At 35.0% G+C, this 61,583-nt stretch overlaps 2 protein-coding genes and 1 long non-coding RNA gene across 3 annotated transcripts in view; 2 read left to right on the top strand and 1 right to left on the bottom strand.

The window, feature by feature from the left end:
* The window catches only part of LOC136038661 (uncharacterized), a 40,944-nt gene extending 15,161 nt beyond the window's left edge, over positions 1–25,783 (top strand). Inside the window, exons 2-6 of the mRNA XM_065721929.1 lie at positions 6,808–7,015; positions 9,677–9,844; positions 20,448–20,623; positions 22,543–22,725; positions 25,276–25,783. Of these exons, the coding sequence (XP_065578001.1) occupies positions 6,808–7,015; positions 9,677–9,844; positions 20,448–20,623; positions 22,543–22,725; positions 25,276–25,751 (1,211 nt within the window). The 3' untranslated portion in view covers positions 25,752–25,783. The remainder of the gene's footprint in view (positions 1–6,807; positions 7,016–9,676; positions 9,845–20,447; positions 20,624–22,542; positions 22,726–25,275) is intronic.
* Positions 25,784–32,769: 6,986 nt separating this feature from the next.
* Positions 32,770–52,601, top strand: LOC136038663 (uncharacterized). Its single transcript, XM_065721930.1, has 3 exons — positions 32,770–32,901; positions 49,575–49,678; positions 52,076–52,601. The coding sequence occupies exons 1-3, from the start codon at positions 32,899–32,901 to the stop codon at positions 52,521–52,523; spliced, it is 555 nt and encodes a 184-aa protein (XP_065578002.1). The 5' UTR covers positions 32,770–32,898; the 3' UTR covers positions 52,524–52,601.
* On the bottom strand, positions 41,813–43,970 carry LOC136038662 (uncharacterized). Its single transcript, XR_010620263.1, has 2 exons — positions 42,787–43,970; positions 41,813–42,405 (listed from the first exon to the last, which is right to left on the bottom strand). It is a non-coding gene; the product is annotated as an uncharacterized LOC136038662 (long non-coding RNA).
* Positions 52,602–61,583: the final 8,982 nt, after the last annotated feature.

Raw genomic sequence — 61,583 nt, forward strand, 5'->3', positions numbered from 1 at the left:
TTTACTAGTCAAGTTGATTCAGGTAGTCGTTTCATTGTCTCTGCTGATGGTACTTTTAATGATCAAGAAAAATCATGTTTCATTTAAGTCTCTGTGCCTGTGTGTCTGACAGTGTGTTATGCATGCCTCTGTGTTTGTCTTTGTGTGTTTGTGTCTGACTCTTTGTGTTTGTATCTGTGTTTTTTCTCTCTCTTTCTCTGCGCCTGCGTATCTGAGCACCTTTTTGTCTATCTCTGCGTCTGTCTATGTTTGGTTGTGTATTTGACTCTCTATGTCTTTATGTTTTCTCTCTCTCTATCTCTCTCTTTCTCTCTCTCTCTCTTTCTTTCTCTTTATGTGCCTGTTTGTCTGATCGTCTGTTTTGTCTGTCTCTGTGTCTGTCTTTGTACGTTTGTACAAAGATATCTCTTAATTCGGCTTAAATTTACCTACGAGTTTATGCGAAATATGAAGAAAATTATTATTCAAATATATGCTTGTGAATCTGAAACGCACAGTTTTTGCTCAAAGAAACGAGGCATTTTCATGAAAAACCTTTCAGAAATATTTCATAATATTGTTTAAATTTACCTCTAGTAACAACCCTCCCCCCTGGAATTGGTTTCTACGGTTTCCCGTCTTTCTTTAGTTCATGCCTTTTTCTGCTTATATTTTATCCTTTATCATCTTTTTCACGTTTGGTTTTCTGTCTGTTGTGTTTTAAATGCTTTTTTCCCTGATTTCATGATTTTATAATGTTTGTGATGCTTTGCAATCAGGAATCCATAATCTTGGCTCAAATAAACGAGGCATTTTCATCAAAACCTATCATAAACACCTCTTAATATTTTTTAAATTTACCTTCAAAAGCAGCCATCCCACTCCCTCCCGGAATTGGTTGCTAGGGTTCCTGCTTTTTGGATTCAAAACTTTTTGCTTATATTTTATTCTTTATCAGCTTTTCACCTTTTTTTACTTTTGTTGAGTTTTAACTTCATTTTTCTGTGATTTAATGATTTTAAACCTGTTTTTATTCATAAACTTTTTTTGTAGAATAAAAAGTGTGGCTTAAGAAGTATTGTCTAGGTCACGTTAGAAAATCAATACAATGTAGCAAGCAGGTGCGCATAACATAGTAATAATCAATAGCATTGGGGTTCTTGCTTGTTCCCGAGTGTAAATGATTGGAAAGATGTAATGAATAGCTTAATCGATCTGGAAAGTGTGCAGCAAATTCCCTCTGTGGAGAATAGGTTATTTCGTAGAATTAACTTCCTGAATCATAATATTACAAATAGTTTGCTGGTATAGGTGTCTAATCCACTGAACCATTATGAGAAATCTCTCTCGATTCGTAATGCGGACAATCATCTTTGGATTGTAGAAGTCTCTGAGAGAAAAAGAAAAATCTTGAATAAAATATTGCTTAAAATATTACATAATATCCCAAGTGTGCACCGTCATTACGCAACAGTCTTGTGCGTACTGCCATTACATAACACCCACGTTAGTACTGCCGTTGCATAACCCCTACGTGTGTAGCTTCCTCAGTTACAAGTGGGGTTCCCCACGGACCCTGAAGAAACACGTCACACGAGAATTTTTCATTTTCAGTAACTACTGGGGGTTCCCCACTTGACTAGTGGGCCCTTCGTTTTGAATTGGCTACTAGGCACCAGTTGAAATTGGATTGGGCTCTGTTGGGATTGGTTGCTAGGGCTCTTTTAGAATTGACTGCTAGGGCCCCCGTTGATACTACTCGCTAGGATTCCAGTTGGATTGAATTCTAGGGTCAGTTTAAAATTGGTTGCATGGAGCCTGGTAGAATTGGATGTTAGGGCTCCAGTGAAATTTGATGCTAGGGCCTCGTTGGAATTGTTTTTCTATCCCTCGTAAGTTTTTTAAATAATCAAAGAAAACACCCCCTATTACGTAACAAACACATGTTTCTTGAAGAAAACGCTCCCTATTATGTAACAAACACATGTATCTTGAAGAAAAATAACAACAATTGCGTCTCGAGGGAACTGTTTATAAACTTCGTTGTCATCTGAAACCATTAAGGAAGAAAAGAGCAGTGGCTTTGGCTGTCGTAAAATCTACGGAGCCGTCATTACTTTTAATTTTTCCAAATATTTTTTTTTTTATAACTTGCCTATTTCTCTTGCATTTCTCCCAGGGATGGATCTAGAGCAAAATCTGGAGGCCAGTGTGACAAGGGCACCAATGAATAAAATCCTGGGGGGGGGTGCAAAGTGACAAATATGCCAATAATTGACCAAATTGACAATTTTATTGTAAAACAAGAGTGAAAAAAAGAAACAGGGAAAGAGGGCGCCAGAAGAATTTTGGGGAAGGGGGAGGGGCAGGCCCCACCTGGCCCCCTGGATCCACGAGTAATTTCTCCTTCTTTCACATGTGGCCTCCCCCCTCAAATAAGTGCGTCCACACTTGCTAAAAGTAGCCATATAAATTTTCTAGGTATTTACTTAAGGAAGAAAAAATCTTGTCACATAGATTTTTAGACGCATTACTTATAAAGTATTCTGAAAGGTTTTCACCGTTAATCTTGACTTGACCACATGCAGTGCTTGTACAAAAGTTCTGCTGCATAATGACTTGAAATATGTAGCCTTCAGATCCAACTTGTGGCAAAAAAAAGAAAAGCATAGGATTCGTCTGAACAGTAAAAAAGGCTGATTGCATAGATTATATTGGAAGAAATTCATTTGATGAAAGCTAAATTATGTTGCATATAATTATCTATAAATAGGAAATATAAGAAATTATTGGAAAAATCTAACTATATTGAGGAGATTTGTGCCTGTCTGTGTTCAAGATTTGTGCCTGATATGTGCTTGTCTGTCTGTCTGTGCTACACCCACTGTGCCCCCTCCACGCCTGTCTCTCTTAAAGGTATTTTGTGCTCAGGGCAGGGGAGGGGTTAGGGAGTCTAAACCCCACCCCAAAGTGTTTGTCCGACTTGTAAAAGCATAATAAAAATGCAAAAAATACATTTTTTATGGAGTTCTTAAAGTTTCATTTTTAAAAAGCCCCCCTCCCCTAAAAAAACCCTCGCCCTCACACCCGAAAAATAATCCTGGACACGGTCCTGATCTTGCTCTCTCCTTGATTGGTAAAGCTCTTTAATTAGGCAACTCTGAATTTATAGCAGTACAGATAGGATAACAATTAGTTGCATAGTCTAATTTATCACACAACATAACGGTACCTGAGATTCAACCTAAAATAACATTCCTGATCTTTGACATACAAATTTTTAATACGTGAACAGTTTTCTCATTACTGTAGCTTATACTACTACTAATAATAAACCAAATAATTATGGTAGTCTGCCAAATTTTTTTTTCTTTGACTTTTACAATTATAGTTGATGAAGTTCCTCGTGCAGTATTCTCCAGTCTGCGACAGAGATGTCTTAAGATAAACATATTCTGAATAAGCAACAAATTTCCCCAAAGGGTTTCCCACTTTCCACCACCTGGTGTATATCTGAGGACGTTACTTGTGCCGCCCAGTTCTACCACGCTCGTCATAGTTTCACTACGCTTGACACGCATCACCTGGTGAACATAATTTCTGAAAGTAGTTACCCCTTGAAAATTTCTCGTGAGTCGAACGCTTAGCTCTAAACAGGCATACTCCGGTGAATTCTACTGTTCCGGTGAAGCCACGTCTGTCAAAATTTGCGAAATACACCCGAGCTTGATGCTTTTTAAGGAATCTATCGGATTATTACTCAGGGAATATGCTGGAATTTTTTCAAACACAGTACTCGAGTTTGAATAAGGAAACCTAAAAGAATTCGGGAATTCACTATAAAAATGCTTATGGGACTTTACCAGAATTCGGCTGAGACACTACACCAGATATTAAGTTGCTGAATGTATCAGAATTGGGATAAAGGAATCTAGCGAAATGTAGACAGAGAACTGTCCAGAATTTGCCTATGAAATGTACCAAAACTTAATTCTGGGATGGGACGTTACTCAGGGAATATATTGGAGCGCTGTTTAGGGAACTTGATAAAAGTTGAATCAGATGTCTTATGGAACCTGACCCAGAGAGTCTACTCTGTTATAGCTCAGAGAATTCACCCATGTTTTATAGCTTATTGAAAAAGTACAAAATCACATTATAATGATATTTTGTAGCAAGTCACCAGATCGATCTGTATAAACACATAACACAGCATGTACGTTTTCTTGTTGATGCCAGTGATCTCCTAAATTTCTATGACCGTTGAGTTATTCTCAAGTTTAAGTTCAGTTTTGATTCGGATTTGTACGTCTCGACTTTTTGACAAAATTAACGCAATTAGCCTACTATTGGGCACAGTGTTCCCATTTCTACTGATTTTTCGGGAGATCTATCGAATTCTTAGTCCAGGTATGTCAAGTTGGGAGAGAGGAGGAATTGAGAAATTGTCCCCCCTTCTAATTTGAAAAATACTTTTTTGAGGTTTTCATGGGGAATGTCTTTTTTTCTTGTGTTTTCATAGAGGAAAATTAAAAGAAAGGACATCCCCCCCCCCTTGTAGATTTAAAACAGTAAATTTTGCTACCCCAACATGTTCGTTATTTGACACCACTCTCAAATGTGTCTCCCGAAAAAAAAAGATACCAAAACTGTTTTCAGAAGAAATTCGAAAGGTGGCTCTTAGGCTAAGAGCCATCTAACAAAAATCGCCAAGATTTTGCGGATTGTTTGAAAAGAAAAGTGAAAGGTGGTGGCAAAGACTAAGGGGAAAAACTAGCTGTGGTCTCGGTGGCCAGAATGATGGACATGATAAAAGATGAAGCCAGAAAATCTTGCAAGGAGAGAAGAGATATTTTCAGCGAAATCATGTGATGGTAATAGACTAAGCTCTTGAAATTAAGGTTTTTAAGCTGGCTGCTGTCTTAGCTACCTTAGCACTATAATTTTATAATTATATAATTATAAACTATAATTTTATGAAGATAGTGTTATCTAAGACCATATTACATTCAAGCGGCTGGCCAGTGTTTTGACAATTTTGCACTTTTAGCGTGTGAAACCTATGTAATTGGTATACTTGAAACAGAATGTGCTAACTAAAAACCAAGACGCACTAATGTTTCATGCGAGTTTTAAGCGACCCATTTTATTACTTATCCCGTAGCTGCTTGAATAGTGAAACCCTCTGGAAAGAGTTCTCATCCACGCGCCCGACTTGGGTTTATTTTGTGGGCTTATTAGTTTTACTACTTGGTTACCATATTTAAAAAGAGGATATTGGTCTTATTAACTCAGTTACGATAACTCAAGACGTGCTTAGGTAAGGGGTATTAAATGATAGGTAAGGGGTATATAACATTAAACGATTTGTCTAAGAAATATTAGGGAATATTAGATGTTATGAGATTTGATAGTAGGTGATTTGCAAAAGAAAAGAGAGTCAGAGACCGAGGAAAGTGATGCCATACAAGGATGTAACTAGATACGCAAATTTTGAAAGGATGTTAACCTAATTAATTTTGCATAACTCTGGTGACTGACTCTCTGCCTTCTGAGTCCTACAAGAAACAGTTACATCCTACAAGGATGTAACTAGATACGCAAATTTTGAAAGGATGTTAACCTAATTAATTTTGCATAACTCTGGTGACTGACTCTCTGCCTTCTGAGTCCTACAAGGAACAGAGGAAACCCCATCCCCTACAATTCAATTTTAAAAGATTATTTGTATTTATTTGCCTCCCTTTAAATGCATAGAGAACCAGTGTAACGAATCTAAAGTTGAGAAATGTATTCCGAAAGCGTTAACTTCAGCTTTAGCCCTCCCTGGTAAACTCTCAGCTCCCCTCCCTAAGAAAAATTATATGAAATATTTTGCAGACGTCTCTAAGTATCTCCAGAGGATTATAAGATACGGGATAGTGGATTGAAGTAATCAATTCAATCTGCTTAATTTAGGGACCCAGGAGAAAATCTTAGTTGGAAAATAAAATATAACTATAAAATTGTTTGAATTACCAGAACATAATTCTACAATGAAGCGAAAAATTGGGCAATATTTATTTTTTCACGTTATTTGTATGACACAGAACAGATATATATACGGTAATTATATTCGGTGGGAGGGGTAATTTTAGAGGGGAAGGGTTAAATGCTCCAAAACTGTTGATTACATGCAAATTACAACAGTAGGAAGGAACATTAAAAAGGGCCATCGTAAGAGTTATGAGATTCAGCTCTGGCATGTCTGGGCCCCAAACGCTCTCCCAAGATCTGCTTTTAATATAGAGCAGTGATTTGTTGATTTTTAGCTTCTGTACTGCAGGTTTAACTTGGATTGAAGTTGACGGATTTTGACAACCTTCTACTTCAATGAATGTTCCAAAACATTTACAGGAAACATTGTGAAGTATTTTTTTTTTTTTTTTTATTTTCACGTAAGTTGGTTCACAAAAATCTGAGAGTCATGCAGCGAGCAGAGGATATATTTAAAACACTTTTCGAAAAATTTACGAGAAGATTTTTAATTACATTATTTATTAGCTGCAATAGTTACACTATCCTCAAAACAGTAAGTTTCTTCTTTAGTAAGAAAAACAAAAAACTCTGCCCGGAAGCAAATTCAAACAAAAAGCTCAAATAGTTCAACCGAGTTCAGTTTAAGTCAACGAAACCTCACATTTAAGATGACAATCAGTATTTCCCTCTCTTTTTTTCTGAACTTCAATTTTTTGGTAAGACAGATATCTATTTCTTGTCATATTTCTTATGAATTCTATGATTGAAAAGCACCGTCCCTTAACATTTATACGTTTATATATAATTTAGCCCCAACTGAACCAAATGTAAGCGAAATTGTCGAAGATTCAACAAACTTTGTGATCGATACTGTCGACGTGTCTCTCGACAGAGATACAACAGGAGTTCCATTTGATCCATTTCAAGAAAACTTAGATGGGATTAGTGAACCAAGATCCATTGGAGATACAAATCATGGAAAAGACTTTCCAGACAAAAATGTGTTTCTTCCTCAAAGGTTTGTGCTGCTTTCTTCTTTTGGTAAGCATTAGAAATCATTCTCATACCTAAGACAGGAAGGTTTGTGTCTTTCTAAAAATCTAGAAGTGCAAAAATAACGTGGTCCTACTTAGATACTTTTTGGCAAAACTCAAGAGAAAAAATTGCGCTTACCCAGAGTGAAACCCCAGATCCACCGAAAGTGAATGATCAAATGAAGTAACAACAAAGAAATATGAAGAGTAGATATACGAAAAAGAATACTTTTATCTTCCTGTATTATGTGGAGATCGTTCCTGCTCTTCAAACTAAAACTTTACCCTTAGTCAAGATACAAAATGAGAGCGATTTTCATGTGAAGGTCATGGTATTAATTTTTCTTCTTATTTGTGTTTTCGATAATATGATTTAATTAATTAATTGGGCCACTGGGCAAGGCCATTTGAGCTTCTATTAGTGGTAATTTTATTTAATTGATTTGTTTTTTAATAAATCGATTAGAATAAAAGGAATCTATCTATCAAATTAATAGGAATAAGTGAACCAAGCCCTGACAAGACGAACCCGCCTGCACCAATAAGAGAAAGAAAAACAACTCTATTTCCTCTTAGCCTTAAAAAATTCCCACATGACCCGTTTAATTTTACTGTTTTTAGGAAATTAAAACAGCAAAAATGCACAATTTAAATAACTCGAAGTCTCAGCAATCAGAATAGACCTTTAAAAAATAAGAAATAAAATAAACAGACGTATTTGGGTAGAATTCTGTTATGCTTGCCTTCAAGTGCACACTTTGACAGAGTTGGTAACTCTAGACTTAACCCTTAAACGCCACGATTTTTTAGATAATTTTATACTTGCTGCTATTTAAAAATAATTTCTTGTTGTTCTGCTTTGATTAATTCATTCTAACCCCCTTTCCAAAATTCGTCACCCACAAACAAGTAATTCTGCCTACGTAATTACCTGGGTACTTACATGTCTAAAGCATCAATTTTTTTCTTGTACTTTTCTCCAAATTAAGTCAGTAACCTTCATTATTTTCTACGTTAGAAATTAATATTATTATATGCACTAATAAATTAAGTTCTAGTTCAACCATTGTTCGAAATATTTTAACAATTATTAAGATGTTCTTTAAACCAGATGTCCTGTCACAGTAACAATGAGCCACATCTACAACGGTCTTTGGTTCAGTTTATCGGAAGATGCAACATATGCCAGATTCAGTTGCCATATTATTTAATGAAAATTGAGGTCGCCCTTCTTTGGCCTATTTTCTTTTTAGCTCTGTCCACTTCTATTCTATGAAAGTAGCATGGGGAAAAGATATGAGCAGAAATTTTAAATCTTCTTAAAACTACTAGCGCCGCTGACAATGCAGCGTTACCCAGCAGAACTGGGAACGCTCAAAACAAGCTTAATTTAATTTATTAAAATTTCGGATTTCTAGGAGGAGGTCTAAGCTTGTTTGATCCATCCTAAAAGACTTAGAAAATTGGGTGGGAATGTAGTCTTAATCTATTTTCAAACTATTAAATTATTAGGCCTATCTTAACAGCAAAGTATAAACCACTTAACATTTATTTGACACAGGCATGGTTTGTGTGCCTTCCTGGGGATAGTGGGTGTTTTATCTTCGGGATAAGGTAAAGAAAAGCAAAACATGAGTGAAAAATAAAAAATATTGTTTGTATTTAACCTTTTATGTTTAACTTATTGTTCCTGGCAGGTAACGCTAAATAGTTTTGACTTTCTTTTCTCAGGGACGAACTTGAATTTATTCCCTTAATAGTTTCCTTTGCTTTGTCTTCTGAACCCTCCATATTCGCAGATTATTCTCTTTGTTTTTTTCATTTCCCAATGAGTTCTTGGAAAAGAATTGAAAAGGTAAGGAATAAGACATCTGACTTTACAGTCCATGCTTGCGGAGGTGATCTCCGTTTCATGGCCCTTCAGCAAGGAGTACAGTAGGGTTGGGGTCAGCCATGTGCATTCGCACATCCTTCATGTTTACCTTCATCATATTTCTCTGGGTGCCCATTTAGAGCTGGATCGACTCTGGCTATTTTTACAGAGTCACACGGCTGAGTCACCCGTTTCAAACCAAATAACTATCGACACCAGGACTCAAACCTCTGTCCTCAAGGGCATTTGATTTCAAGTCTAGCGTACTAAGAACTCGGCTAGGGCGGGGTCCAAGGGGTTCTTGGGTGCATCCTAAGGAAGAATTAGCCATGTCTCTTTTTTAGCTTGTTTAAGCCGGTATCCACGTTTTGAAAGCCAGGCGTCCTGTATTTTATGTATGTGCATTATGTATTATGTTTTTGTTTATATGTTATTTTTATGCAGCTCAAAGGGTAGTTAAAAACAACTGGTTCTCACCCTCCACAAATATTAAAGTAAGATAAATGCTTACATTGAGCGTAAAATTTAAATTTTATGGGTCACATGAGAGAATAAGGACTTGCAAAAGCCACAAGAAGCATGCTTCCAAGCTATAGTTCTCGATTGCATATTTTCTCCTCACGGCATTATTATGAAGAAGCCGAAGAGCCATAGTTCTACGGCATTATTATGAAGAAGCCGAAGAGCCATAGTTCTATTTTTGAATTGCCTGTTATAAGATAGAAAATATTTGTTCTGCTGACTGAATTTAAAATTGTTTTTTATTTGTTAGTTCAGATGGATTCACTCCTATGAAGATTTCGATTTCAAAAGACAGCTTGTTGACATCATCTGAAGCAGTAAATTCTGAAGAACAGTCTGTAGAAGAAGATGAAGAATCTGCTTATGATTACTACGATTATAAAAGCGGAGGATTACCTCCATCACTGCCAAACTTAGAGTAAGGGTTTTTATAGTAGAACCACTCCATTTTTAAAAACACTTTCTATGTTGGTTTTTAAACAAGATCTTTTCTTAACAAGTTTTTTTTAATACTATTTTTTAGGATATTGAATTAAAATTTGATCATTTTATGACAAAATATTGAATCCTTTTAAATCATCTTATATTCCGTCTTTTGATGCGCTTATTTATGGTAAAATCTTTGAGAGTGGCTTTTCAGTGACTCAGAATCCTTTAGTTCTAGGTTAACGAATCTTTCAGGAATTGGTCTATGGCCCAATTTAGTTCCACAAATGTATTTTGAGCTGTTAGCTCTACCTCTTCCCCAGCTGTTAGACTTGTAAGATTACTAAAAAATATATCCTTATAAATGTTTTATCTTCGAAGAAAAAAAAATCACATCCTTGAAAAGCTTAAGGTGAGCTTATTTCCATGATGCGAACTGGGTAAATCCCATGAAATTCAACGATTTTTCCTTAAGAATATTATTTTCTTGATTTCTGATCTCAGCAATTTTTAGCAATAAAAAATCTACAGCCAGAATTTCTAAGTTTAACCGAACCCTTGTCAATTTCTGGAATGGTATTCACAACTATATTGTCTGATTAAACAGGTGCTGCGTTATAAGATATATATTTTACAGGTGAGCCGAAATGCCTACCAAAAAAGTACTGCTAATTTATTATAGCTGCTATTAAACCAAATGCGTGTCTGGCCAACCATCTATGTTTGGAGTTCTAGCATTCGAGATTAGCTAGAACTGCATTTTTGAGTCCCAAGTCATGAACATTACCTAGTTTGGATAATAAAAATAAAGTTGAATACTAAGCTATAATGGTAGAGGCCTGGATGTAAATTAATTCAATAGTTCTATGTGTGAACTGATCCTGCCCTGACGCTGATGTCTTGCTAAATACATGTCTTGCTAGATTGCTATGCCTAGGCATAGCAATCTAGCTAGATACGCATGCGAATGCTATTTGAGAAAACTAACCTATGAGCTTTCTTAAAGGGTTTCCTAGTCACCTCTATACCAACGCAAATTCTAACGTTTGCTTGAGCTGGAGGCTAACAGACTGAAAAATAATCTCTGTTTTTCTAACGGAAGGCTTGCATTTTCTACCTAATGCCGCTTTTAGGTGCCAGTATATTGGTGGCACACTATTACATCACAATTATGAGTTTTTGTTAGAAGTGGTTTAATTAATTATACTAATTACAATTGGTATAATGAAAGGGATTATCGCAGTAGAGTTATGATTGTGATAGAAATGTAGTAAGTTAGGAAATGTCAATGAATATATAATTATCAGTAGTGATACCCCTCTGCTTTTAAGCACAGTCATAGGGATTATACTAATGGAGCTAATAGTACGTCAAGATATTATTACGCTCAATTGAGTGTTACGCAATACTATAGAGCACCTGTAACGGTATAGTACACCTGTAAGTCACATAGTAGGGCTTATTTACTTCAGGATTTCTTTGGTTGCTACTTAATAGGGCTTGCTTACTCCAGGATTTCTTACGTTATTATATAGCAGGGCTTGTTTACTTCAGGATTTCCTTAATTGTTATGTAATAGGTTTTGTTTATGTCACAGTTTCTTTGGTTGGTACATAATAGGGTTTGTTTACTTCGGGATTTCCTTGGATGTTACGTAATAGGAAGTCTACCTGTGTTAAGGATGGACGCATTCTCGCGTGACTTGTTCCTTCAGCGTCCATTGGGAGTCCCTGCATGTAATTGAGGATGGCACGCACGCGGGTGTTACGTAATTACGGCGCACACATGAGTGTTACGCAATGGCAGCGCATACGTTGGTTTTACAAAATAGCAGCGTACATATGTGATGTTACGTAATGATGGCAAACAAGTGGGATGTTAAATAATAATTTAAAAGATTTTTTCTTCAAGTTCTCATTTTTATGTCAAGGCGTTTTTTCTTCAGGGCGCTTGTTTCATCAAGATTTAATTTTCTTGAAGATTTTTTCCACATGGAACCTTTATAATCCAAAGATTTTTGTCCCCCTTAGAAATCAAAGAAATTTACCCCAAAGGAATGGAGTACTAAACAGCTGGACTAAGAAAGCCTCCATAATATTTTGATTTGGGGAATATTTTCCAGTGGAAAGGTTTTAAAATTTTTATAGATCGCATGTTTCATGTGTCTGGAGTAATTGATATAAGGGGTAGAAAATCGATTACTGGAAATTAGTTATGTTGCATGTGCATCTGCTTACTACAGTGTTATTAATTTTCTAATGTGACCTAGAAAGGTTAAGTTAGCTATTGAATCCATGAGGCTCTACATAGCACGGGCTTTAGATATTTCATTGCGCAAATGACTACGTTTTGAAGATACTTCTTGGAACCAGAAATCTCAAAGACACAAAATTGTTATTGTACATACAAGTTTTATTAATAAGAAAAATTGTAAAATCACTAAATTACAGAAAAAACAATTAAAACTCAACAAACGGAAAAATAAAACGTAAAAAAACTGATATAGGATAAAATATAAGCGAAAAAACTGAATTAAAGAAAGATGGCGACCCTCACAACCCATTCCAGGGGGAGGGGAAGTTTTTTTATTAGAGATAAATTTAAGTCACATTAAAAGATATATTTTAAAGCATTTAATGAAAATGCCTTGTTTCTATTGCTCTATTAGACACATCCAATTTCTAAATATTATTAATTGAATTCTTGATATTAGCAAATCTTATTTAGAATGAGCATTAAGCGTTATGCTTGATGCAGCAGAAGCCACATAATTTACAATAGTAATAACAAGAAAAATGTCAACTTCATAATTCGTTTTCCTACTAGTAAATGAAACACGGAAACGAATGAAAAAAAATACTTTTTTGCATTCGGTTATTGCTGAGAGCTTTTCACAAAAATACCCCTTTGAGGCAAGAGTGCATATTCGCGCTGCCATGACAATATGTGGCTGGCAGGGGGGTTGCTATTAGAGATAAATTTCAGTCATATCAATAGATATTTCTGGTAGGTCTTAACGAGAATACCTCATTACTATTGCTTTATTGGACTCACCAACCTGTTAAATTGTATAAATTTAAATTTTGGTTTTAGCCGAATCACATGTCTTATGAGCCGTAAGTATTATGCTTTATGCAGCAAAAGTCTCATTACTTACAATAGTAATAACAAGAAAAAAAAATCAGCTTCAAAATACGCTTTCTCGCTTGTAAATCAAACTCACAAACAAAGAAAAAAGAGAGAATGTTTTGCATTCGGTTATTTCTGAGAGGTTTCAATAAAAATACCTCCTTTCTTTAAGCCAAGACTATGCATTCCTGGTTGACAAGTGCATCTTCGAATAACATCCTTCTTTGCATTTTACATAATTTTGTTAGAGGTAAATTTAACCCACATAAAGAAATATTTTTGAGAACGATTAAAGAAAATGCCTCGTTTCTTTGACTGAATGCTATGTTTCAATCCTTTCCATCGAAACATGCTTTTAAAACCTCCCAGTTTAATTTTAAGCTGTAGAACATGTTAGTCCGAGGCAATTCACGCATTCGTGGCAAACTATGGATAAAACACAGCGCCCTCTAGTATCCCCATCATTTTAATGGCATTTTCCGATATTTTCACGATAAAAATATGCTTACCCCCAAACATGATGCTCTCCCATGGCAATAAGGACTAGCGTGGCACAATCTATTCGGCCGTTGGTACCTTCTGGCGCAAACTATCACACCTAAGGCATTTTCAACCTTTTTTCCCAAAAAATAAGTTTATAAGCTAAACATGACAATTGCTTTTTTTGAACAGTAAAAACTTGCCATTTCACCGTTAGTCTAAGATGATCCTTGACAATTCACATCCTCCTCCTCCTTATTTGCAGTGATTTTGTAGAAAAAATCACCTTTATTGTTAAAATAGACTTAGAATTTAAAACATTTTCTTGAATAAGCCTTTTCCTTCTTCACAAAACATGTAGAAACCTAGACAAAACCAAGGACATCAAGACGAAGCCCTACTAATCCAGGCAAAGTCATAGATATTATAAACAAACTGTAGAAATCAAGGGAAACCTCTAAATTCAATGGCAATGAATAGAAATCATAACCAAATACATAGAAATCCACATGAATTCAAAAAGATCAGGGTCAGCAGTAGAAATGTATGCTAAACCAATGATGTCAAGACCAATCCGGAGTTACCAAGAGATCAATATGTAGAAATCCATGAAAGTGTTTATAATTCATAACTGGCAAAAAGAAATCCACTCCAAACGATAAAAATCCAGACTAAGCTGTAGAAATCAAGGGCAATCTCTACAAACCGGGACCATTGAAAAGAAATCAAGAAACCAATGCATAGAAATCCAGACCAAACCAAAGAAATAAAGACCAAACTGTAGAATTCTAGAGCAACCCCATGGAAATCAAGCTATATATTTCTCGAAAAAATCAAGAGATTAATATGTAGAAATCCAGAACAATTCTTAGAAATGAGCACAATGCATAAAAGTCAAGACCAGTTCATTGAAATCATAGCAAATACATAGAAGTCAAGGGCAAGCCATATAAATCAAGACCAAACCGAACAATCAACACGTCAATGTGCAAGAATCTAGAGCGACCCCATAGAAATCATAACTAATGCTTAAATATTTATAGTATTGACCCAAAGAAAGATGGGAATTTGTTAAAACCTCTCAGAAATAACCGCATGCAAAATAGTGTCCATTTTTTATTCATTTACGTGTTTCATTTACTAGCGAGAAAATGCGTTGTGAAGGTGACACTTTTTCTTGTTATTGCTATCGTAAATATTGAGGTTTCTGCTGCATAAATAATAACACTTACGGCTCATAAGAAATATGATTTTTGCCATAACCAAGAATTAAATTAATAGATTTTAGCATGAGGGTGTGTCAAATAGAGCAATAGACACGAGGCATTTTGATTAAAAACTCTCAAAAATGTCTCTTTGTGTAACAACCTTTAATAACATCCCTCCCCTCTAATAACAACTCTCAGTCCCTGTCTTTCTTTAATTCACGCTTGTTTTTGCTTGTTTTATCCTATATGAGCTTTTTTCACGTTTTATTTTTCCGTTTATTGAATTTTGATTTTCTTTGATTTTATGATTTTATAATGTTTTTTTTTATTAATAAAGCTTGTAAGTACAATATGACTTCTATTTCCAAGGTAACAACATAACTTAACTTGTCTAATACACGTTACAAGATTAATAACACTGTCACAAGCAGGTGCACATGAAATGTAACTAATTTCCTTTGATCCATTTCTTCCCCGCATATCAATTATTGCAGACACACATTATCAATATCATCACATAATTTGCATATAATTATCGTTATCATTATCGTAACTTTATCGCATATCAATTATTGCAGGAAACACGATTCATAAATTTTCGAAACGTTTCCATTAGGAAGTATTCCCCAAAGGACAATATCAGGGAGGCTTTCATGGTCCAGCTGCTTAGCGCTCCGTTCCATTGAGGAGAATCCATTTTCGATTTCTAAAGGGAGTACAAATCTCTGGGCTATATAGTTTTCTCGAGAAGAAAATCTTAAAGGAAAGGAAATCTCGAAGAAAAAAAAACACCTCGAAGAAAATAAAATTGCCTTGAAAGAAAAAGGAAATCCTGAAGAAAAAGAATTATGTAACATCCCACATGTGCACCGTCATTGCGTAACATCCACGCGTGGACCGCCATTACGAAGCACCCGCGTGTGCGTTGCCATTGCGTAACACCCACGTGTGTCGTCAGTACGTAACACCCACGTGATTCTCTCCTCACTTACAAGTGCGGATTCTCCAAGGGCCTGAAGAAACACGTCACACGAGAATGTGTCATCCTTAACACAGGTAAAAATTCTCTATTATGTACCATCTAAGAAACTGCTTAACTAAACAAACCCCATTACGTAACAGCCAAAGAAATTCTGATGTAAACAAGCCCTTTTATGTAACATCCAAAGAAATCCCGCACCCAGGTGTGCATAAATACCCTATGAGGGACTAGTAGCTCCATTAACATACCCCCTTTGGCTGCACTTAAAAGGAGAGGATCACTGCTATTACGCATTACCATATTTATAGGGGTTTAGGTTATTACTATCAAGTCTATTCATTTGAATTTGTCGTGCTAGCTTAGAAACAATATCAGATTGAGGAAAGGTGAAAAAAGAAGAAAAACCTCTTTGGCTCGGTAATATAATGTATTCCATACCATGATAAAGGTCATCAGTTTTCAAGGTGACAACATGTAAACTAATCGGATTATTTTTTTACATTGTTCATGATCTGAGCTAGTTACTGCTTTGAATTAAATGTGTTGTTGCGAAGTAACTTTTTTTTTCCAAATACTGTTACAAATTGGAACTGAGGTTTTGATATTTGGAGGATTATTTATTGTGAATTTGGCAAATTGAAGGCCCTGTTTCTTAACGTGCAGTGTTCAGTGATACGCAGGAAAGTCTTTTGGGACGACTTTACACAGGTTGGATTGGAGGCATCAGTGAGGCTCAGCCCTCACTCAAAGATTAGTCTTTGCTCTGTTTATCGACTACTAATAATGAGATACTGTTAATTATGCAGCGTTTCAAGCAGTTTGATGTTGTGCTGACCAAATTCAAGAACTATCTTCTATGGCACGTAAGAGTTATGCAAATAGGAAAGGATTTGCTTGGAAAGCCCACATATCTGGTCTTCTGTTACGGTTTTCACGATGCATTTAGGTTAATACATGCGAATCTTCGAGAATACAACCCTAAAACGACAAATTCATCCGCCCTTGCTGTTAAAACAGCATTTGTACAGCTTGCTAAAACCCCTAAAACTTCCGAAACTCTTTCTAAGACTTTTTAGCCCTGAAGGCAAGTGGTAAATTGGTTGCAACTTGAGCCCAGCTGGAGAAGACTAAAAAGTGATCTGCTGGAAAATATAACAAAGAAAGTGATTAAAAAGTTCAGTGACCCAAGGTCACTGAAAGAGGCTACTGAACTGATAATCAGTCAGGTTTATGATTCACTCGACAGCCTGATGCTGTTGGTTTATGCGAGACGTTTTTTTTGATTCTGGCAAAGAAATGCTATTGGACATCCATGACTACTAAATAGAACATATAAACCACTGCAAGATGACTAAAGGAGGTCTTGCCATGTGTATATCTAATAATTTGCATTACTGCTTGCAGGACGACTTCTAAGGAATTCGAAAGTATCTTTGAGTCACAATTTATAGAAATTAGAGTTAATGTATTGATATATTCATAGGCAATATGTATCGTTCTCCTACTGGTGTGGTTTGGCTGTTTTTTCGGAATCTCGAGGAAATACTTGACAAAATACTGAAACGTCCTTGTCATTTAATCATAATGGGTGACTTTAATATAAATTTGATGGATTCAAATTCTTCGGCTTCAGTTGATTTTGTTTCAACCATGCTTGCCGCAAACGAGTAACTAATGTTAGAGCTTGTTTGTTTGACAATATCTTCTCAATGCTTAGCTTGAAGGACAACTCAATTTTAGCAGTGATATCTCCGATCATTTTCCAGTATATTCTTGGTTAAGCTTTAAACAGTGATAGAATAACTGGGATCAAGTGTTTGATTCCTATTCTATTATGTTTGGTGAGAAAGAGTTATATCTTCTTGGGTCTAAATTGGCAGACAATTCGTAGAGCTTGTTTGATAATGATAAGGATTTTTATTGTTTATTTGAGTCCTTTTATGGAACCATAAATGAGGCTATTCTTAGTACTTGTAAAGTACCACCTTCTAATCGCAGGTCTAAAAGGATTGTTCCTCTAAACCCACGGATGATATCCGGACTTCTCAAATGCTGGGGAAGGAAAAATAATCTCTGGAGGTCTTATAAATGCGCTACACTTTCAACGAGTGCTATTTGTCTTTGTCAATTCAAGATTTACCGGAATATATATAATTCCTTGTGTAGGAAAGCCATATCTCTCTATTATCTAACTAATTTTGCTGCGTGTGGCAATGGTATTCGTAAAACTTGGAAGATAATAAATTCTGTGCCTAAACCCGGTTCTCAATCTAGCTCTTTACCTATGAATCTGGTCATTGGTGATGAAACTGTAGAGGGCGAGCTTAATTTCCAAGAAAAATCCACTTCATTCTTCGCTAGTAATGGTAAGAATATTGCTTCCACAACTACTTTATCTCGGCCTAAGCCGAACTTCAGATTTCACCTCGGGCAGTCTTGTGTTAAGTCTATGTTTCTAGAACCAGTAGCAGTAGGTGAAATTACTAAAATTGTTAATGGCTTGTAAAACTCGTCCTCATCTGGGCCAGATTTTATTCCTACTAAGGTAGTTAAATCTATTCTTCCTTCAATAGTTGTACATCTAACAAAATGTGTTAATCTTTCATTTAGATGTGGTGTTTTTCCGGATCCTCTCAAGCGTGCTCGGATTATTGTTCTGTATAAAGGTGGACCAAGAAATGATCCGGCAAATTATAGACCAATTTAAATTTTATCAGTATTTAGTAAAATATTCGAGAAGACTATGCTTTCTCGTCTCCTTCCTTTTCTAAAATCTTAAAAAATTTCTTCATGATTTTCAATTTGGTTTCCGAATGAAGCATATCACTGAACATGCCTGTATGACCCTTTTGCATTTTATACATTCTGCATTGGATTCGGGGTTAATTCCGGCTGCTATATTGCTAGATATTCGTAAAGCATTCGATCCCTTAACCCATGTAATTCTTCTATTGAAGACGTCACATTTTGGCATTAGTGTGTTTTCTCGGTTTCAATCTTATTTGAATGACAGGTTTATTTCTGTCGATCCACTTTTCCGTTCACCCTCACAAGTGAATTTTGGCGTCCCTCAGGATCAGTTTTAGGGCCTCTGCTATTTTTGATTTATGTAAATGATCTTCTTATGCAGTAAAAATTCAGAAACTTATTAATTGCTGTAGACTTTGTCATCCTAATCCTTCCCTTGTCCATAATGCCAACTATAGTTCGCCATTTTCTGATGTCCTTGTTCGTTTTGCTGAAGACAGCACACATGGCTCTTCGGAAAATTGCGAATCTGAGTTTCGATTAAGTTTGAAAAATTTGTTTGAGAGTAATTTTATGGCTTGATGCAAATTATCTTACCCTAAGTTTTTCCTAGTCCAGTTTTTTGATATTTTCGCATGTTTCTCAGATTTATCTCCAGTTATAAGAAATTCATCAACCAAATGGGATAATTTTATAGATCTAAAGATCAATATGTTCGTTTTATGGGCATTCTTGTTGATGAAAACTTGTCTTTCAAACGTCACATTGACTTGATCAAAATGAAGATATGCATGAGTGTCGGTATTTTAAAGAAACTTAAACATATTTTCCCTGGATCAATTTTGGAAATCATTTTTCACTGTTTGATCCGATCTTACGTTTCTAAGGTTTACAATAAAGCTTGAAACCTCATTAAGGAAACTAATCGTTCAAGAGTCATCCCATTACTTGATCTCGAATCACTTTATATTCTTTCGTTTTGCATGTTTTACTTTTTCTCTGCTTCATGGTGACCTCCCCCATCCCCTAAGTGTTCCGCTATCTTTCACCTCTGATGAGAATAGGTGTAATCTTCGCAATACCAAAAATCATATTCAAGTTCCTTTTACTCATTGTGTAAGGTCAGATCTTAATCCTTTAATGCGAGTCATAGTGTGTGGAATAAGTTGCCCGAATCAGTTCGAAGGTGCCACTCATTCAGTTTGTTCAAAAAGATTGTTAACAGTTCTCTTACTTATTTGATGTTATTTTATCTATTTTTTCATATATATATATATATATATATATATATATATATATATATATATATATATATATATATATATATATATATATATATATATATATATATATATATATATATATATATATATATATATATATATACATATATATATATATACATATATATATATATATATATATATATATATATTTATTATTATTCCATTGGAGCCTATTCAATCTTCTGATCTACATGATTAATTTAGTCTATTCAATCTATTAGTCTATTTAGTTTAGTTTCTATAGTTTTTATTTATTTATATTTTCTTTTCTTCTCCTTTTTGCTCTTCTCTCTGTGAGTAAGTGATTATTTTTTCTTCTTCCCTGAGTAAGTGACTCGTTTATCTTCCCCCTTCTTTACAGGTCAAAGAGCCTTTGGGGGAATAATTAAATGTAATATTGTTTGTGTATTTCATGAAGAATAAATCTTATCTTACTTCAGAATCCGGCAACAGAGGAAAAGGGATAATGAAACAAATTCCTCAGTTTACCATTAGAAAGTAACATGTCACATTTTCAATATGTCTTTCCCTCTCTGGAGTAAACTTAGTAAAATAAATACATTTGCCGTCTCAACAAGGAATGATCCAAAATTAATAAGACTAGAAGCAGTGGATCATTGTTATATTTACGTTATAATTTACGTGGATCCCTGTAAGATATAAATTATATTCTAGGCTATCAAAAAGTGATATTTGGCATAGGTTAGACAAATCGATGGGCCAGCATTCATCAAATACGCTTAATGTTATGCTAAATTTCAGAATAATACCATTTGTTGCCGCTGACGCAGTTCAACCTGGTTCTTCTCTTGATGATAATGACGGAAGAGAAACTTCAGATGAGCCCTCTCCGATCTTTTCTACCGCAAAAAGCTTGACTAAAGAGGAACTTCCTAACACAGTCGCTGTAAAACGGATTGATACATCTTTTCAAGACGGTAAGCTGGCTTCAATTCAGGAATTGACCTATATTGGGTGGTTGTTTAAAACAAACTCGTCCAATTCCCTGAGATAAATTTGTTATGTTGTAGGAAATGATATTATTGCCTAACGAGTAGTGTTTGAAAGCAAAACCAGTATCCAATGCTCCAAATGACTAACGGCAGTAATAAGATAGAGTTACTGAATTAATTGTCGCGCCTAAGATTGCAGAGTTTTTTTTGGTCCATGGAATTATTTAGAATCGGAGACACTAATTGTGATATCAAACGCTTATTCAGGATTTTATTCTAAGGGGGTAGGGACAAGTTAAATAGAAACACTCATATTAAATGGAAAATGCAGGAAATCATAAGAATCCTGGTAAAAACCTCTTAGACGGGACATGAGCCTCGTGATAACTAAATGTTCTTATAAACTCCTCATGAGAAGTATTTTCTAATAAACCAGTCCTCTTTTCTAATTTTTTTATCACCATATTAGCAAGACTAACATTTTCTGGAATGTCCAGAATTTTTTTGGATATTCCAGAGAATTTTCTGAATGTTTTCTATGTCTTGAGAGTAAGAATTCAAACTCGGAAAGATGGGCTTCGGCCCCTCTATGAGTCTCAAAGCCCTAATAATCCTAATCGCAATATATATATTGCAATTTACTATATGATTTTTCATTTTTATTTCTGTTCTGTCGAATATAGGCTCTTCTTCCTCTTCCAAAATAAACTCTAGAGCTTTGATTTGAAGATCTTAGAATTTCAATATTCTACTTTTTAGCCTCAAATATAGCAATTGACCTGGGGTGACCTCCCTCCCCCCTCCCCCCAGCTTCAGTCCTTCAAGAGTGCTCAAAGTTTTAAAATTTGTCTCATAGTTAAATTTTATAATTTATAAAGTGATCTTTCTTTTTTCTATTCCTATCTATGTAGGCCCCTTCTACCCTTACTGGCATACCCCCACTTAAAAAATGAGCGTTCCTGCATTGCCCTCAGTAAACCTAAATTTTCCATTTGATTGTTTTCTGTGCGCTTTCTTTTGAACTGAGAATAGATTTATGGTAAACAAATAACATTCTTTTTTACCAGTAACTATCAGCAACCTTATTATATCTACGAAACATTTTTGGCAACCGTGTGCGTGGTGTTCGTTGTCAACAGTTTTGACAGAATAGAATTTGAATTACCTTTGGACAGGTTTTTGGCCGCTTCAACACTTGGGAAATTACATAAGGCGCTAAATGATATACTTTACGTAATGGTAAGGTGAGCTTTCCAGTCACTTTGCCTTAAAAGTATTTTTATTATTTACTTCGTTGTCAATAATTGTTAGTCCCGCCCCACAGTATAATTGCAAAACAGTGTCTGTTTTTTTTTTTTTTTTTACTGTTGGTACTTTCTAAAGTGTTGTTGTTTTTCCCTAAAGATACCGAAAGCATCATTGTTGTTAAAATCCTCAAATGAACCATCATTGCTGTTAAAATCATCTGTAAAAATCCTAACCGTTTTTTCGACAGAAAGAAGGGATAGTACCATTTTCAGTTGCAAATGAAAGCATTTGTCCCGTGAGAGGGAAAAGCACTGAAAATTTGCTTGATGAACGACATTAGGGTATTGGACGTCGGGATATTTGTGACGCCCTTCATGAGAGATATGTTTTTTTCAAAATTAATTAAAGTCTTAAACAAAGGCCTAAAGTTGTGATCTGCGTACATCATCACTCAGTCCCTTCAATTGGGAGTGGCAATCCCCTCTCCAGGATCTTCCTATACCTCGAAATATTCCCCCGCACCTGAATTGGTGCCATTGTCATTACTGGCATTATAATACCATTGGTTAGTGTTTACATTTAGCTGTGAATTTTTAATTTTTTCGCTTTCTTTTTCTGTTTCAGCAGAAATGCAATAATCATTGTACATATTCTAGGAACTTGTGTATGGAATGGAACACGTCATATTGATGGCCAGTCTTTGGATCATAGAAACCCGTGTATCAGCTGTATGTGTCAGCTTGGTGATGTGGTTTGTCAGGAAACTCAGTGCCCACCTACGCCAAAAGCCTGTGTGATAAAGGCCAAGGTCGGTAGTTGCTGTGGTGCTGTTGTTTGTGGTGAGTGATCACATTTCCTACAAGTGAAATAAAAAATGCTAAACCGCTAACTTAGCCTGTTGTAGGCTCTAATAGTTTAGCATTACCTACATTAAGAAGGAAAAAGAAGCTGGAATACCGCCCAAAATATAGTTCGAGGCAAAACGCAAGTTTGCAGTTTGACGGTGAGGAGGGTTCCAAGTCCTTGCGAAATTTTTAAGTTTTCTATTTTTCCTGTAATTTTTCATAAATTTCCCTAATATCAGCCTGGTTATGTGTTTTTTTTGTCATTTTTACACCCCTCTCCTCCCTTTTGTTTTTAGGCCACGACTTTGGGTCTTCGTTTAGGAACCTAGTTAATTTTGTAAAAATATATCTCTTATGAACGGCGTCATAAATAACCAAACGTTCAATACCCTAACGGTTTTACTTAGAGAGAGAAGAGAAAAAGACTGGAAAACATTACAGTGAATTGATTATCACAATTAGCTCCAATCTCGCAGTAAAAAGTACTCCAAGGGAGCCCAAATATATCATAATAATCAAGAAAAACCCATAAGAATAATGAATGAAAAAACCACTGAGAAACTAAGAAGAAAATTATAACTCACTAAAAGGTGCCAAACGATTGGTGTTGTCGAGCAAAATTATGAATCATGAATGGTAACATGACCATGTTATTATGAATCATGAATATGTGAATCATGAATGGTAACATAACAGGCAACTAAATGGCTATTTCAAATCTTATTGTTGGAATAAAGGGAGTTTGAGTATTTTGATAGCGACAGAGCTGACAATCTGACTGATTAGATGCAGATGATAAAATAAATCTAAGACACGGAAGAGGGGGGGGGGCAGTAGTTTTGTAAAATATGGGGGGGTAGCTCCCCCACAGATCGAGCCATGGTGCTTCCGGTGGTACGATTTTCAGTTTAGAAAGGGAGAGTAAGGGAGAAAATAAATTGTTATCTATGAAATCGTCTGACAAAATTTGACTTAAAGAATTTGAATAAAGGAGAAACACGAAAAATACCCTGTCTCTTCACAGTTACAGCTTTTTATATTTTGTCGAACTATTGGAAAGCAAACAATTATAAACTGACAGTGGGTAGCTGATAAATATCGATACTAATCTGTTGCTGCACGGCTTCAACAAAGCCTATAAATTTGTAAGGAAAAAGAACTGTTCCCTAAAAAATCGTTGAACGAAATTTGACTCGAGAAAGGAATAAAAAATTGAAGAATTTGAAATAGGAAAAAAAACACTAAAAAGACGCCGTCCCTTTATACAGACAATTCTTGTATTTTTGTCCTTATGTTTAAGAACTCAGTAAAATCATAGGCTAACAGCAAATAGTTAAAAATATCTGCACCAACCTGTTGCTTCATCAAAGACTAGAAATATGTAAAGGGAGAAAAAACTGTTCCTTGAGAAATCATTGAATGAAAGAAATACGACTTACAGAATTTGGAAAAGGAAAAATTACGAAAAAATCCTTCATGCAGACAAAAAAAAAATCAAAATTGAAAATTCGGGAAGATTTAACGACATCTCTAACGACATTAACTATTCTTATTAAAAAGATTAGGAATATTTTTACCATGCCTCAGTTTAAAGATGTGGAATTATAATTCTTTTTCTTATCTCCGCTACTTTGCTTATGTTCTGTTTAAAAGTAATATCTCTATATATGAATTCGCAAAAATGTACTATCAAAAACGAAATTTTCGCTTACCAAAGTTAAGTTTTTTGGGGGTTTGCTCATTCTTTCGTTTTTATCTTCAAGTTGCTTCTACTATTTTATTTTTTTATTTTTTCTATTATTTTTGTATTGTTTTGGTTTATAATTGCTTTGGTAATAATTGCTGGATACTATTTTTATTAATTGTTAGGTATTTTTACAAGCTTCTCTGGGGATCAAAAATTGTAGCATTGGTGTGTCACACGCTAGTTTTTTTGCTGCTAGGCATTTCCGTCTTCGCTTGTTTCACTATAGTTATCCGTTTTTAACATTCCTCCCCTTTTTATAAAATTATCTCTCTTCTTAAATTAACCCAAAAAATTAGCCGTATATAAGCTGTAATTCGAGTTTCTAGGGTTTCAAGTAAATTATTACATTAAGTAGGAATACATCAGTGATTGACAGTAAAAATGTTAAAGCATAAAGATTGAATAAAGCATTATATGTCAAAATAATATATATATTTGACTTAGTTCCAATGATGCACAATGGATACGTACACTGATAAAAAAAAATTTCTGAGACACTTAAAATGCAAGTTTATCTAGAGAAAACTCAAGGATCGGATCCAGGATTTTTTTTCAGAGGGGGGGGGGGGGGTAAAAAGGATTTTTCTTCGGGGGAGGGTCACAAAAAACTTTAAAAAACATCAAAAATGCTACTCCGAAAAACATTTTCGAGGGGAGGGGGGGGGTAAAACCTCATAGTCCTCCTCTTGGATATTGCCTTGGAAAACTCGTTTAAGAATTCAAGTGTTTACTCTCGTTTTGTTGTGAAATTTCTTACACTGCGTATACATTACCTAAACAGATTCATTTCATTTCAGAGAGTGGTGTTACATACCCAACAGAAGTGCTCAACCGTCCTCCAACTCTACTTCGACCCTTGGGTATTCCTTTGCCACCATTTGAATCAACAATTCCATCCGATAAAATTGATGTAATCAATCCTTTTCGTGATGTCATTAAATCTCAGCCTGCACCTAATCTAGAAGATGATGAGGAAAGCAAGAAAAATGCATTTTTTGTGTTTTCGAGCACAGTTGCCCCAGATGGACCTCTTCTGCCTGTGAGGAAAAACTTATCCTCCCCCAAAATCCAGACTAGCAGAAAAAATTTAATGCCCAAACAAAGATTATCTTCAGTGCGAAATGACTTGATCCCAAATGAGTTTAAACTTGGAGGCTGTAATATATATGGGCGAACTTATAAAGTAAACAGAATTATTGATGAGCTTTCTGGTCCATGTACTGTTTGCAGATGTACTGACAACGGTGTACAATGCAATCCAACATCCTGTTGAATGTATCTGATTAATTAAAGTTGTAAAATATATACTTTCTATTTAAATATTAACAGATGAGTAAGGTAGAGTTGTCGGTAAAGACGAAATATTCCAAACGCATAAGCCAGTGAGTGCAAACAATAATTCTTTAAAACATGGAGTATTTACTCAGAAAATATGAGAAGATATTTGACACTGCTACTACTGCTAACAACTCACTGCAGTACCAAGCCCCCTCAGGCCAACAAACGTAACCGCACTCCTTCACCTCAATCTGTTCAAATCTTTATCTTTTACTCAATGGCTTTAATTCACTTTTTTTGGGGGGTTGGGGGGGGGGGTCTAGATACATTTCAAAAATCTAAGAAAGAGGGAATTTCTTGTTTTTGCAGTGAAAATACCTTTAAAAAGGTATTTTTCAATAAAAATACCATAAAAAAGCTTTTCAATATTTACGGGGAAATATGTAGATGGGCTGAAGATTCCTCTACGAACTCCGTCCCAATTAACACCACTGTCTTTATCCTCTCCATGAAGTTCAGTTTTTTAAGTCCTTTCTTACGACCTCTCCAATTTATACAGGACGGTTTGCTTTTCCTTTGGTCCCAGATGGATTGTCAAAAAGCAATGTCTTTGGCACTGGGACGTTCTTTATCCCTCAAAAATGGCCTTACTATCTTTCTTTATAGTCTTTGAAAGTGGGTTCGAACCATCTCTTATCGAACCAAATCTCTTACAGCGTAATTTGTGCTATACAGTCATACAAATCAGAACCTAATGCTCTCCTTACATAATCCTCCTTGAAAAATTTAACAAGACTTTTTTGGCCTTTTTAAGTGCCTGTAGTTTCGAACTGTTTTTGACTCCTGCGCCATTACTGTGTCTCCATTATTAAACTTTATAAATAGACTTATCTTTCTATTTTTTAAACTTTTTCCAACTGTGAAAAAAGAACCCAATACTTTTGATATTCTACCGAAAATTCATCCATTTTGCTAAAATGTTTATTTTGGACACTCAAAGCCTCTGGATAATCTAAGCCTTGCAACAATAAGAAACTTTTTTAAAAGTACTGAAAAATTAGCGTAAAGAGCAAGGTGGTGAGGAGGGGCAACCCCCTCTTATATGTAATAATTTCTGTTTTTTTAAGTTTTAATGTTGCCCCAAGTTAATGTTGTTAAGTTTTCAGTTGAAAAAAAACTCGTTTTATTTTATTTGAGTACAAGACTGAAGCTGTTATTCACCTTTTTCTTATCCGAATAAAATAAATAAATTTTAACACACAATACTCTCTGTATTCAGCCAACAGGGATTGACACACGCTAATTGAATTTATATCTGCAGTAAGTAAAGTAAAACTATAGAAAATAAAAATCTATTTGGAAAACAGGACTGTCAATTTTAGGGTGATGAGCAATTTTCCCTTCTAGATATTTCGCCACCCTCCCGAAGATTAAATTTTATATTTTCTTTGAACAAACCTGTTCTCGGGACTTTATTGCAAAAGAGCATCAAAACTACTCCACTACCTCCACCTATGGACGTCCCTACGAGAAAATCCAAGATAAATAGCACATTCAAAAAAATATACTTCTCATGTATTTTTATATACCCGCTTTCCTAAAGCAAAGATCCAAAGAAAAACCTCAACCCGCCGTAAGTAAATCGAAAACTATAGAAAATTCAAATCTATATGGGAAACATGGTTTTTAATCGGGAGAAGGCGATCTCCCCTCTCTGAAAATTTTGTAACTTGATTTTAAAATGTTTTTTTTTGGCATTTTAATCAAGAAAAACTTTTTTTGGTGTTTCTGTTGGACAAAAAAATCAAACGAAATTACCCCCTTAGATTTAACAAAAATATATTTTGCGTTATGTACACCTAAATTATATATACGCCCCTATAACTAATGAATTATTACTCGTTGAAGAAACAAGGGATATTAAGCATAGGTAAAATAAGAAGTTTTTTACATATTTTTACATGTTCGCCCTCTCAAAACAAAGTTTGGAAGCAAAATTAATGACCCGTGACAACCTTTTCAATATGCATTTTCTCTTACCCCCCCCCCAAAAAAAAAAAAAAAACCTGCAAAATGCACGGTTTTGATGTCCGAACACTCTAGCAACATTTGAACTTGGTAGTAGTAGTTGTGAGTTGTTTTTTTTTAAGTCTTATTTCCCATTTAATTTTCTATTCTAGACAGATATGTTTTCGAATTTCCATCCATTTTGTCATAGTTAGTCCATTCGCAGTGAAAAGACATTTTACCTCCTAGATTGCCTACTCAACAGATGGAGAAGTTCTAAGGGACAGAGGAGGGGAGGGTGGAGGTTTAATTCTCAGGTTCGTATCCAGAACTTTTATTTGGGGGTTATTGTTTTTTTTTGGGGGGGGCAAAAACTTTAAAAACGCATCAAAAATGTAAAATTGATATTTATTGCCTCTTGATTTCCGAGAATATTTCTGGTTTGTGCTGCTATTATCAAAGTAAAGCGTAATACTTAACCCCAAAATGAGCAGAATTTATTCCGTATAGGAGTGGGACAGGACCTTCCTCATCCTCATTCCCGGCTCATGGTCGTTATTCCTCTTTCAAACCTTGCGTATTCCTTTTTTTGATGGCCTATTATTTTACTTTGTCATTTGATCGCGTGCTATAAACAAACTGTGATTTGTGATTGCTCTTTGCAAATCTTTGAATATCGTCGAACTTGCTCCTTAGCACCGAAACCATGTTTACCCGGTGCCAAGTGGAAAACCCCTTTCCTCACTTTATTTGTCAAGATTTGTATTAATTTGACAGATAGGAGACTCTTTGTTGGTTGTTTTCTAAATATCCGAGCAGGTATACGAAATATTCGAAGGGAATGTGTTCATTAATCACTTATCGCGTAGTAAAATTTCTATTTACTTTAAAGAATATTTTTTTGCTCAATTTCTTGGTACTATTTATAGTTATATCAAACGCAGCAGTTTATAAAGCAAACCTAAAATAGGTTTTGGGCTTTATCTCAAATTTCAGTGAAAATATGTGTCGGCTTTAGCTTTTTCTCCGTTTAAAATATTCCTCCCTTTTCCTTCTAAAAACAATAGAAAGAACGACAAAATCCCACGAGTCTTTAGCAATAGCAAACTAAAAAATACTTAGCATGGGAGATATGGCACGTTGATTTGGACAGGCGTGACCCCTTGAAAAATAAGATTTAGATGTTTATTCTTCCAATGCACGAATAATACTGAAGCAAATTGTAAGGTCTAATAAGTAACGCAAGATTACGTCATCCTCAACGTAGGCAAACAATCCCATATTACGTACCAAACACCTGCATCTTGAAGAAAATACTCCCTATTACGTTGAAGATTAATAACAGCTGCGTCTTGAGGGAATCGCTGCTAAACCTCTTTGTGATCTCAGAACATTAAGGAAGTGTAGCGTCTATAGGTCCCTTTAAAGTGCCTATGGCGTCACGACTGATTTGTTTATGTTTTCCAGTGGAATAATATAAGGCTATTGGTGGGTACTCGTTTGATTAACTTTACATTAAATAATAAGCTGTACAAAAAATGCGGTTGGATTCCACTTTTTAGAAATAACGAAAAAAAAGGTTTTTGACTAACTTTATATTAAATAATAAACTATACGAAAAATATGGTTGGATTTCTCTTTTTAGAACTATAACAAAAAAAGACATAGACATTAAAGAAGACATAGCTGCAATGAGCTAGGGATTTTTAAAAAAAAAACCTGATCTTGTAAAAATGTGGACGATGTTAAAACTTTTAATTTGCTGAAATTGCCCTAATTATTAAGAATTTCGCACCCCAAAATCCCTGTGCTTTAATATAGTCACAAATCAATATTTTTTTTAAACTATAAGAGAATTAAATCATTTTATATAATTGTTTCTACAAGCATTCCATAATGTTATAATCTTCCTATGCAATAACCTTCCTATGCAAGATGATGTTAATATCATTTGCTACTATAATGTCGAACAAAAATGCAGTTTGTCGTAAAAAATTGATTACATTTTAAAATTACTTTTGTTAATTACGAAACATTTTTAAATACATCAACTTCCTTTAAAATGAGCCATTAAACAGGTCTCTATGATGTACCAGTGCTGCCCTAGCTGCGTAAGAAACAAAAAGATGGCGTCAATGTAAAATATCGTAGTTTCAGGCACTTGTTTTTCCAGCCAACATGTTTTCCTCGTTATTCAAGCCAAGAGGCTGTAAGTTTCCTAACTAAGTGGTTTCAGACAAGGTGATTCTACTAGTATACTTGGTGTTACGACCTGACTCTACTTTTAGGAGTTATGGGCTATTGCATTTCTTGGAATGGGACGTGATCATCTCTTGCTAGGTTGCTAGCTACCGCTGTAACCGGATATTTAAATTAACTTGCGGATAAAATAGTAAATTTCAACTACAAAGGAGTCACTAGCAGCTCATCCTCCCTAAATCCAATGGAGCTCAAGTAATTGTTTAGCTCGTTTTTGTTTGAAATATTTCCTATGAGGTGGAAGTAAGTTCTCTTTAATAGCAACTTACTCTCCATACTCCTCTATGCTAGTGAGTGCTGGAAATGAACCAAAAGCTCAATAGAGGATATTTCAATTTGAAAATGTGCTCCTGAGAAGAACTCCAAATTTAAGCTGCTAACAAAAACCTAGCAACTGTGAAAATCGAATTAGAAAGAGCCGGCCCGTTATTGCTGCTGTCAAAAAAGAGGTGGGAATATCTGAGACATGTCTTTCGCAATCAACAAAGCCACCTTCGTTGGATAGCCTACGATTGGGTGCCAGATTATCGAAAAAAACGAGGGTGTCCCAAAAGTCCCTTACAGAGGAACGATGACAGAGGTCGAAGGACGGATGAGACCTCGTGAGTCCTAGAAGGGCAAAGCTTTAGGACGAGTGGAGAGGCCACGTTAACGCTCTGTTTGCCATCAATAGCTCTGGGGGAATTTAGATCTAATGTAAGGTTTTTGTATAGCTTATAATCTTTCTTAACTTTTGGTCATTTTCCTCATCCCGCTTCGTTTCCCTCAACCCACACCTGATTAAGATTTTGAGACTACCATTTTTTTAGAATCGTCTAAAGGTCCAAATAACCTGCCTTTAAGGGGACATGAGCATAAATCGTGCAACCTCAGGGGCAAGGGCCCTGAATTATAAAATTGGCATATTCTTCATTGATCTATTTTAGTAGAAATGTAGACATGTTTGATTTCGTTAAAACTGGAATTATGCAAGGAATTTTAATATGTATGATTGAAGGTAAAAATCCCATCCATGATCCCCGCCACCCCTCATTTCCTATTTTTCTAACAGAAAGGTAGACATGTCTTGGTGTAAAAATCCCAACACAGTGGAAAAATGAGCTAAGTCTAGTTCTGGATTTGTCCAAACATGAAGCAGAAGCTTTTGCTGGCTCCCAAGGCTCGCTTCGGTCACTCCTGTCGGAAGCTCAGCCCTTCAGCTCTCACTAGATGTAATTTTTTCACTGTATTTATTTTTTTAAGCAATACGATATAAGATTTTACACAAATTATAATGGTTACAAAATTTCATGATTTTAACATTAATATTTTTTTATTTATTAAAAAGTCCTAGGATATACGATGAGTGGGGATTATTAGTAAGTTTTGTTACACAATTGAACTAGTGGCCCTGAACATTCTAGGGACATCTTTCATATTGGCTAACCTAGGGCTTGCGCTTTAAATCCCTGTCATTTTTATGGCACTTGGTATTAACCAAGTGACATATAGCAATCGCAAATTCTGTCGGTCTGTCGGTCCCGGTTTTGCTACTTTATGGCACTTCCAGGTAAGCATGGACGATGACATTTGGCAGGCGTATCAGGGACCGGACCAGGTTAAATTAGAAATAGTCTTTTTCCCGATTTGACCATCTGGGGGGGAGTGGGGGGGCCGTTAATTCGGAAAAAATTGAAGTATTTTTAAGTTACGAACGGTTGACCAGATCTTAATGAAATTTGATATTTAGAAGAATCTTGTGCTATGATCCTCTAATTTTAAATTCTGACCAGATCCTGTGACATTGGGGGGAGTTGGAGGGGGAAACCGGAATTCTTCGAAAACGGGAAAATTGGGGTATTTTTATCTTACGAATAGGTGATCGGATCTTAATGAAATTTGATATTTAGAAGGAATTCATGTCTCAGAGCTCTTATTTCAAATCCCGACCAGATCTTTAAGATTGGGGGGAGTTGGAGGGGGAAATCTTGGAAAACAGTTGGAGTGAAGGAATTGGGATGAAGCTTGGTGGATAGAATAAGCAAATGTCCCTGATACGTGATTGACGGAACCGTACTGGATTCGCTCTCTTTGAGGGAGTCGGGGCAGGGGTTCAGTGGTTTGGCGAGTCAGGTGCTTCTGGACGTGCTAGGACGATGAAAATCGGTAGGCGTGTCAGGGACCTGCTCAAATTCAAGTCGTTTTCCCAAATTTGACCATCTGGGGGGCTAAAGGGAGAGGAAGAATTAGAAAAAATCAGGTATTTAAAACTTACGAGTGGGTGATCGGATCTTAATGAATTTTGATATTTAGAAACACATCGTAACTCAGAGCTCTTATTTTAAATCCTGACCGGCATTAAGCCTCTTATTTTCCTTTTAAATAAGCCTCTTTTAAATTCATAGAATTTTGTAAGAGCTCATACCATATGATCTCTTGGCTCTTAGCTCTTCTTGACTCGTCACAAGTGTCATAAGAGCTCTTAGCTCTTGTTTATGCAGAAATTTATCAAATTATATTCTGCCGTTTAGTTGGGTAAATACTTTGGTCTATTCAATGGGTAAATACTCTTGATTTCACTATTATTTTCAGGTGAACGAACGATGGAATATAATTACCATTGAACCTAACCACAGAGCTGATCTTAGAGGAGCTAACAGGAAACATGCAACAATGATTACACGAGTTGTAAATACAGGTTTTCGGAAGTTTTTTGAGCTTCCGGAGGCTAATGAACGAAAGTAATAACAACATGAAAATAAACCTGGAAAAATGATGATCTAGAAGTTCACTAGTTTGGTATATAAGACAAATGAAAGTAAATTTTATGACTGAGTTCCAAAGAAAGATTGGATGCCAAAGGATTATCGAAGCTAAATAGGATATAAAAATTGAATATGGTAAGCACTAACAAGCACGTAGCCAGGCTAAGGGTCTGTGAGTCTATGACTCCATCTCTAAAAATACCCAAAATTTGTAATTTTCCTTATTTTGAAAATCGAAAGTACAGTACAAAATACAAAGAAATAAATCTCTGTGCATAAGAATTAGTTATAAGGTCTGATAGAGCTTACTTTTCTCTTCTTTCGTCTGATTAAAGAAAACAAAGAAATTAAGACTCAAATGAAGATAAATCTTACCAACGTTACAGTTTTGCATTGTAAAAAAAGAAACAATCATGAAGAATCACCGATTTTGAAAATAACATGCACTTAACCAAAATTCATATGCAGAAAGCTGTCCCCGATAGAATTCCCAGAACTGAATTTTGGAGGGAAGGACAATCCTAGCTTCGTCTTTGGGGAGGGACTTAACTAATGAATCCTTGAAGGTGTTTGACTTCCGGAAGCAAATAAATGAAAGTAGTAGCAACATCAAAGATAACACCAGAGAATTAATGTAGTTTATAAGAAAAATTAAAGTAATAGTGAGTTCTAGGATTTAGCATTCAAGGAAACAGATACTAGATGGTTTAAAAAAAAAACAACAAGTTGTTTCAAATGAAACGAAAGAGCAACATTAAAGCTTGAATCGAACAGATATTATTCCATATAAGGGGGTGCTACCCCTTCCTCAGCCCTTTGCTTGTTACACTAAAATGCACTCTTTGAGGCATCTTCCCCCCTCACCCACTTAATGACCCACCATTCATCCTTCATAATAGATGATGCGAAATTTGCATCATTAAGTATGATTCAATGAAAAATAAAGTTAATTAACCTAGTTAAATTAAACATTAAGATCAATGTCCATATTAACCATATATCTTGTATAGACTACATGACTTTTCAGAAATGTATATTGCACCGCACGATATTACTTGCTCTGCAAATGGAAAGCTCAATGTACAGGTTTCTGATGCTTTCAAATCAAATCGACAGCACCTTGGTCCTCTTTGGGGTCAAGGCATAGTTTGGTACCACAAAAGCAGAAACTGCCAATTTTCCATTGCACAATTTTTTTGGTCACCTGAAAAGGGTGATGGGATTTCTAATTTCACTTCGAATGAATCTTTGGTAGAAAAATCTTCTAGGGCCATTATTTTGGTATAATCAACCCCAGGAAAAACAACATAAGTAAATTAAAACAAATCAAATAAACACATGATCTTTCTTTTGGGAAAAAAAAATACAATTTTCACATTTTTTTTCGATAAGAGCTTTAAACCTCTTAACATATTGAATCCAATGGCGTGATTTAACTAGGATAGCTTTGTTTTCTTTGGGGGGGGGGGGAGTGCATTCCTTTTTTTTCGAAAATCAAACAAATTTTCTAAGGTTCATAGTTATTGATGGATAGTATTAGACTTAAAGGAATTTGATACATTTCGAATTAGAATAAAACAATTTTTGATGCGTTAATTGTTCTCAAAATTCTGTTTTTGAGTTTTAGTTACTATTGGCCTGAGTAGCTCCTTACGTACAGTTCGTAACCGCGAACTGTTTGGATCTATCCTTATAAATGAGACGCAGAGTGACAAGAATTCAATTCCTCACATCAAACTAATAAAAATAAGAGAAATGATTACTCAAAAAGCGGTATTGTAGAATTCTCGTCAGAAATGTATAAAAACGACCTTTCGTCTAAATAAAGAGATATAAAGTGACAAAATTCAATTTATCACATCAGATTGATCAATATAAGAGAAATGATTACTTAAATAGTGGTATAGTAGTATTCTCGTTAGAATTGTTTAATTCAGACCTCTCGTCTAAAAAAAGAGATATAAAGTGACAAGAATTCATTTTATCACATTAGATTGATGAATATAAGAGAAATGATCACTTAAATGGCGGTGTAGTTGAATTCTCGTCATAAATGCATACAACAGACCTCTCGTTTAAATAAAGAGATATAAAGTGACAAAAATGAGATCTATCACATCAGATTAATCAATACAAGAAAAATGAACATTTAAATAGCGGTATTGTTGAACTATTGTCAGAAATGCATACAACAGACCGCTCGTCTAAATTAAGTGACAAGAATTCAATTTCTTACATCAAATTAATCAATATAAGACAAATGATTACTTAAATACCGGTATAGTGGAATTCTCGTCAGAAATGTATAAAAAACACTTTTCTTCTAAAGAGATATAAAGTGATAAAAATTCAATTTGTCACATCAGGTTCATAAATATAAAAAAAAAATGATTATTTAAGTAGTGGTATTGCAGAACGTTCGTCAGATGTGCATAAAACAGACCTCTCGTTTCAATTAAGAGATACAAATTGACAAAAACTCAATTTATCACATCAGATTAATCATTATAAGAGAAATGGCTATTTAAATAGCGGTATAGTAGTATTCTCGTCAGAAATGTTTAAAACAGACCTCTTGTCTAAATAAAGAGATATGAAGTGACAAGAATTCAATTTCTCACACCAAATTAATCAGCATAAGAGAAATGATTACTTAAGTAGCGGTATAGTAGAATTCTCGTTAGAAATACATAAAACAGACCCTCATCTAAATGAAGAGATATAAAGTAACAAGAATTCAATTTCTCAGATCAAATTAATTAATATAATAGAAATGATAACTTAAATAACGAGATAATAGAAAGCTCGTCACAAATACATAAAACAGACCTCTCTTTTACATAAATTGATATAAAGTGACAAGAATTAAATTTATCACATCAAGTTAATCAATAAAAGAGAAATGATGACTAAAATACATAAAACAGACCTCTCGTCTATACATAGGAAAAATTATTGGAAAACAACAAAAGACTTTACCCATTGATGCAATAACGATTCTATTTTTTATCTTCTTTCCGGAGTTTTCTTATGATTATCTCCGCATAGAAGAACGGATAGTGAAGGGCTATTGAACTTTACCTGGGTGGGCACAAGCACAGAATATGTTAAATGCTCTCCCTGACCTTGTTTAGTGTCTTTTTTAAGTGGCTAAATTAAGTACAGGAAAAAATCTTAGTCAATTTTTGACTATAGAACATCTGATTAAAAGGGATAGGCTAAAATAGCGAACAGTAAGAGTATAGGCGTTTTTCCACCTCTGAGTTTAAAACTTTTATTACTATGAAAGGGGTGGGATGGGACAATTATGGAAGTTCAGGGGGTTACCAAAAAAATAACTGAGCACAGAAAGTACAAATTCAAACTTATGAGAGACCACTTCTATGGAATATTTTTGAGACATTTTTATTTAACCTCTTTAGAATATCCATAACCAGCTTTAGTTTGTTTGGTTAACTACGTAAACTTTTAACTAACCTTGCTAGGACTAGGCGTGTTTCAAGACTATCAAGGAGAAATATTCCCAGGGGGACAGGAATTACAGCAAAGAGTTTTTTCTATATGTCTTCTTCTTTCCCAAGAGGGCTATCTGTCCCAACCGGCCCCTACCTAGATAGGTCTTGAGAATGCTGCTAAATTCTTAACAATTTAAAACTCTCCGAATTATATTTCAGAGACAATGGTTTTTCCTGACACCATTGATGAAAACAATTTTCTTCTTTTCCGGAGAAAAAGGGTTGTTTTTTCTTGAATTTTAAGATTTTACAAATTCCGAGAAACAATTATCGACATTTTTAACTCACTTGGCTCACGCTCCCAGGGATGTGAATTCGCCAAAACTGCTCAAAGCAGTGTGCTATGACCCCCGATTTCATGATAGTCTATCCGTCCTATGAACTACTATACTTTTGTAGCTCAAAATTACCTTATAGCCAGGATTGTATTTTTGGGGGGTCGGGGGGTGGGGTTGATAGAACGTAATTTTTGGAATCTTGAAGCAATTTTTTTTCATTTTTTTTAGAAAATACCAAAAAAGGGTATTTTCCAGTGAAACGCCCAAAAAAGGTATATGCCGAAATCCTGTAGGGCAATATACAACCCTCCAGTTGATACCACTGAGCACTAGTGGTATATAGAAAAGGAGTTACTCCTGCTCTCAATATATAAATATATATATATATATATATATATATATATATATATATATATATATATATATATATATATATATATATATATATATATGTATATATATATATATATATACTAGCTGTTGGGGTGGCGCTTCGCGCCACCCCAACACCTAGTTGGTGGGGCGCTTCGCGCCCCCCCCCAAGCCCCCCCGCGCGCGTAAGTCGTTACGCGCCATATTAGTTACGCGCCATTGTAGCTGTGTCCCTGTGTCCCACCTGTGAATAGAGATAGATATAAATATATATTTTTAACTACGTAAAACATGCGAATGTACAACATTCTGTGCATATAAATAGCATTTATATTCCCTGTGTCCCGGTCGTCATTTGTGTCCTGGTGTCCCAGTTTGTATTTTCTCTTTGAGTGTCCCGGTCGTCATTTATATTCCCTCTGTCCCAGTGTCCCGGTCGTCATTTGTGTCCCGGTGTCCCGGTCTGTAATTTCTATTCAAACAATCCCTGTGTCTCGGTCGTCAATTATATATCCCGCCTGTGCCCCTGGCGTCCCCGTTGTAGTTGTGTCCCTGCCTCCCGGTCGTCATTTATATTCCCGGTCGTGATTTGTGTCCGGGTGTCCCAGTCTGTAATTTTTCTTTGAGGTTCCTGGTCGTCATTTATATTCCCTCTGTGTCGGTCGTCATTTGTGTCCCGGTCTGTAATTTACCTTTGAATGTTTTTTCTTTTTAGTTTTTTTTAGTTTTTTACATTTTTTCAGTTTTTTTTTCTTCTTTATTTTTCAGCGTCACTATGAAGTACATATCGCCGAACCTTTGTTTTTTAACTTAAATCTGGTAGGCATTGATGACCTTATCCAAGTCAAAATCCCAAACCCAATCATCATCGCTATCATTTCAGTTTTGATATGTTTTGACTCTCGCTTTCCAGGTGGATTTTCATCTAACTGCGCGGTTTTGCGTTCTTTAGCCGCAAGCCTGTTTTCTTGCTGTTCTTGTGATTCCTCGGCACGCTTTCTTTTCTTACTTTCTCTATCAGCTGCAAGCCTGTTTTCTTGCTGTTCTTGTGATTCCTCGGCACGATTTCTTTTCTTACTTTCTCTATCAGCAGCAAGTTTTTTGGCATAGACTCTTTGAACAGCTTCCTCGGCTGTTGCCATTGTAGGTTCTTCAGTCATTTTACAATTAAACATTTTTCCGTGAACGCCAGTCTTAAATACCATTAATGACGTCACCGTCATAGCAAAAATGACGACAACTAACTTCATGACGTCAGTCGACACAGAAACATGACGTCACCTGACAGACAGACACACAGACAGACAACTTATTTTTATATATATAGAAGATATATATATATATATATATATATATATATATATATATATATATATATATATATATATATACTAGCTGTTGGGGTGGCGCTTCGTGCCACCCCAACACCTAGTTGGTGGGGGCGCTTCGCGCCCCCCCCCCAAGCCCCCTCGCGCGCGTAAGTCGTTACGCGCCATATTAGTTACGCGCCATTGTAGTTGTGTCCCTATGTTCCACCTGTGAATATATATATATATATATATATATATATATATATATATATATATATATATATATATATATATATATATATATATATATATATGTTTTTAACTACGTAAAACTTGCGAATATACAACATTCTATGCTGTCCCATTGTCTGTGCATATAAATAGATTGTCAGGTTTACCGACTCTTGAACATGCAACATATAATGGTCCATGGGAAAACAATCCGTATTCAGATCTATACCTCATGATTCTAATGATTGCCCTTGAGCTTTGTTGATGGTGATTGCTAATCGACCATTCCCTGAGTCGCCATCGTCATTTATATATCCATCGTATTTTATATATTTTTTTCTTTTTAGTTTTTTTGTAGTTTTTACCTTTTTTTTATTTTTTTTATTTTTTTTTACTTATGTCCTGGTCGTCATTTATACTCCCTGTGTCCCGGTGCTTTGTTGATTGCTAATCGAACATTCCTTTTGTCCCGGTCGCTTTCTCTTTGAGTGTCGTCATTTATTTAGATTGTAAGGTTTACCGACTCTTGAACATGCAACATATAATTGTCCATGGGAAAAACAATCCATATTCAGATCTATACCTCATGATTCTAATGATTGCCCTTGAGCTTTGTTGATGGTGATTGCTAATTGAACATTCCCTGTGTCCCGGTCGTCATTTATATTCCCAGTATCCCGGTCGTCATTTGTGTCCCAGTGTTCCAGTCTGTAATTTCTCTTTGAGCGTCCCGTTCGTCTTTGTTTGATGGTGAGCTTTGTTGCCCCTTGAGCTTTGTTGATGGTGATTGCTAATCGAACATTGCCTGTGTCCCCGTCGTCATTTATGTCCCCCCTGTGCCCCCGGCGTCACCGTTGTAGTTGTGTCCCTGCGTCCCGGTCGTCATTTATATTCCCTGTGTCCCGGTCGTCATCCCGGTATACATTCGTTTTTGAATTGGTATATGATGAAATAAATTTTTAATTTTTTCCCTTTTTTTCCTTTTAGTTTTTTTTATTGGTTTTGACCTTTTTTTAGGTTTTTTAGCTTTTTTATTTTTTCTTTTTAGTTTTTTTTGAAGTTTTTATCTTTTTAGTTTTTTTTATTTTTATTTATATTTTTTTAGTTTTCTTTTTCTCCTTTATTTTTCAGTTTTTTTCCTTTTTTTAGTTTTTTTTCTTTTTTAGTTCTTTTAGTTTTTACCTTTTTTAGTTTTTTTTAGTTTTTTAGATGAAAATTTTTTTTAGTTTTTTTCCTTTTTTTCTTTTTAGTTTTTTATTGGTTTTTACCTTTTTTTTAGCTTTTTCAGTTTTTTTTTCGATTTTTCTTTTTACTTTTTTAGTTTTTATATTTTTTATTTTTTTTATTTTTATTAATTTTATTAGTTTTCTTTTTCTCTTCTATTTTTCAGTTTTTTCCTTTTTTTTAAGTTTTTTTTTTAGTTTTTAGTTTAGGTTTTTTTTTAGTTTTTAGTTTTTTAGTTTTTTTAGTTTTTTTAGTTTTTTAGCTTTTTTATTTTTTTTTTATTAGTTTTTATTTTTTTTTTGTAGTTTTTGCCTTTTTTTAGTTTTTTAATTTTTTTTTTTAGTTTTTAGTTTTTTACCTTTTTTAGCCTAACCAGGATTTGAACCTGGGACCTTCATTCTCCGTTCTGACACCCTCTCTCATCGAGTGACTACTCCAGAATGTTCATTTTGGTGTTTTAAATGGTATATTATTAACCAAATTAATGTGTTTTACAATATACTAAGCATCGTCAAAGCAAAAATGATGGCAACTAATTTCATGACGTCAGCCGAAACATGACGTCACCTGATCCATCCACAGATCCACACACAGACAACTTATTTTTATATATATAGATAAGATATAATCTGGCGTAACAGACATAGTGTAACAGACATAAAAGACAGACAACTTATTTTTATATATATAGATTTTTATATATATAGATACAGTTTCTTGTTTAGTTTTTTTTCTTTTTTAGTTTTTTCTTTTTTTAGTTTCTTCTTTTTATTGATTTGTTTTCTTTAATTTCTCAATGTTCATTCTAACATTGACACTTGGAAAAATCTTTACGTGCCAAGCATGCTATAGCTCCAACAATTTAAATTAAACATCAAAATTTGGGGTATCTGTTTTAAGGTTTTCGAATTACTTTAATCTATTTTCAAAATATATTGAAATATTTGTGCAATTCCCAGTTTTTTTTTAGTTTTTTCTTTTTTTAGTTTTTTAGCTTTTTTAGTTTTTTTTTTAGTTTTTTATCTTTTTTTATTTTTTTACGTTTTTTCTTTTTAGGTTTTTTCTTTTTTTAATTTTTTTAATTTTTAATTTTTTTTTTAGTTTTTTCTTTTTAGTTTTTTTTTTAGTTTTTTACCATTTTTCTTTTTCGAATTACTTTAATCTATTGTCAAAATATTTCGAAATATTTATGCAATTTCCAGTTTTTGCATTCTAGTTTGTTTTCTTTTATTTATATAGAAGATATAATCTGGCGTAACGGACAGACAACTTATTTTTATATATATCGATATATATATATATATATATATATATATATATATATATATATATATATATATATATATATATATATATATATATATATATATATATATATATATATATGTTTTTAACTACGTAAAACTTGCGAATATACAACATTCTTTGCTGTCCCATTGTCTGTGCATATAAATAGATTGTCAGGTTTACCGACTCTTGAACATGCAACATATAATGGTCCATGGGAAAACAATCCGTATTCAGATCTATACCTCATGATTCTAATGATTGCCCTTGAGCTTTGTTGATGGTGATTGCTAATCGACCATTCCCTGAGTCGCCATCGTCGTTTATATATCCCCCTGTGCACCCCGGCGTCCCCTTTGTAGTTATGTCCCTGTGTCCCGGTCGTCATTTATATTCCCTGTGTCCCGGTCGTCATTTGTGTCCCGGTGTTCCAGTCTGTGATTTCTCTTTGAGTGTCCCGGGCGTCATTTATATTCCTTGTGTCCCGGTGTCCCGGTCGTCATTTATATCCCCCTGTGCCCCCCGGCGTCCCCATTGTAGTTGTGTCCCTGTGTCCCGGTCGTCATTTATATTCCCTCTGTCCCGGTCGTCATTTGTATCCCGGTGTCCCGGTCTGTATATACATTCGTTTTTTAGTTTTGTTTTTCTCCTTTATTTTTTTCCTTTTTTCTTTTTTTCTTTTTTAATTTATTTAGATTTTTAGATTTTTTAGTTTTTTTATTAGTTTTAGTTTTTTTGTAGTTTTTACCATTTTTTTAGTTTTTTTAGTTTTTTTTTTTTTTTACTTATGTCCTGGTCGTCATTTATACTCCCTGTGTCCCGGTCGTCCTTTGTGTCTCGGTGCTTTGTTGATTGCTAATTTATATTATATTTATATTTATATTTTTTATATTTATTAATATTTTTTTAGTTTTCTTTTTCTCTTATTTTTCAGTTTTTTCCTTTTTTTTAGTTTTTTCTTTTTTAGTTTTTAGTTTTTTTTTGTTTTTTACCTTTTTTTAGTTTTTTTAGTTTTTTTAGTTTTTTAGCTTTTTTAGTTTTTTTATTAGTTTTTAGTTTTTTTTAGTTTTTGCCTTTTTTTAGTTTTTTCAGTTTTTTTAGTTTTTAGTTTTTTACCTTTTTTTATTTTTTTTTAGTTTTTTAGCTTTTTTAGTTTTTTTTCTTTTTAGTTTTTTTTTTGTAGTTTTTACCTTTTTTAGTTTTTTTTCTTCTTTTGTATTAGTGTGAAATAATTCAGACGTCATATGCGGACAAACACGACGTCACTCGACAGACAGACAGACAGACATAACCCACAAACAACTTATTTTTATATATATTTATTCATATTTTTTTAGTTTTCTTTTTCTCTTTTATTTTTCAGTTTTTTCCTTTTTTTTAGTTTTTTTCTTTTTTAGTTTTTAGTTTTTTTTAGTTTTTTACCTTTTTTTAGTTTTTTTTAGTTTTTTACCTTTTTTTAGTTTTTTTTTAGTTTTTTTAGTTTTTTAGCTTTTTACCTTTTTTTAGTTTTTTTTAGTTTTTTAGCTTTTTTAGTTTTTTTTCTTTTTAGTTTTTTTTTTGTAGTTTTTACCTTTTTTGTTTTTTTTCTTCTTTTGTATTGGTGTGAAATAATTCAGACGTCATATGCGGACAAACACGACGTCACTCGACAGACAGACAGACAGACATAACCCACAAACAACTTATTTTTATATATATTTATTCATATTTTTTTAGTATTCTTTTTCTCTTTTATTTTTCAGTTTTTTCCTTTTTTTTAGTTTTTTTCTTTTTTAGTTTTTAGTTTTTTTTTTAGTTTTTTACCTTTTTTTAGTTTTTTTTAGTTTTTTTAGTTTTTTAGCTTTTTTAGTTTTTTTATTAGTTTTTATTTTTTTTTGTAGTTTTTGCCTTTTTTTATTGTTTTCAGTTTTTTTTAGTTATTAGATTTTTACCTTTTTTTAGTTTTTTTTAGTTTTTTAACTTTTTTAGTTTTTTTTTCTTTTTAGTTTTTTTTGTAGTTTTTACCTTTTTTAGTTTTTTTCTTCTTTTGTATTAGTGTGAAATAATTCAGACGTCATATGCGGACAAACATGACGTCACCTGATCCATCCACAGATCCACACACAGACAAATTATTTTTATATATATAGATATATATATATATATATATATATATATATATATATATATATATATATATATATATATATATATATATATACTAGCTGTTGGGGTGGCGCTTCGCGCCACCCCAACACCTAGTTGGTGGGGGCGCTTCGCGCCCCCCCCAAGCCCCCCCGCGCGCGTAAGTCGTTACGCGCCATAATAGTTACGCGCCATTGTAGTTGTGTCCCTATGTCCCACCTGTGAATATAGATATATATATATATATATGGTTTTAACTACGTAAAACTTGCGAATATACAACATTCTTTGCTGTCCCATTGTCTTTGCATATAAATAGATTGTCAGGTTATCCCCCTGTTTCCCCCGGTGTCCCCGTTGTAGTTGTGTCCCTGTGTCCCGGTCGTCATTTATATTCCCTGTGTCCCGGGTCCCGGTCATCATTTGTATCCCGGTGTCCCGGTCTGTATATACATTCGTTTTTTAGTTTTGTTTTTCTCCTTTATTTTTTTCCTTTTTTTTTCTTTTTTAGCTTATTTAGATTTTTAGATTTTTTAGTTTTTTTTATTAGTTTTTAGTTTTTATTTCTTTTTAGTTTTTTTGTCCCGGTCGTCATTTATATCCCCCTGTTTCCCCCGGTGTCCCCGTTGTAGTTGTGTCCCTGTGTCCCGGTCGTTATTTATATTCCCTGTGTCCCGGTCGTCATTTGTATCCTGGTGTACCGGTCTGTATATACATTCGTTTTTTAGTTTTGTTTTTCTCCTTTATTTTTTTCCTTTTTTTTTCTTTTTTAGTTTATTTAGATTTTTAGATTTTTTAGTTTTTTTATTAGTTTTTAGTTTTTTTTTCTTTTTAGTTTTTTTGTAGTTTTTACCTTCTTTTTAGTTTTGTATATATGTCATTTTAGCCGGGAAAAAAAAAAAATCAAATTTTCAGCCTGCTATGAGGTAGCTCACTTGATTGCGAAATGTTTACTTTAACCCTGCTTCAACCGTTAATTTTTGCTGAGGAATGCGGCAGGAAGAGAAAATTGTGATACTTGAGTAACTCTGAAAACAACAGTGGCGAAAATATCAATGCTGCATGTCACATTCCTTTCCGTGTTGTGCTTGATCTTTACATGCAATAACAACCATCGTTTCATATAACGGTCGCCTTGTTTGGTCTCATCCAATTCAGATATTTTATGTAATTTGCAAACGATAAAAGCATGAAAATTATGTCTAGCTAGCACTTGTCCTCAAATTCGAACTGGCAACTACCGCAAAACAAAAGAGAGAAAAAGAACCAATAAAGAACGTTATTAATTTTAGCCTACTTATAGACTATTTTACTAATCCTGAGGATCCTCGAGGATCGTAAAAAGATGAAAATAACACCCCATGTGAAGAGGATTACCTACTCAATAAACTTACTAGGAAACTGCAAAATAGGAGCTCACGAAGCACTTCCTTCCGGTTCGACCAACAATGACTTAAAAGATCACTTGATTTTGGACCATTTTCTTTTACAGAAGTGTTGAGTTTTCCCATCAAGAGTCATTAATAAGGATAATTATGCGTTTATATCTAGAATAATGGCTGCAGCAGTAGCTGCAACATAGTAAAAAGAAAACAACAAAATTCTTCCCCCTAGATTTTGAAAAATACGTTTTTGCACGTCCCCAATTTTTGTAAATTGACGCCACTACCCACCAGGTTTCGCAAGTAAAGTAAATTTTGTGCATGGGTAGCACTGATGTCTTCTTTTTTCTCTTTTTTTTTATCCCAGGGATACTCGTATCGAGCCAGGGGTCGTAGAATGCTGGGAGAGGGCTTATTTGAATTAAAATAACAATATTTAGTGCTCTCTTTGAGAAACAAAAGAAATTTTGATACACCAAAATGTTGTTTCTGACATATGAAACTTACTAAGAGGGCTGGGAGGGGGAGTGTACGGGAGGGGCTCTAGTAAACCTCCAGTTAAGGGTTCTGGAACATAACTATTACAATAGTACCTGTTTTGTACTTCAGAGCCTTTCCATTCAAGAAGTGGCACCAAAAGGGTTGTTTTCAGTGCTATATCGCACTTACGAATGGTAGAAATGATAAAAAAATGCACTTAGATATGAGCAAGATCTTTCAAATGAACCATTAAACATAACTCGTATAAGCTGTGCTTGCCCAATAGCCTCAGCTTTTACACTTGAGATATGGCACCAAAAGTGCTGTTTTAAGTGCCATTTGGAATTTGCAGATGGCGGAATTTATAGGAAGAACGTAGATTAGAGCAATATCGCTTATATGAACTACAAAAAATCTGTCTATGATGTTCTGATAGCCTGCTAGTGCCACCTCTTGAGAAATGGCACAAAAAATGTCATTTTAGTGCAATATGGCACTACATGGGGCGGAATTTATAAAAAGCACCTAGATATAAGAAATAGCTTTTGAATACCTTATGACGGTGTATTGGATAGGGACGTGCTCTACAATTGTAAGGTCTTACGTTCGATCCCACCTGTCGTAAGGAATGCGTTCAATAGTACATGATTATTTGTCTTCTGGTTTTTTTTTGTCGTTTGATTTAATCCTTTTTTCTTTTTTGTAAGCACAAGCGCCATTTAGTTTTATGACTACGAGACATTGTGCAAATAAAACCTATTTTATTCTATTCTATTCTTTTCGTTTTAATCTGACGCCATTTTGAAGGGTTTCAGGCTTTTCTTGAAATCGCTATAAATTTCTTTCGCAATAAACTTCTACTTTTAAGATGAACTGAAATAATAGTTACCATCCCTGAATCAGTGTCACATGAAAATTTTTTTCACTAGGCAGTTTTTTTCAAAACGTGTTTTAACTTGGTTGCTATGGGCTGCCGTTGGCTCTTTACCAGGTTGCGTGACCTTTTTTAACAGTTGTTGCACCTGTGCAATACCAAATCATCCAAACCATCTTATGATGCTAGAAGTGTTTCCCCCAGAAAATTATTCCCGTAAAATCCCCCCTGCGTCAAATCCCCCTCCCGTGAAAAATTCCCCGTTTGAATCCCCCGGAAAACTCCCACCGATAAACTCCCCTTGGAAAATTCCTCTCCCTCATATACATAACTGAGCAGTCACATACAAAGTATTACAAATAAATAAAAATTTCACTAAGTAGTTTTTTTCCAAAGCGTGTTTTTGAACTTTTGATTACTATGGGGTGTTATTCGCTCTTTACTAGGTTGCAGCTACCGCTGCAACCCTGCTAATGACATAAAGTTTGAGATGGCTAGGGGAGGCTCTGCAAGTGAGCGATGACAGATTGCCAAACGTTGTCCTTGTCAGCCAACCGTCTAGGGCCAAACAAAAAGCTGGTCGTCCGCGGCTGGTATGGGAGGATGCCGTAAGGAAATATTTAAGGAAAATGGAACTTTCTGGGATAGTTATAAAAAGAAAGACTTTGAATAGATTGGGATGGAGAAGGAGCGTGCGTAGCTGTGTTGGCCTCAGGTGGCTTGGTGCTACAGTAGGATGTTAGTAGTAGAAGTAGATGTAGTAGTAGTGGTTGTAGCAGTAGTAAGACCTTTAAAAGGTGTTTTTAGCCTCTCATCTTTAAAAACGAGGAGAATCACTTTTTTTGCATGAGAAGCATGTATCTCTTTATTTATTTCTAATGATTGTTTCTGCAAGGGCTGGCAGGTTACTGAAAAATCATATTGATTGATCTGTTTGATGGGCTCATTTAAAAGCAATGTCTCTCTCTCTGTGGCTTTTACAAGTTCATCTTAGTAAACTGTATCTTAAGTGCTATTTGGGACAAAACGACATTTGTGGTGACATTTCTTAAGTAGAAAGGGTGGAAGCCTAAGAAGGGCAGCATAAGGTCAACAAATTTTCAAAGGAGGTTTACAATCCCCTCTCTTGTACAATTTTCCTCCGTGCCCCTTTAATAAGTGAAAAAAAAAGTATTTTGAAAGAAAACCTGCAAAATGAAAACTTTTTGTTTACTTTCATTTTTATGAACATAGTTTAATTTCTTATCATGAAGACCGGCAGGAAGGCAGGAGCAGGGAGGCAAATTTCTAGGAGGTCCTTGGAAATGTGGGACTATAAAGCAATTATAAGGAAACCAAAGGAAAATGAGCAGAATGGGGAAAACCATGGAAAAAATGTGTGCTGCCCCATTGTTGGCTGCCTGCCAATAGATTTTGACCCTTAATAAGGAAAATATGAGTTATTTCTACGAAAAAAATTCTTGAAATATATTCCCTGTCACCCAACCACCATCAATATTTTGGCATTTGCCCCCCCCCCTCTCTGGAAAATTTTCTGCCGGTGCCCTTGAGAGGTGACCATTTCAATACCATAATTGTTTCTTAAGTGCAAAACTACAAATTTATTAAAAATATGGACTTCCTTGGTGTCATCTCTTAAATTAATTTTTTTTTGTAAGGTTTATCGTGCATGTTCTAAAAAAAAGCATAAAATGAACAAAACTTAATTTTAAAAACGGGCTTTTTGAAGGTGAAAACTTAAAACGGAAAAAATTATTACCCCGCAGACTGTGCAAGATATCATCAGATCAAATAAAATGACTTGTGAGTAGTTCCCAGTATCTCTAAAATTCAAAAATTAGCACTTTAATGAATACTGAGCTTGCTTGATTTTTTTTGGGAGAATTACAATTACATCCTAAAAATTATCGAGATCATTGTTGGTGAGAGACTATTGTAAGAGTAAATCAATCTTTTGCTTTCTGTAGGCTACTTATCGGATTTTCCCCCCTCCGGATTTTTCAAGAAATTTACAACCTAGTTTAGTTCAGCGGCAAGAAAAATGTCAGGGGAATTAATAGCAGGTGGAAAACAATATTTACATACAGTCCATATATAAAGAACATTCAAATAAAGGGGAGGAGAAAAAAGGGGAGGACATAAAGGGGAGGAGAGAAACTACGGAAAAAACTGGGCAAGAAGAAAAAATGGCCTACTCTTTTTTTTTCTGACAGAAATAGGAAAATTGCAAATGAACAAGACAGCATATTGTTAAGTATTCATAAAAATTAATATCCTTGTGAAAAAGGGAATGCTGCAGCTTTTTCGGGAGAATTTGAATTATTACCCAATCTTAGAATTCTAGTAACAGTGTTTCCGTTCCAATAAAAGTTCATTTGATGGGACAACTACAAACAGTAAACTATCATGATGTGATAGTCACAAGTGGGAAAGACGACAATATGTGCATGAAATAGGCATAATTCTATTTAACCAATAAACATTAAAAAAACAAAGAGTAGACCATTGGAGTGCACCATATCTCATTCAAAACGAATGACATAACGCCAAAAATTTTAGCGTTTTAGCACTTCAAGTATTAGTTTAACATCAAATTTCGTATGAGTTATAACTTAGTAAGCAAGTATATTTGGATGAAAAGTTGACTAAAAGCAGGAACGTCCTTGAATTTGGTGATAAGAGATTATAAGAAATATCTGAATTAGGAGTAGGAACTCCATCCAATGGTGTTGAGAGTAAAGTCCTGAATAGATTGGGATGAAGAAAGATAATCTGCAATTGTTGGCCATCCTTTATTTATCAAGATTATTAACTTATAAAATTAGTAAATTTAACTACTATTTATTTATGGTTATTTGGTAGCAAATTTAACTACTTTTAATCATTTATCTCTTGGCTATGGTCTATATTGTATAGGTCTTAGGTAAAAGGTGATTTAAAGGATATGGCACTGGACTGTTATGGCATGTTACTGATGAGCATACGATTTATAAAACTTACTAAGAGGACTGGGAGGGGCAGTGTACAGTAGGGGCTCTTGTAAACTCCAGTTAAGGGTTCTGCAACATAACTATTACAATAATCCGTGTTTTTTACTTCAGAGCTTTTCTATTTAAGAAGTGGCACCAAAAGTGTTGTTTTCAGTGCTATATCGCATTTACGAATGGTAGAATTGATAAAAAAAAAATGCACGTAGATATGAGCAAGAGCTTTCAAGTGAGCCATTAAACGTAACTTGTATAAGTTGTGCTAGCCCAATAGCCTCAACTTTTCCACTTGAGAAATGGCACCAAAAATGTCGTTTTTAGTGCCATTTGGAATTTGCAGATGGTGGAATTTATAGGAAGAACGTAGATTCGAGCAATGACTTTTATATGAGCTACAAAAAATCTGTCTACGATGTTCTGGTAGCCTGCTAGTGCCCCCCCCACCTTGAGAGATGGCAAAAAAATGTCAGATTGACGACGGTGTTGAGAGTGAAGTTCTGAATAGACTGGGATGAAGAAAGATAATATGCAACTGTTGGCGATGGTGAATTGGCCATGGTGAATTGGTTGGCCAACTGTTGGCCATGGTGAATAGGTGTTGAAATGACTAGTAAGTGCCTAATGCATTAAGTCCATTGTCTTTCTTAAAAAAAAAAAAAAAAAAAAAAAAAAAAAAAAAAAAAAAAAAAAAAATTCACAGAATTAATCATAATGACTCTGAGACCCGTTTAATTTTTTTTCTAGATGCTGCAAATGAATGAATTCTTCCCAGCTGTGATTCTAATAGCTACGAAATTCCTTATCCCTGCTTTATGTGGCCCAATGCATTTGTCAAACCATCATCTGAGGTGAAACTTGTTTACTATATTCACTTAACATTGCTGCTTAGGAATTTGTGTTACAGAGCTTACTGTTGTTGACTCTACTATAGTTGTTTAGTCAAAGCTATCATAATCATAAACTGGCTCATATGCGCTAACTCCATTACACAAGCACTTGAGTGGCAATACGGAACGGTGATTATTCTCATAAATAATTCAAATAAATAAGATAGCAGCTCTCTTTGGCCCCAACAAAATCAAAAATGTGGTATTAAACACTAGTATTTTTTTTTACCTGTCGTCAAATTAATTCTACTTCAGTATCAGCAAATGACGCTAAAGAAAATTGAACAAGTAATTAATTATACAGATGATAACATGCATTGTTTCTTTGCTGAATTTTGCTAGGGCTATTAATTTTTTTTTGTTTGACCGATATTTAGTCACTCTTTTTTTACGATGAGAAAGTACCTACCTCATTTTGACTGTTCGGTTCGTATTTCTTCACTTTTATTTAATTAAATGGTGAGCTTAAAACATGATTAGCATACATACAAGGCTGTATCTAGGGGGAATAGGGGGTTTGAATCCCTCCTCCAAAAAATCCTGAATGTGCACCTGAATTCATAATACTAAAACATACACATTTTACATTCACAGCGTAAAAACAGTTTATTTAGAAATGCTTTCCGAATAAAGCTTTAACTTTTTTCTGCGGATTTTTTTTTTCTAAAGAAAATTACAAAAGATTATTCTAAAAAATAATACGATATCTACCGTGAATTTTTGGTATTTTTATTCTGAAGTATAAACACATTGTGTGTAATATACATTATGTATATGACGGATCATACTCAATTTTTGTGAAATAGAAAAAAAGGTGTTTTCTTGTTATCTCTTCTGATATATTTTTCCTTTTTTAATACATTCTGTTTTAAAGATGAACTAGGCTAACCACTTTCTGGGGCTTCATTCCTCTTTACAGATACCATTCGCCCCTGATTTTGCTCTACTTCTAATTGCAGCCTAAAGCATAAAGTGTTTTGAGACTGGTCACTATTAATTATGGTATTAAAATGTTCAATTCTCGAGTAACTTTCAGACTGTTAAAAGTGGGTTTCCGGTAGCTTTCAAAACTTCCAGTTTATCTATGGCTTAAATTGAGGCTTGCAAATAATTTTTCAGTTCTAACTTCAAACTCTTCCCTAATTTAAGGCTTGAACGATAATTCGAAAAAAAATTGGCTTTAGAGGCTGTTATTCCAAAACCATAAGCATTCCCATAATACTTTCTGTGAATCGAGATTGATTCACAATTGAGATTTTCTTGTATCTAAGCCGACAGGAACGTAGATTTTTGGCTAGTCCCCACGATTGTTTTTCCAAGTAGGTTTGATCCACTTCACCTTGTATGACAATTCAGGGTGCCATTACGACACTTGGAAAATCGATGTTCCTGTCTGACAAAAATAAATCATTTGTTGAACTGATCATAGGTCAGCCACAAAGAGCTTAGAATAGGATATACTTTAGAACAGAGGAATTGCTAACTTTGAGACTACTCCAGGAAAGCTAAAAAAGTAGCCTAGAATCAAATTTTATCGACCCCCTCCCTTCCCCAAAGGAAACTGAAATCCTAAAAGACCAAAAACTACAATAGGGATCTCCAGGCGTCTTATCCTTGTGTGGAGAATTCAGTTGCTCTCGTATTTTTGTATACTTAACTTGAAGCCTATAGAAACAACTGTGACAACAATACAAAATTTATGGGAGATTTAAATCATATCAGGTTTTCCAGTATAATTTTACCGAAGATCAAAGTTAATAGGATGAGGTCTTTACTCAATCATAATCCTGGTGGAGGTGGTTGATAAGAGCCACATTGCATCAGGTCCAGGTCCTCTTGAATGATGCAACCAAATTTGAAGAGGGAAAAAAAAGGATCATTGATCGTTCTTATGCCCTAGGAATCAACACCGCCTCGGGAGGGTCCCTCTTTTGTTATAGGAGATCATTTACTAACTACTCAATAATTGTTTGAATAACTCTTAAAGGGCTGAGATGCTTTGTTTTGGAAGTAACATGATATAAGAAATGATGCAAGGTTTACATACAGTGAGGGAACAAAAGAATTGTTCCTGGATGATCGTAAATTCGCCAAACAACATAAAACAGGGCTTTTGTATGACAATTACAGGAGACCATGGGAAAAGTCATAAAATGACGAAGATTCAGGATGTATGGCGGCCTCCTATCACATTTTTAGTGCAAGTGGGCTTCATTCATATGGTATAAACTGAAACATGATGACAAAAATAATAAGACTAGCATAGACTGTGAACGATGTAAACTATATGAAACAAAACGTGTTTATTTATGGAATTGTTTCTATTTCGATAAAATGCAAACTAAAATTCTTTTTTAGGAAAGTGGATCCCGTTTCTGACGGCCAGGTTAACGACATTTATGCTCATATTGAACACAGAAGAAATTATCAACTTCCACCAAACCATAAAATAAGCTATGGCTTACTAGGAATTTATAACTCTTATCGTAAGGATCCTGAAGCAGCCAGTGAAGAATATGAAATTCTACCAGAAAAGGAAGCTTCTATTCAAGAAGCTGTAGAGCGAAGAAATATTGAAAATATTCTTATAAGTCTTGGATTTCCTCTTGACGAATTGACTGGAGTAGATGAAGACAGTGGAGACATCTATAAATTAAGAGTTAGTGAAGATAGCCCGGCTCTTACAGCGAACCCCTGGGACAGCACAAGCAATAACTCGACTGTGAATTATGTTAAAGTATACATAAAGGATATTAATTCTGTAAAAACAAACGAGCCAAAGAAAAAGAAGTATGTTTGGGGTTGACTACTAGAAGAAATTATATAGCTATTTTTATACCTATTTTTATACTCGTGAATATTACAAAAATATTAGAAGATATAACTTTACCGAACTGTAGCAAATAATTAACTAATCTTTCAAGCAAAATCAGTCTATATGAATGCTCTTGATGGTAACACTAAAGGTACAAATGATTCAAAAGACATAAATTATTATTAAATTAATAGGTTAGGAAGTAAATTCCATGCTTAGAGACTGAAAAAACAGATTCCACGCACATTTTTTGTGATATCTTCTTTGTTTAGTCGCTAATCAACCTGTTTCTGTAAGAAAACGATGGTAAGAGTGTTCCTGGTAAAGACGTTAATCGGAACAGTTTTGAAATAGATTTACTGTGTCAAATGCTACCATAGGAAACGCTCGTTCAAGAAATAAAGGTCAGTTTCGTGAAATAGTGTACATATGAGAACCTGGGCAGCCCTTTTCAAAAGGCGTGTTCAGAAATTGACAGAATAGTTCAAGACAGTATGAGAGTATGGACAATTTTCTGAACCCAGGATAAGGAGTTCAGTTTGAGAGGGGGGAAAAATAAAAAAAAAGTAGACCAACTATTTTGAAAATATTTGGGATTACAAATAAAAACTAAATATCTTACTTGTTTAGGGAAATGGGATATAGGTCAGAAGGTTGTAGATGAAATTGCCAAAGGTCTGAAAATACCGCTAAACGGAATAATAGTACAAGATTTAATTTGCATTTCAGAAATTGAGAGGAGAAGGTCATTCCGGAATTGTCCCAGCTAAAGATAGAAACAGGGTCTCATTTAGTGATAATGAAAATGGTAAGAAGAGAAGGTAGAAGGCTATATGGATGTTAAACCTTTTAAGATGTAATAAACTCTCCCAGGCTTAGACAAAGTAAATGATTTGACTGCCTTAAGCAAAAACTAATTTAAAAGAAAAAACTATTCTAATTATAGGCAGTGTGATAGCACTGGCTAAGTTAAGAGCTATGTGGGCAAAACTTGTTATTAGTAATTTTTTTCACCAAGGCACTGCGCATAGAAGGAGTTACCGTAGAAACTTCGAAAGGAGCTCATTCGATTGGAGCTTGAAAGCTCCTAGTGCCTTTTTTAAGAGTCAGAAGTGATCTGAAAGCAACCAGCCCCCCTCCCACACCCATCAATTCCCTAAACATATCCAATCAACATTTTGTATTAGCCTATTTGTTCAACAAAGTTGAGATGTCCAGAAACTATGTCTCTGGGGATGTCACCCCCTTCCACAGCCTTCAGGAAAAGGGATGCAAGGTATTCAATTTGCGCATTGTTTACGTATATAGTATTTATAATTGGGAAAGAGACCCTGTTTGACCTCTATTGTTCAAAAAGACCAAGGATATTCAGGCGTAACTTTAGAGAATGTTAAGGAGAATGTTGATCTAAATCAAAGCACGTTATGTGCATACAGGTTGTCAAGAAGGTTTAATTCAGGAATGACAAAGTGCAATGAGTTGGAACTTTTAGCGAATGATGAGGGGTATTATCCATCGATTCAAAAGGTAATATTTACACTCTACTGCTTCTACTACTGCTACTACTACTATCTCTAATACTACTGCTACTACAGCTACTGCTTCTGTAACGACTACTACTAATGATGAGGATATTGAGGTGAAAATTTAAGAAAGGTTGAAGGAGAAATTGAAATAAGTCAAAACATATTAAGTGCATACAGGTTGTAAAAAAGGCGCATCAGTCATGTCTTAGGCACGGGTCTCCGTACTAATCTGAATCTTCAAGGGCATGATGAGGAGGATGTTCAGCTTACCAAAAGGCAATAGGTTTATACTAATTCTGTTACTAATGCTACTACTGTTACTGCTACTACTAATACATTACTACTACAACTACCACTAATGCTACCAATTTGCTACTAATACTGTTACGGGGATGAAGGTAAATGCTTAAGAGGATATTGAGCGGAAAGTTGAACTAAGTCAGAACACACTTTGTGCATAAAGGTTGTCGAAAAGGTGTTTGTCAGGAATGGCTCAGGGTATACAGTTGGAACAATCTGGGAATGCCTGGGGGAAGATGAATTGACCAAAAGGGAATATTTGCATGCTATTACTAACCCTACTACCACTACAACTACTCCCACTACTACTTTTATTGCAACAATATTAAGGCTAAGAGTATTAAGATGGAAGTCTTATGAAATGTTGAGGAAAAGTCGATCTGAATTAAAAAGACTATGGATCAATCCTGGAATTTTTTACCCATATAGAAAGGATTTTTGAGAGAATAGTCCAATCAGATTATATTGAGCTTTTCTTGATGGGTTGTTTTAATATAGATCTCAGTCTTCCGTTAAAAAAAGATGCAGTTGATTTTCTTTAGATGATGACTGCATTTTGGTTATATCCGTCCATTACTAACCCGACACGTATGACCTAAGCTTCTCACACAATAGTTAAATAAAAAACAAGTTTTTTTTAACTGCAACTAAGGAGCGACATTAAAACTTAAAACGAACAGAAATTATTCCGTATATGAAAGGAATTGTCCCCTCCTTGACACCCTGCTATTTACGCTAAGGTTTGACTCTTTGCCACAACTCTACTTTAAAAATAATAAAAAAAACTTTAGCGTAAAGAGAGAGGCGTTGAAGAGGGGACAACCCCTTTCTTATAGGGAATAATTTATGTTCGTTTTAAGTTTTAAAGTCGCTAATTATTTGCAGTTCAAAAACTTGTTTTTTTTATATTTAATTTCTGAAAGTTTTTGAATTAACGCATGCTTTGATTTTGGCTTACCGTACATGAATAAATAAAACGAAATTTGCATATTAATTTTTTTTTACTAAATGGCTTTCTCGTAATTTTGATCGGACGATTTTGATAAAAAAAAGGGGTGGGGGAGAAGGCCTAGTTGGCCTCCAATTTTCGGTTACTTGAAATGCAACTAGATTTTTTTTTTTACGAATGTTTTTGTTAGTAATAAACATACATACCTTACAAATTAACTTACGTAACGAACTTCTATATTTGCGTATTTGTACTACGTATATGAGGGGATTCGCCCCCTTGTATATACCTTGCTCTTTAGATAAAGCTTGAATTTTGTCCCCAATCCTTAAGAATGACTTCTGAATAACAAAAGCCGTAGAATAAATTGTTGAAATTACTAAAAATACTTTAACGTAAAGAGCGAGTTATTGTAGAGGAGACGAACTCCCTCATATACGTAATGTTTTATGTTTGTTTTAAGTTTTAATACTGCTCATTACTTCCAGTTGATTTTTTTTCTCATCGCTTCCTTTTTTTAATAATTCTAGAAAATCCTGCACCCCCTTCATGGAAATTCTCTTCTCTCATAATAAATTCCTCCATGGAAAGATCCTAACACGTAACCACCCTCCCCCTTGATCCATCCCCGCCCCAACGCGAAAAAGTTCCCCTGAAAACGTCTGTACACGTCATAATAACCTTTACTATATGTACACAATAATCAAAGTTTGTAACTTGCAAAGCCCATCCCCCCGGGGACTGTGGAGGATTAAGTCGTCCCCAAAGACCAAGCTTTTTGTTTCCAATTAAGCTGAACAGAATGGCTATCTAAAAATTTTTTATCTGTGACTTTGGGGGAAAATATTCGTGGAAGGGGGCCTAGGTGCCCTCCAATTGTCTTGGTCAATTAAAAAGGGCACTAGAACTTTCAATTTCTGTTAGAATGAGCCCTCTCGTCACATTCTAGGACCACTGGGTTGATACGATCGCCCCTGGAAACAAAAAAAACAAAAAAATAACAAACAAACAAATAAACACACATCCGTGATCTATCGTCTGGCAAAACATACAAAATTCCACTTTTTTGTAGATAGGAGGTTGAAACCTTAACAGTAGGGTTCTCTGATATTCTGAATCTGATGGTATGATTTTCGTTAAGATTTTATGACATTTAGGAGTTGTTTCCCCCTATTTTCTAAAATTCGGCAACTGTTCTCAGGTTCGTGGTTTTTGATGGGTAAGACTAAACTTGATGAAACATATATATTTAAAATCAGCATTAAAATGTGATTCTTTTGATGTAGCTATTGGTATCAAAATCACGTTTTTAAGAATTTCGGTTACTATTGAGCCGGGTCGCTCCTTATTACAGTTCGTTAGCACGAACTGTTTGATTGACAATATTTTTGTTCAAGTTTCCCGGCTTCTGCTTCTGTTTTAGTTTCAGATATGTGTGACCACTACCCCATTTTGGCATCGTATTCAGTACAAGAACAAGAAATTTTGAGTCATCAGATTAACCAAAATTTGAAAGTTCTGAATTTATCGCATGATAATTTTAAACTTTGAAAGAGGAAGTGGGTAAAATAGATTGGTCGTCATTGTATGAAGAAAACAATGTAGATAAAGCTTTCAACTGTTTCATTGTATTGTTATGGAAAAATTGAAGAAGTAGTCCGCAGCTCCAGGAAGTTCTTCCTCGGCGTCCGTAGGTTTCTAAAAGTCTTTCTTGATTGTATGAACAAGAAGATGAAAATGAGGAAGGATTATTTAAGTGAACCAACGGAATTTTCACAAGAATGATATAAAAATATAATAAGGTGCTTCGTAATTCTAAAAATGAAAAGGAAAAGAATTGTTTTATTAAAATCTAGATTTGTGGAAGCAATGGTAAGAATACATGGAGTGTTATAGATTCAGTTTTAAAACCTGGTTCTAAATGTTCTGATATGTCAAAAAAACTGACTCAAAAGCTTGTAGCTATAGAAAATCAAAGTAAAATTCCAGGAAGTTCAGTACCTTTTTTTAGTGAAGTTGTAAGGGAAACGATAGATGAAGTTCCGATGAAGTCAGACGAAGTTCGTCACAGCTATAAACATTTTCTTCTTCCTCCGTGTAGGGATTCGATGGAATTCATCCCGATTCCTGATTATGATGTTGTGAATATAATTAAGAATCTGAAAAGTAGTTCTTTTTCAGGATGTGATGTAATTGGTACCAAAATGGCCATTTTAAAGGAGGAGATCCATAATATGTGTCTAATTATAAGGTAATTTCACTTTATATACTTTTTGTAAAATTAAAAAAAAAACAGTAAATAAACAACGTGCAAATATTTTGAAATTAAAGGGTTTTCTGAATTAGAGACAATTTGGCTTTCATCCTGGCCGCTCTTCATAAGATACTCTTGCTTCACTATTCCTTTTATAAATAATATGATAGATCAGAGTAAAACTCATATGACAAAACTTTTAGACATAGAAGGCGTTTGATTGTATATCCCATGATATCCTGCTTGGTAAGTTAGACCATATTTTAGGTGAGGGGCCATCTTTTTTCATGGCTTCAAAGCTACATAGAAAAAAGATCAATTATAATTGTGAATAATCATAAATCTGCAAAGAAAATGAATCGCACAGTGTCCTAAGGTTCGATTCTTAGCCCTCTTTAATTTATTATCCACATTAACGACTTGCAGTTTATTTTTGAGCATCCCCAGTTTGTTGCTGCAGTTTGTGACCTCAAACTTCAATGTCTAACTCAAGTTGGGAATCGAGTTCTGACGAAATGTTACAGAGCTTTGCAGATGAGAAAACGATTGGATGTGCTAACGGTGATTTTAAGGTACTGGTTTATCGACAGCGACAGACGATTGAGCATGTTTACTTGTGGATGGATGCTAACAAGATGACTATAAATGTTAAGGAATCCCATATTTTACTATTTTCACGAGTATGAAAGCTTCAGCCTTTTTTCACAGGTCTCCAAACGACTAAAGGCCTAATTCAGGGATCAGAAAATGGATTTATAAGGTATCTGGGTGCGTGCATTGATGAAAATTTTTATTTCAAACATCATTCTACAGCGGTGAGGCTAAAAGCTTCTAATAATCTGGGAATATTAAAAAAACTTAAGCACTTTTTTCCTGTTGAAATCCTTCATCTTGACATTATTTTCTTGTGAGCTACAAACCCATAAACCAAGCAAGCGATAATGTAAAGGAAGAATTTTGCAGAAAGCTGCTATCAGTTGCCAGTGATATACCAGTGAGTTGCCAGTGATATAGACATGACATAGCTTTTTTTCGTCGGTGATTTCAACGCAAAAATTGGTGACGATGGCGAATATTGCCCCCAGTTTGTGGGTTGCCATGGCCTCGGTAATCGGAACGAAAATGGTGACTAATCAATTTTGCGCTCTCGAATGACCTGGTTATTGGTGGGAGTTTGTCCCAACACCGTGATATTCACACATATTTCTAGACCTCTCCAGATGGCGTCACCAGAAATCAGATTGAGAAGTCAGAAATCAGTCGCAAATAGTGCACTAGCCTCATGGACGTAATTCACACAGAGGAGCTGACGAAGGTCAGATCACAACCTGATGATTGACGAACTTAAAATCAAACTGAAGACTAATATCAAACAAGTACCCAATCCAACACCACCTATTGACTATGAGAAACTACTTCATAGCAAAGTAAAAATAAACTTTGTGATCGAACTTTTTAAAAGATCCAAATCACTTTCCGTGCCACAGAATAGAGAGAAAAAGGAACTGTGGGAAGCTGCGAAAAACTCCTTCCATGCAGCAGCGACAAAAATACTGGGGTACAATAAGCGCCCTAAAGAACAATGGCTCTCTGACTGAATTTGGAATCTCATTGGGGAGAGAAAACTCACAAAACAAACCCTTCTTCAAAAACCAAACACCAGGCCGTTTAATCTTAAAAAAAGCACGCTACCGCCAAGCAGACAAAGCCGTAAAGAAAAGTGCAAGGAATGACCACCAAGCCTTGATCGAGAACAAAGACAAAGTTACTGAGGAAACAGCCAAGAGAGGAGATTCTAGAGTTCTATATCAAATCACAAGTGACATCTTTGGAAAGAAGTATACCGTCAACGGCCCAGTTCGAGACCCTTCTGGTGTACTCTTGACCGAACCAGCAGCAGTGAATGAGTTATGGGCATCCCATTTCAAAAGACTCTTCAGTAGGCCACCACCCGATTGGCCACCCGAATTCTCGCAACGCCTTCCTTCTCCCTAAGCATTATTGTGGAGCCACCAAGCGCTGTAGATATTCAAGCAGCTGTCAAGAGACTGAAAAATGGTAAATCCCCAGGAGAAGACCGTATATCAGCAGAGATGACAAAGGTCTCAGTTGCAGCACTAATAACATTTTGGACCACCTTCTTCGCTACAATATGGGAAAAGGAAAAGGTACCAGTTGATTGGAAGCGCAGCATACTAATACGCCTGTTCAAAAAGGGTAATGCTAATGTCCCACGAAACTGGCAAGGAATAAGCTTGCTTTCGATCCCCAGTAAACTACTGTGCCATATCACTCTGAAGAGAATCCAAAATGAGCTCGAAAAGCACCTAAGGGACGACAATACGGGTTCTGCCCGCATTGTTCTTACGCCGATCTTATTTTTACTTTGCGAGTCCTCACTGAAGAAGGTCGCGAACGGCGCTCAAAGCTTTATATGATTTTTATAGACTTTGAAAAAACTTTCAACTATGTAGATCGGGCGAGTTCGTGAAAAATCCTTCTAAATTAGGGGATCCCAAGTAAAATAATCGTAATTATTATAGATGTTTACGAGGACAGCGAGTGCTGCATCAAGACACCCGAAAGGCCAAACCCGATACTTTTGACTTCTATCTGCGTCAAACAAGGCTGTATACTGTTGCAGTTATGTTATGTATACTGTTACGTTTGCTGTCAGTCGATGTGATAATCATCAACAACATTCTTCGTGACCAACGGTATCAACTTTCTTCCGAAGTGACAGCTAGTGACCTAGACTTTGCAGATGACATTACAATGCTACAGTTGTGCAAGCAACGTCTGCAAGAGCATCTAAACAGGGTCAGCGAAAAAGCAAGCCAACTTGGCCTAAGAATAAATTCAAGCAAAACCAAAACAATTGCAACTACTTATTCCCCATTTTATATCAGATGTGGATATAAGGAAATCGAGCAGGTCGTAGAATTCGAGTACCTTGGAAGCATAGTGAAGAATAAAGGATCAATATCCAAAGAAATAACGACAAGAATAGGTCGGGCGAACGCTGCCTTCAATGGGCTCAAGCGTATATAAAAGTCAAAAAGTTACTAGACCCGGCATAAGTTACGTTGAGCAGCAACGTCATCCCACTCCTGCTTTGCGCAGGCTAAACCTGGAGTTTGAACCAACAACAGGAATAGAATCCTTACATTCGGTAACAATTGTCTTCGAAGGACTTGAAATATTCATTGGTCAGACAGAATCACAAATGAAAAATATGTAAACTTGCTAACCAGCCTCTGGTGACAGATATCATTGGAGGTGGAGACATTTGGGCTACGTTCTCCGAATGTAGGACACTCAGATCCCAAAATCCACTTCACATTGGCACCCAAACGGAAGTCGAAGAAAGGGAAGACATCGGAACGTTTTGCGTCGGAAATACCAGTCTGATATGTGCTGTATCCATGCTTCTCTTCAACCCGATCGGAAAGACAGATACACAGCTGCCCGATCTAAGATCTAAGGTAATCTACTTTATTTTTCGCTGATACAGTCTCATATCCGATACTGCTCTCTTGTCTTGACGGCGACATTTAAATCCCATACAAATATGATTAACAAAATAAATAAAAAAAGTATTAAACCTATTTAACGAAACAAATTCTTTCTTTTTTTTTAGTTATTTGAGAGTCTTCATCGCTCAGTTTTTGTTTACAAATAATTTAATTCTCTTCTTCCAAATGGCTTTTCTGGAATTTGTTCTGCAATGAATACTATTACTGCTTACGAGTAATACTGCTACTACTATCGCTACTCCTATTGCTCCTACCATTACTTCTGTTACTGTGCCTACTACTGCAACTAATGTAAAGGGTATTAGTTAAACTTTCAGAAAACGTTGAGGGCGGTGTTGAACTAAATCGAAACATACTGTGTACACATGGGTTATCAAAGGGGCGTATTAGCAATATCCAATATAAAATTGTTGGAAATTTTTGTCCGACACATGAATAATTGGCCAAAATATGGATTCTTATTGGAAAAATGAAAAGATTAAAAAT

Source organism: Artemia franciscana, chromosome 18 (assembly GCF_032884065.1).
Source record: "Artemia franciscana chromosome 18, ASM3288406v1, whole genome shotgun sequence".
NCBI classification, from domain to species: domain Eukaryota; kingdom Metazoa; phylum Arthropoda; class Branchiopoda; order Anostraca; family Artemiidae; genus Artemia; species Artemia franciscana.

Bases quoted from the DNA above. Each gene is read 5' to 3' on its own strand.
- LOC136038663 (XM_065721930.1), top strand. The intron at 49,679-52,075 runs GTGAAACTTGTT...ATTCTTTTTTAG, and splicing joins TTGTCAAACCATCATCTGAG to GAAAGTGGATCCCGTTTCTG.